Raw genomic sequence first — 71,862 nt, 5'->3', positions numbered from 1 at the left:
TTAGAGTGTTCAGGGTTGTTCTCTATATACCATAATACCTGTCAGAGAGGCCAGACTGTTCACTATTTACCATAGTACCTGTCAGAGAGGCCAGACTGTTCTCTATATACCATAGCACCTGTCAGAGAGGCCAGACGGTTCTCTATATACCATAGTACCTGTCAGAGAGGCCAGACTGTTCTCTATTTACCATAGTACCTGTCAGAGAGGCCAGACTGTTCTCTATTTACCATAGTACCTGTCAGAGAGGCCAGACTGTTCTCTATTTACCATAGTACCTGTCAGAGAGGCCAGACTGTTCTCTATTTACCATAGTACCTGTCAGAGAGGCCAGACTGTTCTCTATTTACCATAGTACCTGTCAGAGAGGCCAGACTGTTCTCTATTTACCATAGTACCTGTCAGAGAGGCCAGACTGTTCTCTATTTACCATAGTACCTGTCAGAGAGGCCAGACTGTTCTCTATTTACCATAGTACCTGTCAGAGAGGCCAGACTGTTCTCTATTTACCATAGTACCTTTCAGAGAGGCCAGACTTTTCTATATAGGTCTTTCTTTTTTTTAACTTCACAATACGGTGCAGAGCGTTCGATTTGCCTGCTGGGGGGCAGGTAGTTAGCACTGACCATCTAAGCGCATAGAAAACAACCAAGACGTTCTGTTGTTTGGTTGTTCAAACCGCTCTAACAGGATCCCAAGTGTAGTGAGCAACAGGGGTGGCATAGTCAAGGATCAAAGTTCTCGTAAGAAATTGCTATCAAATCTCTCCCTCAGCTTCAAGGACGCAGTGTCTCCCAACACTTGTGTATATGCTGACCACTTCATGAAAGGTAGCTTGCTAACTTGATGTTAGTCCTGCTTACTTACTTATGATTTACTTTTGGTCTCTTTAAATCAACTAATGTATGGTAATAATAACTAATGAGAGGGAGTGTTGGATCAAATGTACATCATCTTTGATTGGATAGTTAGCTAACGTTAGCAATAGCTAATCGGGTTAGTTGTGTTCACCATGTTCCAGAGAATTAAGTTTTATTTGAAAAAACAGGCTGCCTGAGATAAATATTTTGGAAGGAGAGTGACATAAATTGGGTCCTCCACGATTCATCTCAGCCAGATGAAGTTTAAACATACGACCAGTGTTTGATTTGGGCTGAAATAGGTGCCAGTACTCATTCTGGGTGCCTGTACTGTTCATATTTTATTTATTTTTACCTTAATTTAACTAGGCAAGTCAGTTAAGAATAAATCCATTATTTTCCATGACATCCAAGTGGGTTAACTGCCTTGTGCAGGGGCAGAACAACAGACTTGTACCTTGTCAGCTCGGGGATTTGAACTTGCAGCCTTCCGGTTACTAGTCCAACGCTCTAACCACTAGGCTACCCTGCCACCCCACTCAGGTGCAAGAGTGCCACAATACTGTTGAGCTAATATTCTATAAGAGGAACAGGAGCTCTAACAGTAGCAAAGTTGAGGTGCTGGTACTCAGCTCCAGTGAGCTCCTGCCCAAGTCAAGCACTGCATACAACCAAGGAGGAGCGAGAGGGCAGCTAGTCGCTCAGCTAGTCGCTCAGCTAGTCGTGGTCGCGCCACAGCGTCGCTAGCAGAGGGCGGAGAATTGCAGAGGGTGGAGCTGCATGGGGAACAGGCAGCCAGTGTCTCTGACACAAAAGTCTTAGATACGAGCAGCAGAGATTTTTTGATGTATGTTTTAACATGGTTCTCTGAGTAGGCTGTTATTTCAGGTTTAACATGGTTCTCCGAGTAGGCTGTTATTTCAGGTTTAACATGGTTCTCCGAGTAGGCTGTTATTTCAGGTTTAACATGGTTCTCTGAGTAGGCTGTTATTTCAGGTTTTACATGGTTCTCCGAGTAGGCTGTTATTTCAGGTTTAACATGGTTCTCCGAGTAGGCTGTTATTTCAGGTTTTACATGGTTCTCCGAGTAGGCTGTTATTTCAGGTTTAACATGGTTCTCCGAGTAGGCTGTTATTTCAGGTTTAACATGGTTCTCTGAGTAGGCTGTTATTTCAGGTTTAACATGGTTCTCCGAGTAGGCTGTTATTTCAGGTTTAACATGGTTCTCTGACAAGGCTATTATTTCAGGTTTAACATGGTTCTCTGACAAGGCTATTATTTCAGGTTTAAAATTTGTTTTAAATTCGTTTTAAATTAGCTTTAAATTCGTTTTAAATTAGTTTTAAATTAGCTTTAAATTAGTTTAAAAAATAGTTTAAAATTAGTTTTAAATTAGTTTCGTCAATGAGAAGCCAAAAAAAACACACAAAATTATGAGAGCTAGAATGTCAAGGCTTTACAGAGAGATCATGTAACCTACTGGCCAGAGCAGGAACATGGTCTAACTACAAGCACAACAACACAGCAACATGTCTAATAGGTATTACTCTGCAAGGATGCGTGTCCTTTCTATCTGTAGCGTGGGATGACAGAGTAAGTAAGCAAACAGCTGGAAGAACAGAGTGACTTACTTGACGATCTCAAGCCACAGGGGATATTGTTATGGCAGACCTGATTAAAAATCAGTTTTTTTTTTGCAAATATTTGTTCAATAAAAATTTTAAAAATGATTTTTATATTCAAAAACAAATCGCACTAACGTGTGTCTGTTATACGAAGCTGCTCCTCATCTTGAAAGGAGGCAAATGGGCTCTAAGAGAACGGACGCTCTCGACTCTCTGATTTCTACGAGACGCAACTGTTTCTTTCCAACTCTCTGAACGGCAGTAAATACACTGGAATAACGTGAACCATTCATCGTCTATATACTAGTTAACACAGTGTAACACCAAGGTCATGAACCATCCATCGTCTATATACTAGTTAACACAGTGTAACACCAAGGCCATGAACCATCCATTGTCTATATACTAGGTAACACAGTGTAACACCAAGGTCATGAAGCCATGAACCATTCATCGTCTATATACTAGTTAACACAGTGTAACACCAAGGTCATGAACCATCCATCGTCTATATACTAGTTAACACAGTGTAACACCAAGGTCATGAAGCCATGAACCATTCATCGTCTATATACTAGTTAACACAGTGTAACACCAAGGCCGTGAACCATCCATCGTCTATATACTAGTTAACACAGTGTAACACCAAGGCCATGAACCATCCATTGTCTATATACTAGTTAACACAGTGTAACACCAAGGCCATGAACCATCCATTGTCTATATACTAGTTAACACAGTGTAACACCAAGGTCATGAACCATCCATCGTCTATATACTAGTTAACACAGTGTAACACCAAGGCCGTGAACCATCCATTGTCTATATACTAGTTAACACAGTGTAACACCAAGGCCATGAACCATCCATCGTCTATATACTAGTTAACACAGTGTAACACCAAGGCCATGAACCATCCATTGTCTATATACTAGTTAACACAGTGTAACACCAAGGCCGTGAACCATCCATCGTCTGCTGATTTGTCCTGACTGGAGGCTTAAAGGCGTAAGGTGATCCATCACGTGTCTCTCCCCCAGGGTTTGGCAGCAGGAGGAGGACCAGCTGTAAATCAGAAGTGTGTCATCTCTCTGCCAGGTTAATGAAAAGATCATGTGGTTAGACCAGACTGAATATGTTGTTTCGCAAATGGGGGAGTACAACATTCAGTCTGTTTTAGTAACCTAAGGAACAGAGCCTCGCTGAACAAACGTAAACCAATTAATCGTACGCTCGTTTTAACCCTTCAAGGGTTCCAGGTCCCAAACAGTGCTGTCCTCAGTCGACATCCAAGTCGAAATTACCTCACACACAATTCAACGTCAGTGTTTCTCCGAAATGTAGAATTCTCTTCCCAAACCCCTTGAACTTTCAGAGTTTATACAAATACCTCTGGCCTATGCAATGCCCAATTCTTAAAATTGAGTTAAACATTTTCGTACTCGTTAGACAACAACTGACCATTGTGTACACTTTTTTCACTCATATTTTGTGTCATTTACTAGATGCTCCTCTTGCGTCCCATCATCACTCCGGTTAGCGCTTCTAACCCTTCTTAAACATTGTGTGTTTCAACTACAAACTTTGCATTGGATTCGTCTACTTCTTCTGCATTCGCCGATAGCAACCATTAGCCCGTGGGATTGACCGAGGGGCTGAGCTAGAGCTTTGTTTGTGAGACAAGGGCGGATACCAAAAAAAAACAGTTATTCTCACATAAACATGAACCTGCCGGTCCGACTGCAGAGTATCACTTTCATTGACAGGGTCCAGAGAAGGCAGGCGTCATTGGGTCATGGCACAGTACGGGAGGAAAATCTACTGTCTAATGATTGAATTGTCAGAAACATCCTCAGCTGAGGCTCGGTTTCAGCTGACAGAGGCGATCGGAGAGAGAGAGTGTGTGTGTGTGTGTGTGTGTGTGTGTGTGTGTGTGTGTGTGTGTGTGTGTGTGTGTGTGTGTGTGTGTGTGTGTGTGTGTGTGTGTGTGTGTGTGTGTGTGTGTGTGTGTGTGTGCGTGTGTGTGTGAGAGAAAAGGAAGTGAAAACACTGCAGACTCCTGAGGGATTGATGACAGTGTGACTGTGATGTTGGTGAAAGATTTACTGTAAAGACCTGTGACACCACACACACACACACACACACACACACACACACACACACACACACACACACACACACACACACACTCACACTCACACACACACAATGTTTTTGCAGATGGAGGCACGGTCCAAGCCAGATGCTGCTTAAATAAAAGTGATCTAAATCAGAGAGGGGTCATTTGAGTAGCGCTGAGGATACTTTAAATATATCAACACCTCAAAAGACAATGAATCATTGGCCAGGGAAAGCTGTAGGATATCATGTGGTATTATTGAGTTCGTATTCAGATTAGATTACCACTCCATAGGGCGAGCCCATGGGCCAGTGTGGTCAAAAGTAGCGTATGATTTTTCAGGGGGTGCTGGAGCACCTTAAGTGCCCCTACATCCCGCGGCTATGATTTAGGATCAGTAAATATTGTATGAATGAAAGACGAGTTGAATAGAAAATTACTTGGAAACAGGAATGGAGAAATAGGATTTATTTATTTCAGCATCTTGAGAGAACGAATGTGTGGTTAGGGAACATCTGTAAAAGTCTTTATCAGCATCATAACAGCCGATAGTATTTCAACCACGTAAAATATGCATCCAAGCCGGACTGAAGTCTTATCAGAAACATGTTGGGTCGTTTTCACAGCTTTCTATTTCTTTACAACTGGTCAATCAAATTTTGCACGTAAAATCTTTCCAGTTTTTTTTTGTTGTTATTGCATTTTCTCCCCGGTCCCTAAACGTCTTCGCTCCATGACAGAGGCAGAGATAGTGAAGAGGTTTCTATAGTGAAGAGCTGCACTGGCATCTTCATTCCCTGGTTTCTGTAGTGAAGTGGTCCACTGGCATCTTCATTCCCTGGTTTCTATAGTGACGAGGTCCACTGGCATCTTCATTCCCTGGTTTCTATAGTGACGAGGTCCACTGGCATCTTCATTCCTTGGTTTTTATAGTAACGAGGTCCACTGGCATCTTCATTCCCTGGTTTCTGTAGTGAAGTGCTGCACTGGCATCTTCATTCCCTGGTTTCTATAGTGACGAGGTCCACTGGCATCTTCATTCCCTGGTTTCTATAGTGAAGTGCTCAACTGGCATCTTCATTCCCTGGTTTCTATAGTGACGAGGTCCACTGGCATCTTCATTCCCTGGTTTCTGTAGTGAAGTGCTGCACTGGCATCTTCATTCCCTGGTTTCTATAGTGACGAGGTCCACTGGCATCTTCATTCCCTGGTTTCTGTAGTGAAGTGCTGCACTGGCATCTTCATTCCCTGGTTTCTATAGTGACGAGGTCCACTGGCATCGTCATTCCCTGGTTTCTATAGTGAAGTGCTCCACTGGCATCTTCATTCCCTGGTTTCTATAGTGACGAGGTCCACTGGCATCTTCATTCCCTGGTTTCTGTAGTGAAGTGCTGCACTGGCATCTTCATTCCCTGGTTTCTATAGTGACGAGGTCCACTGGCATCTTCATTCCCTGGTTTCTGTAGTGAAGTGCTGCACTGGCATCTTCATTCCCTGGTTTCTATAGTGACGAGGTCCACTGGCATCTTCATTCCCTGGTTTCTATAGTGAAGTGCTGCACTGGCATCTTCATTCCCTGGTTGTGCCAGATCCAAACAGAAAAAATGGCTTAGGTTCACCTGATTCTCTATGACTTGGATGTCTTAATTCACTTGACCTATAAGGGGCTCCTAACCTCCCCATTCAAATTCTTGATATGTTTGACAGCACAAGACTACGTGGCCAGTGGCGTGTATTCATGGATGCTTCCCCCCAAAAAATGTACTAAGAAAAAAATATTTTTTATTTTATTTATATTTCGTCTCATTGTCTTTCATAATTTTCCTTCAATTCACAAGAGGCTGAATATATCTCGCCGGAGAAAGCATTTGAGCGAGCGAAGCAATGAACCCTCTGTCTTACTATATGTATTGGTGCCGCCCGTAGCATTGAATGCAAATGAAGCCAGCAAGCATTTGGCCTCCCTTGATTAAAAAAAAGTATACAATAATAGCCCATCAGCATTGAGCTAAACTGAGTGAGCTCAACTGTGAATGATGCTGGCGCACCAACAAACAAAAAATGTCAAGTGAAGTCAGTTTGGATGTAACGACTCTCGTGGGGTGAAGAAGGAGACCAAGGTGCAGCGTGGTAGGCGGTCATGATTTTTTTATAAACTGAACACCGCAACAAAATAACAAAGTAGAAAAAACAAAAGCGCACAGTTCTGTCAGGCAACAAAACAGATAAACAGAAAATAACTCCCCACAAAACCCAAACGGAAAATGTCAACCTATATATGATCCCCAATCAGAGACAACAATAGACAGCTGCCTCTGATTGGGAACCATACTCAGCCAAAAACACAAAGAAATAGAAAACATAGATTTCCCACCCTAGTCACACCCTGACCTACCAAATAGAGAATTTAAAGGTCAGGGTGTGTCATTGGATTTGACTTCACAGCAATCACATCACATCAGAAGCCAAATGTCATTGACAGAAAAAAACGTGAATTGTTGCATCTCGTTGTGTCGTTGTCCTCTGGTGGCTAGCTAGCTAAAATTTTCCCTTTCCTAAATTAACCATGGATAGGGATTTGAACTTGTGGTTAAAGAGCAAACAACACAATTATCACAACACATAGATTGTAAAATGTTTTTCTTTTCTGGCATGGCTTCCCCAGCGATTTTACCCAGGCACCCCTCCTGTATGTGACTACAGATTACCCAGGCACCCCTCCTGTATGTGACTACAGATTACACAGGCACCCCTCCTGTATGTGACTACAGATTACACAGGCACCCCTCCTGTATGTGACTACAGATTACCCAGGCACCCCTCCTGTATGTGGCTACAGATTACACAGGCACCCCTCCTGTGTGTGGATACAGATTACCCAGGCACCCCTCCTGTATGTGACTACAGATTACCCAGGCACCCCTCCTGTGTGTGGATACAGAATACCCAGGCACCCCTCCTGTATGTGGCTACAGATTACCCAGGCACCCCTCCTGTGTGTGGATACAGATTACCCAGGCACCCCTCCTGTATGTGGATTTAGATTACCCATGCACCCCTCCTGTATGTGGCTACAGATTACCCAGGCACCCCTCCTGTGTGTGGCTACAGATTACCCAGGCACCCCTCCTGTGTGTGGATACAGATTACCCAGGCACCCCTCCTGTATGTGGCACCAGATTACCCAGGCACCCCTCCTGTGTGTGGATACAGATTACCCAGGCACCCCTCCTGTATGTGGATTTAGATTACCCAGGCACCCCTCCTGTGTGTGGCTACAGATTACCCAGGCACCCCTCCTGTGTGTGGATACAGATTACCCAGGCACCCCTCCTGTGTGTGGATACAGATTACCCAGGCACCCCTCCTGTATGTGGCTACAGATTACCCAGGCACCCCTTCTGTATGTGGATACAGATTACCCAGGCACCCCTCCTGTATGTGGATACAGATTACCCAGGCACCCCTCCTGTATGTGGCTACAGATTACCCAGGAAGCCTCATACAAACCGCCACCATAGATTTTTCAACTAACTTGCTCTTGGCGATACTTTCTTCAATCTTAGAAATGTCAATTTCCTGTTGCAGGTAGTTCCAGAACCACCAATTTCCTGTTGCAGGTAGTTCTAGAACCACCAATTTCCTGTTGCAGGTGGTCCTAGAACCACCAATTTCCTGTTGCAGGTGGTTCTAGAAGGTTCCTCGTCAGGGGCGGCAGGTATCCTAAAAGTTAAGAGGCAAATACCTGGTCCGACGGGGGAAAATCTGTCAGGAAAAGAAGTGATCTGGCAACCGAAGGGTTGGTGGTCTCAAATCCTAGATGCCATTGCCTACCGTTGTGCCTTTGACCAAGCACTTACACCCCACCCCCCCCCACCCCCAATCTGAAGCGAAAGACTCTAGTGTTCAAAACCACAATAAACAACAGAGAAACACATTGTCCTGATGAACATTGTTTTAAGTTCACTGGTTTCGTACAACTGTATTGTTACTGTAATCCAACTGACTGAGATAAGATTTCACAATAAGCCGCACGGGTTAGAAAATAAAATACCGTAATTGTCTCTGTGCTCCGGCTACTGGTTAGACATCTAAAACATCTGAGATAACACCCATTAACCTTCCCTGTGTATCAGTCACAGAACAAGGACCAGCGTCTTATATGGTAGACTGACGGTGGCAACAACAATATGACACATGAATGGACGAACTGGAGAGAGTGTGTTAGACCGACGCTTGTCTAGACGGAGAGAGCAAGATCCTTCCCGTTATTGTTAGGTGGCATTGAGCGGCTACAAAACAGGAAGCTATCCCTGAGGAAAAACAGAAAACAGCTGTAAAATAAACCTCTGAAGAGATGCGGTGGGCTGTAACGCTACAGTTGGACTCTGGTTGACATTCCCTGTCCTACTACTGTACAAGCTGCTTCTACAACAAAGGCTTTATACCTTATGCCATATAGGGCCTTCAAATTCACACCCGGACCTCCAAGCCAGTTTCACTGCTGATTTTCATTCTTCCCCTCTAATCAGGGACTGATTTCGACCTGGGACACCATTACATTTACATTTACATTTAAGTCATTTAGCAGACGCTCTTATCCAGAGCGACTTATCCAGAGCGACTTGCAGACGCTCTTATCCAGAGCGACTTACAAATTGGTGAATTCACCTTCTGACATCCAGTGGAACAGCCACTTTACAATAGTGCATCTAAATCATTAAGGGGGGGTGGTGAGAAGGTGGGTGATTCCCCTCTGATCACGGACTGATTTCGACCTGGGACACCAGGTGGGTGATTCCCCTCTGATCACGGACTGATTTCGACCTGGTACACCAGGTGGGTGAAATTAATTGTCAGGTAAAACCCAGTAGTACACCAGACATCGTAGCGTAAGATTTGAATAGGTGTTGAAAGACCCCCCCCCCCCCAAAAAAACAAACAAAGCCAGGTTGTTTGTAACAGCCCCCATTGACTTCAGTTCTACAATGTAGTGGTACTTGGGATGCTGGTGCTCACAGTAACACTTCGGCAGACTGATTTGTCATATTACACAACTAATCATTCCTTGTTATTCTAAAACTCAGCACATTGTGCCACTCATATCTGACTAGAACCCCCCCCCCACAAAAACAAAAATGTTATAAAAAAAATTCAGTGCTTGCCTCTGGCTTCCTCTTAAGGCTTGGGCTGATTTTAAGGTTTTACTGTAAAGCTACAAAGCATTACAGGGACTTGCTCCTACTTATCTCTCTGATTTTGGTCCTGCCATAGATAACGTACCTACGCGTACGCTGCAGTCACAAAACACAAGGCCTACTTACTGTCCCTAGAATTTCTAAGCAAACAGCTGGAGGCAGGGCTTTCTCCTATAGAGCTCAATTTTTTAATGAAATGGTCTGCCTACCCATGTGAGAGACGCGGACTCGGTCTCGACATTTAAGTCTTTATTGAAGACTCATCTCTTCAGTAGGTCCTATGATTGAGTGTAGTCTGGCCCAGGGGTGTGAAGGTGAATGGCAAGGCACTGTCTCTAATCTATTACAGGGGCTGAATCACTAGCTTGCTAGTGCTCTCCCATGCAGTCCCTAGGAGGGGTGCATCACGTCTTGCCAGGATTTTTTGAGTGGGTTGAGTGATCATCCTGTCCGGTTTTGCAGCACATCAGGCTTGTGCGGTGGGGGGGGATATCCTTGGGCTCAGCCTTGTCTCAGGGTACTGTTGATGGTCAGTTGATATCCCTCTAGTGGTGTGGGGGCTGTGCTTTGGCAAAGTGGGTAGGGGTATATCCTGCCTGGTTGGCCCTGTCCGGGGTTATCGTCGGACGGGGCAACAGTGTCTACCGACCCCTCCTGTCTCAGCCTCCAGTGTTTATGCTGCAATAGCCTGTGCTAGGGGGGCTAAGGTCAGTCTGTCCTATCTGGTGAAATTCTCCTGTCTTATCTGGTGTCCTGTGTGAACTTAAGTATGCTCCCTCTAATTCGCTCTCCTCTACCGGAGGACCTGAGCCCTAGGACCATGTCTCAGGACTACCTGGCCTGATGACTCCTTGCTGTCCCCAGTCCACCAGGTCATGCTGCTGCTCCAGTTTCAACTGTTCTGCCTGCGGCTATGGAAGCCTAACCTGTTCACGGGATGTGCTACCTTGTCCCAGACATGCTGTTTTCGACTCTCTCTCTCTCTTCCTCTCTACCGGACCTGCTGTCTTGACCTCTGAATGCTCGGCTATGAAAAGCCAAGTGACATTTACTCCTGAGGTGGTGACTTATCGTACCCGCTATATCCATTGTGACTTTTATTCTATGAATGTTTGAACATCTTGACGAACGATCTGGCCTTAATGGCCATGTACTGTTATAATATTCACCAGGCACAGCCAGAAGAGGACTGGCCACCCCTCATAGCCTGGTTCCTCTCTACCCAGTACAGCCAGAAGAGGACTGGCCACCCCTCAGAGCCTGGTTCCTCTCTACCCAGTACAGCCAGAAGAGGACTGGCCACCACTCAGAGCCTGGTTCCTCTCTACCCAGTACAGCCAGAAGAGGACTGGCCACCCCTCAGAGCCTGGTTCCTCTCTACCCAGTACAGCCAGAAGAGGACTGGCCACCACTCAGAGCCTGGTTCCTCTCTACCCAGTACAGCCAGAAGAGGACTGGTCACCCCTCAGAGCCTGGTTCATCTCTACCCAGTACAGCCAGAAGAGGACTGGCCACACCACAGAGCCTGGTTCCTCTCTACCCAGTACAGCCAGAAGAGGACTGGTCACCCCTCAGAGCCTGGTTCCTCTGGTCTACCCAGTACAGCCAGAAGAGGACTGGCCACCCCTCAGAGCCTGGTTCCTCTCTACCCAGTACAGCCAGAAGAGGACTGGTCACCCCTCAGACCGGGTTCCTCTCTACCCAGTACAGCCAGTAGAGGACTGGTCACCCCTCAGAGCCTGGTTCCTCTCTACCGAGTACAGCCAGAAGAGGACTGGTCACCCCTCAGAGCCTGGTTCCTTTCTAGGTTTCTTCCTAGGTTCCTGCCTTTCTAGGGAGGGTTTTTCCTAGCCACTCTGCTTCTACATCTTCATTCCTTGCTGTTTGGGGATTTAGGCGGAGTCTCTGTATAAGCACTTTGTGATATCAGCTGATGTAATAAAAGCTTTATAAATACATTTGATTGATTGATATTTGTGGTGACTAAAACACTTCAGACTAGACCAAAGACTTGCCCATTCTTGAGAGTTTATCAAAAGTATGTGGACACCCCTTCAAATTAGTGGATGAGGTTATTTTAGTCACCTCTGTTGCTGATAGGTGTGTAAAATCAAGCACATAGCCATGCAATTTCCATAGACAAACATTGGCAGTAGAATGGCCTTACTGAAGAGCTCAGTGACTTTCAACGTGGCACCGTCATAGGATGCCACCTTTCCAACAAGTCAGTTTGTCAAATTGCTAGATCTGCCCCAGTCAACAGTAAGTGCTGTTATTGTGAAGTAGAAATGTCTAGGAGCAACAACGGCTCAGCCGCGAAGTGGTAGGCCACACAAGCTCACAGAATGGGACCACCGAGTGCTGAAGAGTGTAGCGCGTAAAAATCGCCTGTCTTCGGTTGCAACACTCACTACTGAGTTCCAAGCTGCCTCTGGAAGCAACGTCAGCACAAGAACTGTTCATCAGGAGCTTCATGAAATGGCTTTCCATGGCTGTAAAGTTTGGTGGATGAGGAATAATGGTCTGGGGCTGTTTTTCATTGGTTTGGGCCACTTAGTTCCAGGGAAGGGAAATCTTAATGCTACAGCATACAATGATATTCTAGACGATTCCGTGCTTCCAACTTTGTGACAACAGTTTGGGGAAGGCCCTTTCCTGTTTCAGCATGACAATTCCAGAAATGTGCTGTTCTGTTGAGCTGTTGACGTGAGCTGACAGAAACGTGCTGTTCTGTTGAAGTGAGCTAATAGAGCCTTGTGTAAACATACAAATTCAACACCGTTGTATATATGACAGTCACAGTCTGCACCCTAGTGGCCAATGGTTACATTTTTATAGTGACATTTCCCTTTTAAGCAAAATGTCGCGGGTATGGGGTCATGGCTGGAATGGGTCCAGCTTTCTGACCAATTTAGTGTCAGAAGTGGAACATTTTTGCACTAACCCTAACCCTTTTCCTAACCTTAACCTAATTATTCTAACCTGCTTAAATTAATTCTCCTAACCTGTATTTTTTGTGACTCAAGTATTTTTTGACAATCATTAGATACACGTTTCACGTGGAAAGTCAAGTCAACATAACATTTGCCCAAATAGCATACTTTTTTTTTTTACACAAATAAGTGCTGTAGTAAATTAGATTGTCTTTGCAGTTGTTCATACTACAATGTTCGATCTGTTCATGTCATTTTTTTCCATCCAGGCATTGTTCATGATAAACAGGGTCTTTGAGGTCAAAATATGACCCTTTTCGGTAATGTAGAAAAGGAATAGCATTAACAAATTTCTTCAACTTCTTTAAATTATGTCATTATCATCATTATTGGGGTGACTGTTTAGGGCAAGGGTGTCAAACTCATTCCACGTAGGGCCGAGTATCAGCGTTCTTTTTGGGGGTGGGGGGTTCCTTTCAATTAACTCGGCCCTCCATCAAATGGGTTTGACACGTAGATTAGAGTTTAATAATGGACAATATACCATAGCATCTGCAGTACATTTAGCATTTATTTCAACTCTCTCTCTCTCTCTCTCTCTCTTTGTCATGATCATCATTATTGGGGTGAGGGGTTAGGGCAAGGGTGTCAAACTCATTCCACGTAGGGCCGAGTATCAGCGTTCTTTTTTTGTGGGGGGGGGGGGTGTTCCTTTCAATTTAAGTCCAAGATGACCAGAAGAGTGGTGGAAGGAGTTGGAGTTGGTCTCCTTCCACAACTTCCTCTCTCTCTTTGTTGCCCCTGGGCGTGTTGAGTAGGTCTCCTTCCACAACTTCATCTCTCTCTCTTTGTTGCCCCTAGGCGTGTTGAGTTGGTCTCCTTCCACAACTTCCTCTCTCTCTTTGTTGCCCCTAGGCGTGTTGAGTTGGTCTCCTTCCACAACTTCCTCTCTCTCTTTGTTGCCCCTGGGCGTGTTGAGTTGGTCTCTTTCCACAACTTCATCTCTCTCTCTTTGTTGCCCCTAGGCGTGTTGAGTTGGTCTCATTCCACAACTTCCTCTCTCTCTTTGTTGCCCCTGGGCGTGTTGAGTTTGTCTCCTTCCACAACTTCATCTCTCTCTCTTTGTTGCCCCTAGGCGTGTTGAGTTGGTCTCCTTCCACAACTTCCTCTCTCTCTTTGTTGCCCCTGGGCGTGTTGAGTTTGTCTCCTTCCACAACTTCCTCTCTCTCTCTTTGTTGCCCCTAGGCGTGTTGAGTTGGTCTCCTTCCACAACTTCCTCTCTCTCTTTGTTGCCCCTGGGCGTGTTGAGTTAGTCTATTTCACAACTTCCTTCCCTCTCTCTTTGTTGCCCCTGGGCGTGTTGAGTTGGTCTCCTTCCACAACTTCCTCTCTCTCTTTATTGCCCCTAGGCCTGTTGAGTTGGTCTCCTTCCACAACTTCCTCTCTCTCTCTTTCTTGCCCCTAGGCGTGTTGAGTTGGTCTCCTTCCACAACTTCCTCTCTCTCTTTGTTGCCCCTGGGCGTGTTGAGTAGGTCTCCTTCCACAACTTCCTCTCTCTCTTTGTTGCCCCTAGGCCTGTTGAGTTGGTCTCCTTCCACAACTTCCTCTCTCTCTTTGTTGCCCCTGGGCGTGTTGAGTAGGTCTCCTTCCACAACTTCCTCTCTCTCTTTGTTGCCCCTAGGCCTGTTGAGTTGGTCTCCTTCCACAACTTCCTCTCTCTCTTTATTGCCCCTGGGCGTGTTGAGTTAGTCTCTTTCACAACTTCTGCAAAAATGTTATGCTTTAGCTTCATCCTGAGACCCTATGCTCCACTAGGAGGCTACTGAGACTCTATGCTCCACTAGAAGGCTACTGAGACTCTATGCTCCACTAGGAGGCTACTGAGACCCTATGTTCCACTAGGAGGCTACTGAGACCCTATGTTCCACTAGGAGGCTACTGAGACTCTATGTTCCACTAGGAGGCTACTGAGACTCTATGTTCCACTAGGAGGCTACTGAGACTCTATGTTCCACTAGGAGGCTACTGAGACTCTATGTTCCACTAGGAGGCTACTGAGACTCTATGCTCCACTAGGAGGCTACTGAGACTCTATGCTCCACTAGAAGGCTACTGAGACTCTATGTTCCACTAGGAGGCTACTGAGACTCTATGTTCCACTAGAAGGCTACTGAGACTCTATGCTCCACTAGGAGGCTACTGAGACTCTATGTTCCACTAGGAGGCTACTGAGACCCTATGTTCCACTAGGTAGGCTACTGAGGCCCTATGTTCCACTAGGAGAATACTGAGACTATATGCTCCACTAGGAGGCTACTGAGACCCTATGTTCCACTAGGAGGCTACTGAGACTCTATACTCCACTAGGAGGCTACTGAGACTCTATGTTCCACTAGGAGGTTACTGAGACTCTATGTTCCACTAGGAGGCTACTGAGACTCTATGTTCCACTAGGAGGCTACTGAGACTCTATGTTCCACTAGGAGGCTACTGAGACTCTATGTTCCACTAGGAGGCTACTGAGACTCTATGTTCCACTAGGAGGCTACTGAGACTCTATGTTCCACTAGGAGGCTACTGAGACCTTATGTTCCACTAGGAGGCTACTGAGACTCTATGCTCCACTAGGAGGCTACTGAGACCCTATGTTCCACTAGGAGGCTACTGAGACTCTATGTTCCACTAGGAGGCTACTGAGACCTTATGTTCCACTAGGAGGCTACTGAGACTCTATACTCCACCAGGAGGCTACTGAGACTCTATGCTCCACTAGGAGGCTACTGAGACTCTATACTCCACTAGGAGGCTACTGAGACTCTATACTCCATTAGGAGGCTACTGAGGCCTATGTTCCACTAGGAGGCTACTGAGACTCTATGTTCCACTAGGAGGCTACTGAGACTCTATGCTCCACTAGGAGGCTACTGAGACTCTATGTTACACTAGGAGGCTACTGAGACCCTATGTTCCACTAGGAGGCTACTGAGACCCTATGTTCCACTAGGAGGCTACTGAGACTCTATGTTCCACTAGGAGGCTACTGAGACTCTATACTCCACTAGGAGGCTACTGAGACTCTATACTCCACTAGGACGCTACTGAGACTCTATACTCCACTAGGAGGCTACTGAGACTCTATACTCCACTAGGAGGCTACTGAGACTCTATACTCCACTAGGAGGCTACTGAGACCCTATGCTCCACTAGGAGGCTACTGAGACCCTATGTTCCACTAGGAGGCTACTGAGACTCTATACTCCACTAGGAGGCTACTGAGACCCTATGCTCCACTAGGAGGCTACTGAGACCCTATGTTCCACTAGGAGGCTACTGAGACTCTATGTTCCACTAGGAGGCTACTGAGACTCTATGTTCCACTAGGAGGCTACTGAGACCCTATGTTCCACTAGGAGGCTACTGAGACTCTATGTTCCACTAGGAGGCTACTGAGACTCTATGTTCCACTAGGAGGCTACTGAGACCCTATATTCCACTAGGAGGCTACTGAGACTCTATGTTCCACTAGGAGGCTACTGAGACTCTATACTCCACTAGGAGGCTACTGAGACTCTATACTCCACTAGGAGGCTACTGAGACCCTATGCTCCACTAGGAGGCTACTGAGACCCTATGTTCCACTAGGAGGCTACTGAGACTCTATACTCCACTAGGAGGCTACTGAGACCCTATGCTCCACTAGGAGGCTACTGAGACCCTATGTTCCACTAGGAGGCTACTGAGACTCTATGTTCCACTAGGAGGCTACTGAGACTCTATGTTCCACTAGGAGGCTACTGAGACCCTATGTTCCACTAGGAGGCTACTGAGACTCTATGTTCCACTAGGAGGCTACTGAGACTCTATGTTCCACTAGGAGGCTACTGAGACCCTATATTCCACTAGGAGGCTACTGAGACTCTATGTTCCACTAGGAGGCTACTGAGACCCTATGTTCCACTAGGAGGCTACTGAGACTCTATGTTCCACTAGGAGGCTACTGAGACTCTATGTTCCACTAGGAGGCTACTGAGACCCTATATTCCACTAGGAGGCTACTGAGACTCTATGTTCCACTAGGAGGCTACTGAGACTCTATGCTCCACTAGGAGGCTACTGAGACCCTATGTTCCACTAGGAGGCTACTGAGACCCTATGTTCCACTAGGAGGCTACTGAGACTCTATGTTCCACTAGGAGGCTACTGAGACTCTATGTTCCACTAGGAGGCTACTGAGCCTCTATGTTCCACTAGGAGGCTACTGAGACTCTATGTTCCACTAGGAGGCTACTGAGACTCTATGTTACACTAGGAGGCTACTGAGACTCTATGTTCCACTTGGAGGCTACTGAGACCCTATGTTCCACTAGGAGGCTACTGAGACTCTATGCTCCACTAGGAGGCTACTGAGACTCTATGTTCCACTAGGAGGCTACTGAGACCCTATGCTCCACTAGGAGGCTACTGAGACTCTATGTTCCACTAGGAGGCTACTGAGACTCTATGTTCCACTAGGAGGCTACTGAGACCTTATGTTCTAGGAGGCTACTGAGACTCTATGCTCCACTAGGAGGCTACTGAGACTCTATGCTCCACTAGGAGGCTACTGAGACTCTATGTTCCACTAGGAGGCTACTGAGACTCTATGCTCCACTAGGAGGCTACTGAGACTCTATGTTCCACTAGGAGGCTACTGAGACTCTATACTCCACTAGGAGGCTACTGAGACTCTATACTCCACTAGGAGGCTACTCAGACCCTATGTTCCACTAGGAGGCTACTGAGACTCTATGTTCCACTAGGAGGCTACTGAGACCCTATGTTCCACTAGGAGGCTACTGAGACCCTATGTTCCACTAGGAGGCTACTGAGACCCTATGTTCCACTAGGAGGCTACTGAGACTCTATGTTCCACTAGGAGGTTACTGAGACTCTATGTTCCACTAGGAGGCTACTTTTTTCCCCAAAGCATTTGACATAATGGTTGTGTCAATATTTAATGCCAAACAACTGTTGTGTTAAATGTGTTGTACAACCTGACAGGGGTATGTGGGCAATGTGTGTTTGTTTTTTCAGTTCTCTCCCTCCAGCCCTCATCAAGAGTAGGAGTGGGGAGAATTATATCAAATCAAGTGTGTGTGTGTGTGTGTGTGTGTGTGTGTGTGTGTGTGTGTGTGTGTGTGTGTGTGTGTGTGTGTGTGTGTGTGTGTGTGTGTGTGTGTGCGTGTGCGTTGTGTGTGTGAGACCAGTTCATATACTGTGTGAAAAATTACCTGATTAAATAAAAACTAGTTTTATGAAACCCTTGACTAAGACTGTTGAATCCCTGAAAATATATTTTGTTCCTTCATAGACCGATTGCTTTGTGAGGTTCAACCAACCTTTTGTCTCAGAAAGGGGGTCATTGGTTAATCTGAATAGATAAAGCCTGACAAAATACTAACTCTATATCCTGTGGTCTATATCCTGGGGTTCACCAAGGATCTCTTCCAGTATGAATGGTTTACAAAGGATCTCTTCCAGTATGAATGGTTTACCAAGGGCCTCTTCCAGTATGAAGGGTTCACCAAGGATCTCTTCCAGTATGAATGGTTTACCAAGGGCCTCTTCCAGTATGAATGGTTTACCAAGGGCCTCTTCCAGTATGAATGGTTTACAAAGGATCTCTTCCAGTATGAATGGTTAACCAAGGGCCTCTTCCAGTATGAATGGTTTACCAAGGGCCTCTTCCAGTTTGAAGGGTTTACCAAGGATCTCTTCCAGTATGAATGGTTTACCAAGGGCCTCTTCCAGTATGAGTGGTTAACCAAGGGCCTCTTCCAGGGTAGCCTAGTGGTTAGTGTTTTGGACTAGTAACTGGAAGGTTCAAATCCCCGAGCTGACAAGGTATACTGTCGTTCTGCCCCAGAACTTTTGTTCTGCCACTGTTCCTAGGCCGTAATTGAAAATAAGAATTTGTTCTTAACTGACTTGCCTTGTTAAATAAATGTTAAAAAATGGTTTCCCTCGGGCCTCCTCAAGCATCACCACAGCAGCCAGGCAAATGCTGATGCGAGACTCCAAGCCAAACATGCAGGTTTATTCATAGGGTCACAGTCACCCTAATGGATTCCAATGAAAACCTTGTAGATATAGGAAAAATGATATTCAAAGATTTAAACTTCATTTTTCTCATGATGTATAGCATGTCTCAAATAAGTCAATTTGGGAACCACTATGTCAGACACGTGTCCTCATTCTCATGACAGAAAGCGCTGTGAAAACAATGAATACAATATATATTTTAGGATGTAAACCAGAAATATGAATCACTGTTTATCCATCCTGTTCTGATCTAATGAGATAGATATAGGGTCTTCTGGTATCTATCCCAGTCATGGAGGACAGAAACAGATGTGCCCCTCCCTGAAGACCACTACTGAATTGTGGGTAGGATAGAATATTGTGGTAGTACATCCATTTGACACAGGTTAGGGCATGGTATTTCATGTCAGACTCTTCAATGCCACTTTTTCAACATCTTCGACCCCAAAGGCTGTCAATTAACCCCTTTTAAGCTCTGTCGCTCTGGATTAGAGCATCTGCTAAATGACTACTATGTAAACATGTAAATACCACTCCAGCTAAAAACAGCTGCTGTGTGTGAACCACTAAATAACAAAATATGGAGAGTGAAGTATGGAGCCACTAGAAATCTCCATGACGAAACAACGCCCTTCTCAGGCAGAACATTCAGGTAAACAAATGACCCTCCTCGGGCAGAACATTCAGGTAAACAAACAACCCTCCTCAGGCAGAACATTCAGGTAAACAAACGACCCTCCTCAGGCTTCTGAGATTAGTTGTTTCCCTGTTTGCTACGCAAAGATATTTGACTTATTAAATAGACATAATTTACTGCAATACACTGCGGAACCTTCACAGACCCATTGTAAAATGAGAGGCCTGGCTCCGTAATAATGTGTCCTAGTGCATGAGTGCATGAGTAATAACATGCCTAGCTCCGCCCACTGGGGGCGTGGTTTACAGAATGAACTGTAAAATAATATGCGTGTCTATCATCTTGACACTGTTGCCAGTTATCTCACCACACCGGCAGTGAGTATGCACACAATAGTCAAATAAATATAACAGTGTGATTGAAACGTTTACATGCTTTGCAGGAAGAACAATTTCCCTAATAATCTTGTTTCCATGGACACATCTGAAATCAGTCTATCTGATCCTGTTTCCATGGACACATCTGAAATCAGTCTACCTGATCCTGTTTCCATGGACACATCTGAAATCAGTCTATCTGATCCTGTTTCCATGGACACATCTGAAATCAGTCTACCTGATCCTGTTTCCATGGACACATCTGAAATCAGTCTATCTGATCCTGTTTCCATGGACACATCTGAAATCAGTCTACCTGATCCTGTTTCCATGGACACATCTGAAATCAGTCTATCTGATCCTGTTTCCATGGACACATCTGAAATCAGTCTACCTGATCCTGTTTCCATGGACACATCTGAAATCAGTCTACCTGATCCTGTTTCCATGGACACATCTGAAATCAGTCTATCTGATCCTGTTTCCATGGACACATCTGAAATCAGTCTATCTGATCCTGTTTCCATGGACACATCTGAAATCAGTCTACCTGATCCTGTTTCCATGGACACATCTGAAATCAGTCTATCTGATCCTGTTTCCATGGACACATCTGAAATCAGTCTACCTGATCCTGTTTCCATGGACACATCTGAAATCAGGCTACCTGATCCTGTTTCCATGGACACATCTGAAATCAGGCTACCTGATCCTGTTTCCATGGACACATCTGAAATCAGGCTACCTGAGGGATTTTGACATATGCATAAAAAATCGACAAAACAACATAAATGTTCAACCACAGCAACCATGTTATTTCAGGCATATAAACGTTATTTTCCCAGAAATCACTAATGTATAAGCATAGAGGGAGGCTGACGCTTCTGTTGTTGGCACATGATCAAACACACCCCTGCAGTTGACGTAGCCCCAATAGAGTAAATCCGTATGAATTCAATCACTTTTTTTGACAGCACCCCCTTTTCAATTTGAACGAAACCTTCCATACACATTTGTCCATTGTAGAAATGCTCAGAGAAAAAGATTTGACCTGAATGCCAAAAAACACAGAGATAAACATTTAAGCATACCGTGCCATACCATGAGACACATCTACATCTTCATCACTGGAAAATATATTTTTTTTAAGTTTAGATTTCTATAATTTTTAAGATTTTATTTTATCACTTCTGGAAAACAAACTATAACATCAATTACTTGATGTCCACATCACTAAGGAATTATCATGGTCCACACACATCAACACAGTTGTGAAGAGGGCACTAGAACACCTTGTCGCCCTCAGGAAGCTGAAAATACTGTTTTATGGGCCTTCAGATTCTCAAAAACGTATACAGCTGCATCACCGCTTTGTATGGCAACTGTTTGGCATCCGACCCGCAAAGGCGCTACAGAGGGTAGTGCATATGGCCCAGTACATCACTGGGGCCGAGCTTCCTGCCATCCAGAACATCTGTACCAGGCGGCGTCACAGGAAGACAATCAAAATTGTCAAAGACTCCAGCCACCCAAGTCATAGACTGTTTTATCTGCTACCTCACGGCAAGCGGTACCGATGCACCAAGTCTGGACCCAACAGGACCCTGAATAGCTTCTACCCCCAAGCCATAAGACTGCTAAATAGTTAGTTAAATAGTTAAGCAATAGCGACCCAGATGATTTGCATGGACCTTTTTTGCACTAACCTTTTTGACTCATCACAGACACTGTTGTTACTGTTTATTATCTGTCCTGGTGCCTCGTCACTTTATCTCTACCTATATGTACATAGCTACCTCAACTATCTCATACCCCTACACATCGACTCTGTACTGGTACTCAGTGTGGAGCAGCAGAGTAATGCCTTGGGGATCCATAATAAATACAAATATGTTCAGCAATCTCAGACTCCATGTCATCAGATATGACCTTGTGTTCATAGCTTCCTAGCTTCCTGGTTAGTCTCTAAATTGCTTCATCAAACTTTTTGCCGCACTCCTGGTATCAGGGCCTAAAAACTACAATCCATCTTCTAAATTAGCCTAGTTAGTGCACATCCACACTAGGCCCAAGCTCATTTATCCCGGATAAACTAGGGTCTTCACTAGTTACCGCAGCCACAAAATCATAATTATCACTACTCCACCTATTTCTACAATGTATATTCTTAAAATCTGATTTTAAACACACTGCTAACCTTTGTTTTGGAGGATGCATGACACGACCTTCGCCTCTCCCGAGCCCGTTGGGGAGGTACAGCGATGAGACATGATCGGAAAAGAGGGTAAAATACAAATAATAAAACAACTATATTTAATAAAAAATGTAATAAACATAAAAAAGGAAATGGTTTACCGTGGCGTGACGTTTTGATAACCATGCAAATCTCTCTAGGACATGGTGACTTTTATTAATATACTCCGCTCTGTTTACCCCCCCCAAAAAAATAAACGCTAATTAGCTGCTAATGTGGCCATCATAAAGAACTACAAATGCCATGATGATCTGGATGAGACTGACGAATCGAGGCAAAGATATGAATCTCTCTGGATTAACTATCTAATGTTAGCTAAACATAGTAATTAATACATTGGCTGTACTGTATGTCTTTATATTGACAATTCTGTGAACAGTCATGTGAAAGTTTTAAATTGACACAATTCCTGCTAGAGGAAGGTGTCAGCTCGAGATGACATGCAGGAGCTTGCTGGGATATGCGCGATGTCTACTTTGAAGCTAATTAGTATTTTCTTGACTCTGAGAGTAAACAGAGCCGAATATATTGATAAAAGTCACCTTGTCTGAGAGATTTGCATGGTTATCAAAACGTCATGCCAGGGTAAGACTACCCGACACAAAGACCTTATTTTAAGTGTTTTTAAAATCCCCTGTTGGAAAAATGGATGGTAGAAAAACGACTGTAACCATATATGTTTGACCGCTAGGTTTTATGGGTATTATGACACCTCCACTCTGGAGCTCTTGAGACGGAGCTGGACGTTTCTGAACTGTGACAAACCGGCAACCTCACCCAGCGCGGCTCGATGAGATATAGTGAATTTGCCAACACAGCCAGATGTATAACCTGTTAACAACTAACTATAATATGTGTTAATTAAATCGAACTTCATTAATATGAGTATTCCATAAATATCACCAGTTAATGAACACGATAAAACTCGAGATAAAACAAGTCTATAGATCACAATGACTACAATGAAATGGCTAAATGAATTCCGGACATTTAAGGGTCTTCCTCACTGATGTATAATGAGAATGGGACTTCCTCCTCTCGGGATAAAGAGCAGAGGAAACAAATGAAAAATAATATCGCGAGTGATTTAGGGATAATAAAAAAATGAAGGTAAAGTAATGGTAGCTCATTATTGTATTTGTTCTTTTTTCACCCACAATAAAATAAAAAAAGCTGAAAAAGATTCGGTTGGGCTGTGCCCGGTCCTTATGCTACCGGAAGCGCCACCATCCCACATTGCATTGCGAATGTGTTTGCTATTAGCATTAGCATTTAACATACAGTGGCGTTCGTGTTTTTGTAGGCAGGACGTGTTGGTTTAGTGAATAATAACCTACTTTTTAAATTAATAACGACTCTTATTGTATTAGGTACAGCACACGCAAACATGGAGATCGGTACAGAGATAAGCAAGAAAATACGGGTGAGGTCATTTCGATGCTAGCTATTCGTCTTATTAACCATCATGTTAACGTAGCTAACGCTAGCTAGCTCACTAAACCCATGAGATAATTTGTACATATTTACAAGCAACCCAAATAAATATGCCTATTAAGGCACCCAGTACTGCAACTCACATGTTGAAAGTCCATAACAGTTCTGAGGTGCCGAATAGGAATTTTGTACATTTTTATTTAGACCTTTTGTTTAGAAGTAACGTTAGCTAACTACATACCGGCGGTAACGGTGGTAAATTGAGGATAGCTAACGTTAGTTGCGATGTAACTCAACAAATATGGAGTTTAACGAACACATTTTGACATTAAAGCTTGCAGAGCTGCAGCTTTGGGACACAACATCGGAGTGTGTAGAATGGGAGTTTGAATCGGAGCTTTCTGGCCGAAAAATTGGGTTTCTATCACTGGTTCAGTTATGTCGAAATTTTATTTCAATGTCCAATATTTCAGTTCATTACCCAAACAAGGGGTGGGGAATAGACATTGTTATTGTTTCTACTGCTAATTGCTGCTTTACATTTTCAACCGGTAATGGTACCTAGTAGTTAAGTTGTTTTCTGGCCTAAGACTAGCAATTGACAATATATTGTTATTTTCTCCCAGGCTGCTATCAAGGGGAAGCTTCAAGAACTCGGTGCCTATGTTGGTAAGTGTGAATATTGACATCGGCTTCTGATCTGCAGCAATTAATCTGACTGCTGTTGACATTATATATAAATACAATTATAATATTTCTATGGATCTTGACCTTCTACCAAGGGTTCTAGAATATAATACGTTCTTCTGAATGTTCTCTCTCCCCCTAGACGAAGAGTTACCAGACTATATCATGGTGATGGTGGCCAACAAGAAGACTTCCCAGCAGATGTCTGATGACCTGTCCCTCTTCCTCGGCAACAATACCATCAAGTTTACTGTCTGGTACGTATGCAACCAGCTAGGCCTGGTCCCAGATATTCTAAAGTTATTGTCTCGCTGTTTGGCAGCTACAGCAAGTGTCTTGAGTTGAGAGGATTCTTTGGGTGTAACTTTGTATTTTCTATTTCAATGGTTCTAAGTATGGTGTGTTGTTGTTACAGGTTACATGGAGTCCTGGAGAAGCTGAGGTCTGTGGCAGTAGGTAAGTTCAGGTTACATGGAGTCCCTGAGAAGCTGAGGTCAGTAGGTAAGTTCCAGTGACCACAAAAGGAGAACCAGCTCCCTAGCTGAAAAAGTCCAAATATACTGTATTTTGACTTTTTACTAGGGTGATATACTGTATTGAAGTCTATCACCCTATGTATTTATTTAACCTTTATTTAACTAGGCAAGTAGGTTAAGAACAAATTCTTGTTTACAATGACGGCCTACACCGGCCAAACCCGGACGACGCAGGGCCAATTGTGCGCCGCCCTATGGGACTCCCAATCACGACCGGATGTTATACAGCCTAGACTACAGGGACTGTAGGGGCGCCCCTTGCACTGAGATACAGTGCTTTAGACCGCTGCACCACTAGATTCCCACCCTAGTGGGAATTGAAAGACCTTGAGTCGTTCGATGCCAAAACAAACAACCCCTAAGAGAGGATTTGTAACAGTCTTATCAAGGCTAGGAACTTCACAACACAATAGCATAAAGTAGTCTAGCTATTTGAATGTGTAGTAGAGCTGGCCTTGACAATATTATAGTAGTATATCTACCCATGTATAGCTAAATTGACAATCTCTCTGTGTGTATCAAGAACCCGCGTCCCTGAGGCCTCAGCTGTACTCTGACACTGGCACCTCGTCAGGGAAGAGTGAGTGGAAGGGGGAGGAGTCAAAGGGCCTTGCGGTGTCCAGCTCACGCTCTGATAGGACAGAGGCCCGCGTGTCGAGCTCCGCCCATGAGCACAGGTAAGGGTTGATTTTCAAACATTGATTAGCTATGTATTGAAAAGAAAGGCCATGCTCACTGAAATCAGCATGGTTCAAGTTGGCTTGGATCATATGAAAGACCTCTAACACATTTATTTCATTCAGAAGTTGCTCCTCAGACGAGACCTCAACACCTACATGTGGATCAATTAATTGACGTGAAGCTTTGTCATTTTATTGCAACCAAACAGGGTGAAACAGCCCAGCTCATACTCACACACACACTAACGTCACTGTCATTCTGTCCAGAATGGTCTCCTCAGACAAAACCTCGTCCCGCCTCACCTCCACAGTCAAGCCCCTGATGGACCCTCCCTCCTCCGAGGCCGTCATCGACATCAAGCCCGAGCTAGACGATGACCTCATCGGCGAGGACCCCGTGGACATGGGCGTCCTCCCAGGTCGCCTGCGTGGATCCACCTCCTCCGGAGGAGGACGGGCATCAGCTCAGATCTACAGGCCACCCCAGGGCAGGTCCTCCTCGGGGACAGGCAGGTCGGCGGAGGCCTATAGGTCCTCAGATGGGTCCTTGGGGTCACACAGCAGGCAGCAGCACAGCAGCTATCACCTGGACAGTAGGAGCAGCAGAGACGGCAGGACATACAGAGAAGGAGGCAGCAGCAGCAGCAGGGTGCAGATTGTTTACTTATTACCTTTTATTAAGTCAAGGGCCTTGCTCCAATATAACAGAAATACATCCTTCCTCATTGTCTTGACATAATCAGAGATCAAGAAGTGATTTAGATTGGTGAAAACCACCGTATTGCTTTAATCATTCCAACCAATGAGATCTCTGCTTACTTCAAAAGAAAGAAGGATGCTTTTCTTCTTAATCGTTTGAAAAGGATCAAACTACGTACGGCTTTTCCGTATCTGTCGGCAACCATCTCTGGTCTTGTTGTCTCCAGCAGCAGCAGGAGGAGGCTTCGAGGAAGCGCAAAGCCCCAGTGGTGAGCTCCGTGGTGCGGGTGAACCAGGCAGCAGACGGGGGCCGAGACAGTGATGATGATGATGAGGAGGATGATGATGAGGAAGATGAAGGATACGGGGTCAAGAACTTGTCCAGCAGAGTGTCCCTGCCTTCCAAACCAGAACGCAAGTAAGGGAACGCGCACACACACACTATTCGTCTACCTCTGTTACTCTCTCCTTTCCACACGTTCATCTACTCTGTATGTTTTGCTTCTAGTTGTGTTGAGCAGCGACTCTTGATTCCAGTTAGTTAAAGTGAACACCTTAGGACAGCAGCAGAACTGGTTTCAACATCCCTCCTTTCACATTACTGCTACACTCTGTTGGGACCCCCAGGGGGGTTGTCTGTGTGGTGGGACCCCCAGGGGGGTTGTCTGTGTGGTGGGACCCCCAGGGGGGTTGTCTGTGTGGTGGGACCCCCAGGGGCTTGTCTGTGTGGTGGGACCCCCAGGGGCTTGTCTGTGTGTTGACCCATGTCTCTGTGTTTCTAGACCCTCCCTGCCCCCGGCCAAACAAGCCAACAAGAACCTGCTACTGAGGGCTATGTCTGAGGCCCAGATCTCTATCAACAAGACTGCAGCCTACCTACCTAGTACGTAACTCTCTGTCCATCTGCCTTAAACTAAGAGCACACCTGACTATTAGAAATTACCACCTGTGATGTGTCGTCCTGTTTATCATGACACCCATTACTGACTAAACTGTCAAAAGGAACTAATTGAACCTGTGTTTCCCCAGTACCACAGAGACAGACGGTTCCGGTGGCACCCAGGACACGGTCCACCACTGACGAGATGAACGCAGCCATCCAGCTGGTTCAGGAGCACCTCCACGGCCTGGTCCCCAGGGGGCAGTCTTACACCCCCTCAGAGCCTCAGCCCCAGCCCCCCAGGCAGCTAGGTAAATCCAGACTCCAAGGCCCAATCCCAAATTACCCATAATCCCTATGGGAGAGATGGCTGCCGTTTTACAGTCTCCTAACCAATTGTGCTATTGTGTGTCATTTGTAAATTGTTTTGTACATTTTTTCCGCAACTGTCATTTATGACCGAAAAGAGCTTCTAGATTACAGGACAGCGATTACTCACCTCGTACTGGACAAGTGTTTTTTTTTTCTTTAACGAATCAAGACCCGAAGGATTTACTTCCAACACATGACAAGACCCAAACTCCTGTGATTCGCATGAGAAAGAGACGGAGATATCGGGGACGTAGGTTTTGGGGTGCCGTGTAAGGATCCGATGGCAAGTGGGTAATCTGCCATTACCATTGGCCAACGTACAATCATTGGATAACAAAATAGAGCTACCATCACAAATATCCTACCAACGGGACATTAATATCTTTAATAATGTTTCACCGAGTCGTGGCTGAATTAATACAGCTGGCTGGTTTACGCTGCATCGGCAAGATAGAACAGCTGCTTCCAGTAAGACGAGGGCTGGCGGTTTGTGTATATTTGTAAACAACAGTTGGTTCACGAAATCTAATAGTAAGGAAGTCTCTAGGTTTTCCTCACCCGAGGTAGAGTATCTCATGATAAGCTTTAGACCACACTATTTACCAAGAGTTTTTATCTATTTTTCTTCTATGTTTATACTTCTATATTGAGTACACTTTTCAATTCCACTCAGCTCTCTGTCTCGAGTTGGAATTGGGCCCCATGACTCCTCATTACAGAAGGAGCATGAATGTTTCAGTGTCACGTGCACTATTACAGTGAAATGCCTTTTCTTTTTTTCTTTTTTTTTTTGCAAGCTCCAAATCCAACAATGACATAATCAATATTCCTGCATTGTCCTGACTATGACTGTACTGGTCTCTCCCAGTAGTTCAGTCTCGGTCCCTGGCCTCTCGGCTGCAGTTAGACGTGCCAGAAGACAACATGAGAGCGCAGCACAGTGACTATTTAGGTGAGTCTGTCACATCCTAACTAGAAGTCTTTACGGATCCACCAAGGCTCCAAATAAAATGTTATTAGTGGCGTAGACTTATTTTACAGATTAAATGCTGATGTTTCTATATCTATCAGCAGTAATGCCAAACAAAACAATACACACATTCCCCAAAAATAAGGACGTTTAAAGAAATATCAGAACGAGCAACGTCCGAGTCTGGACTGTACTGAACTAAAATATAAAAAATGTTGCCACAATATGTAAAGTGTTGGTTTCATGAGCTGAAATTAAAGATCCCAGAAATGTTCCAATACGAATGAAAAGCTTATTTCTCTCAAATGTTGTGCACAAATTTGTTTACATCACTGTTGGTGAACATTTGTCCTTTACCAAGATAATCCATCCACCTGACAGGTGTGGCATATCAAGAAGCTGATTAAACAGCATGATCATTACACAAGTGCACCTTGTGCTGCGGGACAATAAAAGGCCACTCTAAAATATGCCGTTTTGCTTATGGTAGAGAAATTAACTCTAAATTCTCTGCTAACAGCTCTTGTAGATATTCCTGCAGTCAGCATGCAAATTGCACGCTCCCTCAACTTGTTTTAGTGGCCTTTTATTGTCAGTATTCAGGCCCCCTCACTTTTTTCCACATTTTGTTACGTTACAACCTAAAATGTATTAAATTGTTTTTTTGCCCTCTTTTTTTTATCTCCCACACAATGCCCCATAATGACAAAGCAAAAACAGATTTTTAGAAATGTTTGCAGATTTTAAAAACTATGACATTTACATAGGTATTCAGACCTTTTACTTTGTTGAAGTACCTTTGGCAGTGATTACAGCCTCGAGTCTTCTTGGGTATGACACTACAAGCTTGGCACACCTGTATTTGGTGAGTTTCTCCCATTTGTTCTCTGCAGATCCTCTCAAGCTCTGTCAGATCGGATGGGGAGTGTTGCTGCATAGCTATTTTCAGGTCTCTCCGGAGATGTTCGATCGGGTTCAAGTCCGGGCTCTGGCAGGGCAACTCAGACAATCAGAAACTTGTTCTGATACCACTCCTGCATTGTCTTTGCTGTGTGCTTAGGTGCATAGTCTTGTTGGAAGGTGAATCTTTGCCCTCTGGAGCAGGTTTTCATCAATGATCTCTGTACTTTGCTCTGTTCATCTTTCCCTCTATTCTGACTAGTCTCCCATTCCCTGCTGCTGAAAAACATCCCTACAGCATGATGCTGCCACCACCATGCTTCACCGTAGGGATGGTATTGGCCAGGAGATGAGCAGTGCTTGGTTTCCTCCAGACGTGATGTTTGGCATTCAGACCAAAGAGTTCAATCTTCACCAGACTAGATAATCTTGTTTCTCATGATCTGAGTCCTTTAGTTGCCTTTTGGCAAATTCCAAGTGGGCTGTCATGCCTTTTACTGAGGAGTGGCTTTCGTCTTGCCACTCTACCATAAAGGCCTGATTTGTGGAGTGCTGCAGAGATTTGGTTTTTCTTTCTGGAAGGTCCTCCCATCTTCAGAGGAACTCTGGAGCTTTGTCAGAGTGACCATTTGGGTTCTTGGTCACCTCCCTGACCAAAGCCCTTCTCCCCCGATTGCTCAGTTTGGTCGGGCAGCCAGCTCTAGGAAGTCTTGGTGGTTCCAAACTTCTTCCATTCAAGAATGATGGAGGCCACTGTGTTCTTGGGGACCTTAAATGCTGCAGAAATGTTTTGGTACCCTTCCCCAGATCTGTGCCTCGATACAATCCTGTCTCGGAGCTCTACGAACAATTCCTTCGACCTCATGGTTTGGTTTTTGTGCTGACTTCCACTGTCAACTGTGCAATGGATACAGGGTGCACCTGAGCCCAATATCAATTCTCATTACATAGGGTCTGAATACTTATGTAATTAAGCTATTTCTATTTTTAAGTTTTAGTACATTTTCAAAACAATCGTAGCCTGTTTTCGCTTTGTCGTTATGGGGTATTGTGTGTAGATTGAGGACTGTTTTGTCCAACATTGAGTGATTAGTGCTTTTTGAGGTTCGATTATATTATAGATTAAATAATTCAAAAGAAATTATGGGTTCATATACTTTTTTTTAGAGAATAGAAATTAAATAAATTAAATAGATTGAAATTATGACATTTATTTTTAGAGCTTTCTAATGGAAAAGCCAAAAATAGTGAACATTGATTTGCCAAAATATTCTGTCTCTGTCCAGGTCCACATTGGGTAGACATCAATGGAAAAATAACTAATTATAGTAAAATGTTACAATTAGTGTATATTACTTTAGTTTTTCTGTCGTTATTTTTATAATTTTTCATCTTTAAATTCTTCTCGTTTCTCCTCAGGAAGTATCAGCCAGACAACGTTCTCTCACTGTACTGTCTTTAGTCATCCTATTTAGATAGGCTAGCCTGCCTAAACATGCAGTCTGACAAAATAATTTGACTAGTTCTTCAAAACTTTTTTAAAAACTCTCTCTCTCCCCGTGTTGTGTACATTCCTCTCTCATACGGTCTGTGTGTATCTAACTTAAAGTTTGCAGGCATAAAAGTGTATCCATCTCTGTCCGAGCTGGAAAGAACAGGCACGATTGATTAGGGTCATTGCTGTTAATTACCACGTTTCTGCGCTGTGAACTAGGTTGCATATTTGCTTCATGAAAAGTAGAACTACCTTCAGCCCGGCGTCCCACGTAGTTCGTGATTCGATTTCTCTCATGAATGATTTGATTTCTCTCTAGAAAAACGGCACGTTGGGCTCACAAAAAAATAACAACGAAATGAAATTCAAGTAATGTAGCTGACATCTGTCAATTAGTTGTTTTTAATAACAAACATTTACCTGCATTTCAAGTTAATCGCTCACCGCAAATAACACACTGGAGAGTAGGACTGTTTAACTCCAGACCAACTCCCTCACGTCTGACTTGTTGTGATTGAACTAACAGAATATTGGTGTCTCACGTCGTCCTTGTGTAGCTCTGGAAGTGGCCGAGGGGAGTGCTCTGAAGCCGTTTGACACACGCTCCTTCATCGTGAGGAGGCCTGAACTGGAGGAGGAGCTGGTTTCTGTCCGGAACAGACTGGGACAACTGGACAGGGTGATGATGATGATGATCATAACAACTTGTCTCCATTACCCCCCCCCCTCCATGTCACCATGGAAATACATTGACAGGCTGAATTCTATGCTGTTGGGGGTGGGGGGGGAGGTTCTACTAGGCTAACATGTGGAATTGTTTTAATATGGCCATACCATAGATCATTTAGCTATTTGATTTAGTATTTTAGGACCCCTTTAGGTATTTAATTTTTATTTTATTTAACCAGGTAGGCCAATTGAGAAAGAGTTCTCATTTACAATTGTTTTACTTTATTGCTTGAACAATTATAGAATTTGGCCTTTACTACTAATAGACCAGAGAAACGCATTGAATAACAAAACAAACAATTAATCATAAGGTTTTGAAGTGTCTGTCCTGAATCTAGGACCGGGGTATTCAACTCTGACCCTGTGAGGTCCGGGGCCTGCTTCTTTACTCTTCTACCTGATTATTAATTGCAGACACCTGGTGTCCCAGGTCTAAATCGGGCCCTGATTTAGACCCGGGAACCACCCACCTGGTGTCCGGGGTCTAAATCGGGCCCTGATTTAGACCCGGGAACCACCCACCTGGTGTCCCGGGGTCTAAATCGGGCCCTGATTTAGACCGCGGGGAACCACCCACCTGGTGTGTCCCCGGGGTCTAAATCGGGCCCTGATTTAGACCGCGGGGAACCACCCACCTGGTGTGTCCCCGGGGTCTAAATCGGGCCCTGATTTAGACCCGGGAACCACCCACCTGGTGTGTCCCCGGGGTCTAAATCGGGCCCTGATTTAGACCCCGGGGAACCACCCACCTGGTGTGTCCCCGGGGTCTAAATCAGCCTCCATTGTCGTAGAGCAAAATGGAGAACACCCTCGTGTTCGTGAGTCATCTTTCCATAGAGGTGTCATATTTAGTTTGTTGATCAAAGTGTTTTTGTGAGACCTGGGCAGATGGCTTGAGACATGAAGATACACGTAACCCCTCTATTGTGATCTCATAGAGAGTAAACGACTGTATTTTTAAAAGTCATTCAGTATAACACAATCCAACCTGAATATCTTATTTTCCATTGTGATCCTGTTAGGTGCCTATGACGAGTAGGCTGGGGTTAGAGGAGATGCCCCCACCTATGAGGAGTGGACTGGAGGAAGTGGCACCTCCTATTAGGAGTAGACTGGGACTGGAGGAAGTGGCACCTCCTATGAGGAGCAGACGGGAGGAGACCACCGTGCCAATGAGGAGCAGGCTGGGAGCCATGGTCAAGGAGGAGATCCAGCCAGCTACTCCACGCATGGTGCAGCCAGCCAGGTATATCATAGTGGCTGCCCTCTTTGTGACTCATAGTGGCTACCCTCTTTGTGACTCATAGTGGCTACCCTCTTTGTGACTCATAGTGGCTGCCCTCTTTGTGACTCATAGTGGCTGCCCTCTTTGTGACTCATAGTGGCTGCCCTCTTTGTGACTCATAGTGGCTGCCCTCTTTGTGACTCGTAGTGGCTGCCCTCTTTGTGACTCGTAGTGGCTGCCCTCTTTGTGACTCGTAGTGGCTGCCCTCTTTGTGACTCGTAGTGGCTGCCCTCTTTGTGACTCGTAGTGGCTGCCCTCTTTGTGACTCGTAGTGGCTGCCCTCTTTGTGACTCGTAGTGGCTGCCCTCTTTGTGACTCGTAGTGGCTGCCCTCTTTGTGACTCGTAGTGGCTGCCCTCTTTGTGACTCGTAGTGGCTGCCCTCTTTGTGACTCGTAGTGGCTGCCCTCTTTGTGACTCGTAGTGGCTGCCCTCTTTGTGACTCGTAGTGGCTGCCCTCTTTGTGACTCGTAGTGGCTGCCCTCTTTGTGACTCGTAGTGGCTGCCCTCTTTGTGACTCGTAGTGGCTGCCCTCTTTGTGACTCGTAGTGGCTGCCCTCTTTGTGACTCGTAGTGGCTGCCCTCTTTGTGACTCGTAGTGGCTGCCCTCTTTGTGACTCGTAGTGGCTGCCCTCTTTGTGACTCGTAGTGGCTGCCCTCTTTGTGACTCGTAGTGGCTGCCCTCTTTGTGACTCGTAGTGGCTGCCCTCTTTGTGACTCGTAGTGGCTGCCCTCTTTGTGACTCGTAGTGGCTGCCCTCTTTGTGACTCGTAGTGGCTGCCCTCTTTGTGACTCGTAGTGGCTGCCCTCTTTGTGACTCGTAGTGGCTGCCCTCTTTGTGACTCGTAGTGGCTGCCCTCTTTGTGACTCGTAGTGGCTGCCCTCTTTGTGACTCGTAGTGGCTGCCCTCTTTGTGACTCGTAGTGGCTGCCCTCTTTGTGACTCGTAGTGGCTGCCCTCTTTGTGACTCGTAGTGGCTGCCCTCTTTGTGACTCGTAGTGGCTGCCCTCTTTGTGACTCGTAGTGGCTGCCCTCTTTGTGACTCGTAGTGGGCTTTCCCTCTTTGTGACTCGTAGGGGGCTTTCCCTCTTTGTGACTCGTAGGGGGCTTTCCCTCTTTGTGACTCGTAGTGGGCTTGCCCTCTGACTCGTAGTGGGCTTGCCCTCTGACTCGTAGTGGGCTTGCCCTCTGACTCGTAGTGGGCTGGCCCTCTGACTCGTAGTGGGCTGGCCCTCTTCGTGACTCGTAGTGGGCTGGCCCTCTTCGTGACTCGTAGTGGGCTGGCCCTCTTCGTGACTCGTAGTGGGCTGGCCCTCTTCGTGACTCGTAGTGGGCTGTCTCAGATATTTATTTTTTTTATACGTTGTTGTTGTTGCAGCAGGTTTCCAGCATGGCTCACTGAAAACAAGCTAAGTAAACAAAACTGTCATTTCCTCCCTCTCTCCTCTGCCTCCCTCCTAGCAGTGAGAAGGCTGAAGCCGCGGGGTCAGCCAGTCCTAAGTTCATTGTGACCCTGGATGGTGTTCCGAGCCCCCTGGGTAACCTAGGAGACTGTGACATGGAAGCAGATGACAGTTATCCTAAACCAGCCAAGACCACCATGCCTGAACCCTCCATTCACCTCGGAACAAAACCCAAACTCAGCATCCACCATAGACTGCAGGGGGAACCACAATACCCTGATGGTAAAGGGATTGAATTATTTATTTATTTATTGGCAAAAATGGTTATAAATAAAAATGAATTATTTTTGCTTCTATAATTAGTATTAGGGTGTTTTATTTTTTATTTACCTTTATTTAACCAGGCAAGTCAGTTAAGAACAAATTCTTATTTTCAATGACGGTCTAGGAACAGTGGGTTAACTGCCTGTTCATGGGCAGAACGACAGATTTGTACCTTGTCAGCTCGGGGATTTGAACTTGCAACCTTCCAGTTACTAGTCCAATGCTCAAACCACTAGGCTACCTGCCTCCTCTACACTCTAACCACTAGGCTACCCTGCCGCCCCTCCACTCTAACCACTAGGCTACCCTGCCGCCCCTCCACTCTAACCACTAGGCTGCCCTGCCGCCTCTACACTCTAACCACTAGGCTGCCCTGCCGCCCCTCCACTCTAACCACTAGGCTACCCTGCCGCCCCTCCACTCTAACCACCAGGCTGCCCTGCCGCCTCTACACTCTAACCACTAGGCTACCCTGCCGCCCCTCCACTCTAACCACTAGGCTGCCCTGCCGCCTCTACACTCTAACCACTAGGCTACCCTGCCGCCTCTACACTCTAACCACTAGGCCTCCCTGCCGCCTCTACACTCTAACCACCAGGCTGCCCTGCCGCCTCTACACTCTAACCACTAGGCTGCCCTGCCGCCCCTCCACTCTAACCACTAGGCTGCCCTGCCGCCTCTACACTCTAACCACTAGGCTACCCTGCCGCCCCTACACTCTAACCACTAGGCTGCCCTGCCGCCTCTACACTAACCACTAGGCTACCCTGCCGCCCCTCCACTCTAACCACTAGGCTGCCCTGCCGCCTCTACACTCTAACCACTAGGCTACCCTGCCGCCCCTCCACTCTAACCACTAGGCTGCCCTGCCGCCTCTACACTCTAACCACTAGGCTGCCCTGCCGCCTCTACACTCTAACCACTAGGCTACCCTGCCGCCCCTCCACTCTAACCACTAGGCTGCCCTGCCGCCTCTACACTCTAACCACTAGGCTACCCTGCCGCCCCTCCACTCTAACCACTAGGCTGCCCTGCCGCCCCTCCACTCTAACCACTAGGCTGCCCTGCCGCCTCTACACTCTAACCACTAGGCTACCCTGCCGCCCCTCCACTCTAACCACTAGGCTGCCCTGCCGCCTCTACACTCTAACCACTAGGCTACCCTGCCGCCACTGGTGTGAGCCTTGACACTCGGGTATTACAATTGTGAAGGCTTTTTCAATGGTTAAACACTTCCACTTGTCAGCACTTGATTCGTCATTATTACTAGTGACTGATCATAACAGCTGAGGCTACCACACCAGATGTTGTTCTGATTGGCTGTCTCTGTATAACAGCTGAGGCTACCACACCAGATGTTGTTCTGATTGGCTGTCTCTGTATAACAGCTGAGGCTACCACACCAGATGTTGTTCTGATTGGCTGCCTCTGTATAACAGCTGAGGCTACCACACCAGATGTTGTTCTGATTGGCTGTCTCTGTATAACAGCTGAGGCAACCACACCAGATGTTGTTCTGATAGGCTGTCTCTGTATAACAGCTGAGGCTACCACACCAGATGTTGTTCTGATTGGCTGCCTCTGTATAACAGCTGAGGCTACCACACCAGATGTTGTTCTGATTGGCTGTCTCTGTATAACAGCTGAGGCTACCACACCAGATGTTGTTCTGATTGGCTGCCTCTGTACAACAGCTGAGGCTACCACACCAGATGTTGTTCTGATTGGCTGTCTCTGTATAACAGCTGAGGCTACCACACCAGATGTTGTTCTGATTGGCTGTCTCTGTATAACAGCTGAGGCTACCACACCAGATGTTGTTCTGATTGGCTGTCTCTGTATAACAGCTGAGGCTACCACACCAGATGTTGTTCTGATTGGCTGTCTCTGTACAACAGCTGAGGCTACCACACCAGATGTTGTTCTGATTGGCTGTCTCTGTACAACAGCTGAGGCTACCACACCAGATGTTGTTCTGATTGGCTGTCTCTGTACAACAGCTGAGGCTACCACACCAGATGTTGTTCTGATTGGCTGCCTCTGTACAACAGCTGAGGCTACCACACCAGATGTTGTTCTGATTGGCTGCCTCTGTACAACAGCTGAGGCTACCACACCAGATGTTGTTCTGATTGGCTGTCTCTGTACAACAGCTGAGGCTACCACACCAGATGTTGTTCTGATTGGCTGTCTCTGTACAACAGCTGAGGCTACCACACCAGATGTTGTTCTGATTGGCTGCCTCTGTATAACAGCTGAGGCTACCACACCAGATGTTGTTCTGATTGGCTGTCTCTGTATAACAGCTGAGGCTACCACACCAGATGTTGTTCTGATTGGCTGTCTCTGTATAACAGCTGAGGCAACCACACCAGATGTTGTTCTGATTGGCTGCCTCTGTATAACAGCTGAGGCTACAGCTCCTCTCGGGTTTCAACGTTGTCTTAAGTGACCTGACTGGGGATGTTCACCGGTCACTACTGTCAATGTCAGCGACCAAACTACAAGAAATCTGTATTTATTTATTTTTCAATGGAAGGAGATTCTGGTAAGGTAAGGAGACTTTGTGCTGACCAAGGTTCTCACTAAACAGCTTTGACACTGCTGGATAAGGTACGAGTCAATGTTTTGTTTGGTATGCTTTCTGTAAGAAACATCGACCTAGCTCTCTGGGTAACTTTCTACAGAGTCGTTTCTGGTCTGGAAAGCCGCCCCTCATCTAAACTCTCATCATGTCGTTCCTCAGTTTCAGAGTTAGGGATGGAGACGGAGGAGGAGGAGGAGGAGGAGGCGGGTCCTGTGAAGAGACAGAAGGTTCTGGAGAGGTGTAAGTTCTGGCCCGTCTGTAAGAGTGGAGATGAGTGCGTTTACCACCACCCTACCACTCAGTGCAAGTAAGAACCGCCTGGCCCAGATGGTTTTCCCTTTGAGTAAAGACCAATAGGCACTCTGTGAATTGAAAATCAAAACAATGTCTGCATTTTAGTCTGTTTTTTTTTATGGAATTGTGGGGTTTTAAACCCTAAAACTACATACATTTATTTAGATTTGTATTGGCTTGACTAATATGTTGTTCCCTCCCACGTCCCCCTCTCTCTTGTGTCTAGAACTTTCCCCAGCTGTAAGTTTGGGGACAAATGCCTGTTCGTCCATCCTAACTGTAAGTTCGACGGCAAGTGTTCCAAACCAGATTGTCCCTTCACTCACGTCAGCCGCAGAGGACCTGCCCCCTACACCCCTCCAGTCAGACCAGGTACAGACACACCCCCTTTAAGCCCCTCCCTCTTATGCTGCATTCAAGGCATGTGGGGGAAACTGAGAGAATGGTACGTGTAAACTGGAAGTGACGAGTCGTTTGCGTTCATGTGCTTTGAACCGATTTGAACGGCGATCGCCAATGGCGAACAAGCTGGGTCAACCATAAACTCAAAGTACAGTTGTCATACTCCTATTATAATGGTAAAGAAAAAAAAACATATGTTTTACGAGATGTTATGAGCACAGCATTAGATTAGGATGTTTTGTATATATATGTTGGTTATTAAATGTGTAAATATTATCAGTTGAGATGTTACCACTTTTTTTTATGTCTTCTACCTTTGTCTGTCTCTAACAGCAGTGTCTTTGTCTGTCTCTAACAGCAGTGTCTTTGTCTGTCTCTAACAGCAGTGTCTTTGTCTGTCTCTAACAGCAGTGTCTTTGTCTGTCTCTAACAGCAGTGTCTTTGTCTGTCTCTAACAGCAGTGTTTTAACGGGTTGTTGGTTTAATTACAGTGCCTCCAGTCCAGACCAGCAGCGTTTGCCGTTTCTTCCCAGAGTGTAAGAAGATGGACTGTCTCTTCTACCACCCCAAGGTCAGAACAATACTCTACAACCATGAGGTTGAAAGGAGTTTGTCCTCAAATACCTGTTTTGAGCTGTTTTGTTATACAATCTTCCATTAGACACTAGTAAGGATTGTCTTGGGTGCTGATCAAAATGTTGCTGTATCAACTTCAAGATGACGTTTTGAACACTGGTTTCTTGTCTCTGTCAGCCTTGTCGGTTTGGAGCCCAGTGTAAACGCACTGGCTGCACCTTCTACCACCCTACTGCCTCTGTCCCTCCCAGACACGCCCTCAAGTGGACCAAGGCCCAGAGCAGGTAACCAGGCATTACATACCTAGCAATACATACCCAGAGCAGGTAACCAGGCATTACATACCTAGCAATACATACCCAGAGCAGGTAACCAGGCATTACATACCCAGTATTACCTACCTAGAACAGGTAACCAGGCATTACATACCCAGTATTACCTACCTAGAACAGGTAACCAGGCATTACATACCCAGTATTACCTACCCAGAACAAACTCTACATACTTAACGTTACCTCTCATAACTTCCGTGGTGTGTTTTTAAAAGTTCGAACACATGATGTTTCATCATCCATTTTGTTACGCAACATCTTTTACTGGTACTTCGAGTCCAAGTAACTTTCATGAGATGCCATTTTCAATCTCCGTTTGTCAATCTCCAAACTGTGTCCTATTTGGTCCTAATGCTCTTCTTTATTTTCCTTGTAATCTTCCTAGCTAGACGACAAGAGTACCTGAGACTGACCGAGTCAAGATGATGTGAAGCTATAGAACAGGGTTTCTCCAACTGGTGGCCCGCTGGCTGAATTTGGCCCGCAGGTGATTTTATTTGCCCCTCCCCAAGTTTTCTGAGCAAAATAAAGTGTTTGTTATTGGACATAAGACTGTAAAAACACCAGCATTTCAGCTTCAAGTGATTTATTATTTTTTTTTTACTTTGGGAGTGTGTACCAAAACTATTCCCATGCATAATGGAGAGATTTGTTTGTATACAAATGTAAGCGAAGTGTGAAGTCATTGTTTTAGTCAAATATATCTGTTTGGGCTTCTTGCTGTCAATTTGCAGTCTACAATAGTTTTATGTTCCGACCCCCTGAACATCCTATTAGGAAAATACATTTGCCCCGTGGCTGAATCTTGTTGATCCCTGTTGTAGAAGATGTGGTTATACTGTTTCGTTATTGTTTTATTCTCTTTACGGTTTAATTATCAACGATCTGGTCGGTCCTTTATTTCATTTTGTGAAACTGACTTTTTTTTTTAACCAGACAGAACTTACAGGGTTTTGTAAAGTTGTTGTACTGCACTTTTTTTTTTTTTTTTTTTTTGATAATGTTGAAAGTATATTAAAATACTCCATGTCAAATTTGCTGGTCTGTGTATTTTCATAACCTCGTCCCCAGGCTCAGTTGAGGGAGAGACCGATCATTACGCTGCTGGACTGACTGGGTGCCACCGCTTAGAACTGTGTGGACCTGCTGTTTCCACACTGAACATCAATCAAATGTATTTTAGGAAGCCCTTTCTACATCAGCAGATGTCACCAAGGGCTTATACAGAAATCCAGCCAAAAACCCCCAAAGAGCAAACAATGCAGATGTAGAAGCACTGTGGTTAGGAAAAACTCCCTAGAAAGGCAGGAACCTAGGAAGAAACCTAGAGAGGAACCAGGCTCTGACGGGATCGTCTGATGAGAGGTGGGCACTGAGGAGCCCGGTTCCCCAATGGGTTGGCACTGAGGAGCCTGGTTCCCCAATGGGTGGGTGCTGAGGAGCCCGGTTCCCCAATGGGTGGGCGCTGAGGAGCCCGGTTCCCCAATGGGTTGGCACTGAGGAGCCTGGTTCCCCAATGGGTGGGTGCTGAGGAGCCCGGTTCCCCAATGGGTGGGTGCTGAGGAGCCCGGTTCCCCAATTGGTGGGTGCTGAGGAGCCCGGTTCCCCAATGGGTGGGTGCTGAGGAGCCCGGTTCCCCAATGGGTGGGCGCTGAGGAGCCCGGTTCCCCAATGGGTGAGCGCTGAGGAGCCCGGTTCCCCAATGGGTGAGTGCTAAGGAGCCCGGTTCCCCAATGGGTGGGCGCTGAGGAGCCCGGTTCCCCAATGGGTGGGCGCTGAGGAGCCCGGTTCCCCAATGGGTGGGCGCTGAGGAGCCCGGTTCCCCAATGGGTGAGCGCTGAGGAGCCCGGTTCCCCAATGGGTTGGCGCTGAGGAGCCCGGTTCCCCAATGGGTGGGTGCTGAGGAGCCCGGTTCCCCAATGGGTGGGTGCTGAGGAGCCCGGTTCCCCAATGGGTTGGTGCTGAGGAGCCCGGTTCCCCAATGGGTTGGCGCTGAGGAGCCCGGTTCCCCAATGGGTGGGCGCTGAGGAGCCCGGTTCCCCAATGGGTGGGCGCTGAGGAGCCCGGTTCCCCAATGGGTGGGCGCTGAGGAGCCCGGTTCCCCAATGGGTGGGCGCTGAGGAGCCCGGTTCCCCAATGGGTGGGCGCTGAGGAGCCCGGTTCCCCAATGGGTGAGCGCTGAGGAGCCCGGTTCCCCAATGGGTGGGCGCTGAGGAGCCCGGTTCCCCAATGGGTGAGTGCTGAGGAGCCCGGTTCCCCAATGGGTGGGCGCTGAGGAGCCCGGTTCCCCAATGGGTGGGCGCTGAGGAGCCCGGTTCCCCAATGGGTGAGTGCTGAGGAGCCCGGTTCCCCAATGGGTGGGCGCCGAGGAGCCCGGTTCCCCAATGGGTGAGTGCCGAGGAGCCCGGTTCCCCAATGGGTGGGCGCTGAGGAGCCTGGTTCCCCAATGGGTGGGCCTTGGCTGCTCCCCTGCCCAGTCATGTGAAATCCATAGATTAGGTCCTAATGAATTTACTTCAATTGACTGATTTCCTTCTATGAACTGTAACTCAGTAAAATCTTTGAAATTGTTGTATTTGTATTTTTGTGTGTGTACGTATATATCCACACACACACACACGTGTACACCTCTTCAAATTAGTGGATTCGGCTCACAGAGCGGGACCACTGAGTGCTGAAGTGAGTTTTGTGTAAAAAAATTGCCTGTCCTCGGTTGCAACACTCCTTACTGAGTTCCAAACTGCCTCTGGAAGCAACGTCAGCACATGAACTGTTCGGCGGGATCTTCATGAAATGGGTTTCCATGGCCAAGCAGCCACACACAAGCCAAAGATCCACATGCGCAATGCCATGCGTCCGTTGGAGTGGCGTAAAGATCGCCGCCATTGGACTCTGGAGTGATGGATCACGCTTCACCGTCTGGCAGTCCAACGGACTAATCTGGGTTTGTTGGATGCCATAAGAATGCTACCTGCCCCAATGCATAGTGCCAACTGTAAAGTTTGGTGGAGTAGGGATCATAGTCTGGGGCTATTTTTCATGATTTGGGTTAGGTCCCTTAGTTCCAGTGAAGGAAAATCTTAACCCTAAGGGCAATACAATGACCCTAACCCTAACCCTAGACGATTCTGTGCTTCCAACTTTGTGGCAACAGTTCGGGGAAGGCCCTTTCCTGTTTCAGCATGACAATGCCCCTGTGCACAAAGCGAGGTCCATACAGAACTGGTTTGTTGAGATCGGTGTGGAAGAACTTGACTGGCCTGCTCAGAGCCCTGACCTCAACCTCGAAGGACAACTTTGGGACGAATTGGAACGCCGACTGCGAGCCAGGCCTTATCGCCCAACATTAGTGCCCGACCTCACTAATACTCTTGTGGCTGAATGGATGCAAATCCCTCCCAGAAGAGGGAATACGGTTGTTGTAGCTGCAAAAAGGGGACACCAACTCCAAATTGATGCCCGTGATTGTGGAATGAGATGTTGGACGAGCAGGTGTCCACATACTTTTGGTAATGTAGAGTATCTCAGATTGCCACTCTAAGCTGTTGTACACCATCGCATAATATGGAAACCGTTACTATGGAAATCGTTACTATGGAAACCAATAATATGCAAATCATGTCCTTTTCAGGATCACTTAGTGTCAGGAACCAGTTCACACCAAGTAAAACGTACATCATTTATCATCTTTGTCCTTCAATAAAAATGAATGAACTGTTACAAGACACAAGACTTAACTTAGCACCGGAGTTTCTTTTTCTTTCTTTCTGCTCTCGAAGGACCTGCGCCCTCAGGACTACCTGACCTGAGGACTCCTTGCTGTCCCCAGTCCACCTGGCCGTGGTGCTGCTCCAGTTTCAACTGTTCTGCCTATGTTCTGCCTGTTCGGCTATGAAACCCTGACCTGTTCACCGGACGTGCTACCTTGTCATCTTTGAACATCTTGGCCATGTTCTGTTATAGGACTGGCCACCCCTCATAGCCTGGTTCCTCTCTCGGTTTCTTCCTAGCCACCGTGCTTCTACATCTGCATTGCTTGCTGTTTGGGGTTTTAGGCTGTGTTTCTGTATAAGCACTTTGTGAGTTCACCGGACGTGCTACCTTGTCATCTTTGAACATTTTGGCCATGTTCTGTTATAGGACTGGCCACCCCTCATAGCCTGGTTCCTCTCTCGGTTTCTTCCTAGCCACCGTGCTTCTACATCTGCATTGCTTGCTGTTTGGGGTTTTAGGCTGTGTTTCTGTATAAGCACTTTGTGACATCGGCTGATGTAAAAAGGGCTTTATAAAATACATTTGATTGATTGAGTTTACTGAGACAATAGTTAATTAAGATTTTTTTTATAGTTATACAATACATTTACGTCATTTAGCAGACGCTCTTATCCAGAGCAACTTATAACAGTTAGTGGATTCACCTTACGGTAGCTCGGACAACCACATAGATATCACGGTAATAGTAAGTATATTTTGAACAATAAAGTCATTATTTGTAAAGTCAGTGCTACAAGGAAAAGACAAGTGCGAGTGTTAGTACTTAAAAAAACATAAACAACTGGGCAGGATTTCAACACGGAAGGCAAGCAAAATTTTAACACCACTGCAATATCGTATGCCACCGCAACAGGTCGCTGTTGCCCACACTCGACGCCGTGTGACGCGTGGGTTGACGTCACGAATTTAACTTGAAATGCCCTAAAAATCCTCTGTTCTCTCGCCGGGCGCAGTGGCGTGCGCCTGTAATCCAAGTTGCTGGGAGGCTTAGGCTGGCGGATCGTTTGAGCTCAGGAGTTCTGAGCTCCAGTGGACTATGCCGATCGGGTGTCCGCACTAAGTTCGGTATCGATATGGTGCTCCTGGGGGAGCCCGGGACCACCAGGTCGTCTAAGGAGGGGTGCACCGGCCCAGGTCGGAAACGGAGCAGGCCAAAGCCCCCGTGCCGCTCAGTAGTGGGATCGCGCCTGTGAATAGACGCTGTAGTGCAGCCTGAGCAATACAGCGGGACCCAGTCTTTTTGTGCTTTTTTTTTTTCGTCCAAACATATTTATGAATCTGTTGGTTTGCATATGAAACAGAAATATGCTTTGACGACACATTTGTACACTTGTATCTTGAAGAAACAAAGCAGACGTCAATGTATAATATCCATTGAAAGTAAATGGAAACAACGTTGATTGTGTGTGTCCAGTGAGAACAACTTGTAGCGATAATGTCAATTCATTTGCTTCACTTTAGCCCGTTTCTCTGATTGAGCCACGATGTGACAAACACCTCCTGCTGGTGCTCCGGCGTAACTACAACTATCTTTCTGAATACTTCATCGAGAGTTCCAGTAGTGGGCGCTGTTCTGGCTTCATACTGGTAAGCAACGTCATTGTAAAGAAGTTATTTTCTTCTTTGAAATAACATTCTGTAAATTCTATTAAATTACAATGAAGTATGAAACAAAACGTTCTGAAACTTGCAGCAAATCATATTATAAAATACAAATCATTTTACAAATCATTGAAAAAGACGAAAACAAACCAAATGCAATCCATTGCATAAACCTTTTTATTTATTATAATTTTCTGTACACTGATTACAGTTTGTGGTCCTCGGGGTGGTAGAGTTCACTCATCAGCCGGTAGATGTAAGAGGGAGCGTTGCCGCCGATGTTCGAGATGAACAGAGTGATGAGTTCAGGAGGAACGTAGTCGAACACGGGGCAGTGCACGTTCACCTTGGATAGAATCTCTCCTACAGAGACAAACACACAGAGATCAGAATCTCTCCTACAGAGACAAACAGAGATCAGAATCTCTCCTACAGAGACAAACAGAGATCAGAATCTCTCCTACAGAGACAAACTGAGATCAGAATCTCTCCTACAGAGACAAACAGAGATCAGAATCTCTCCTACAGAGACAAACAGAGATCAGAATCTCTCCTACAGAGACAAACACATAGAGATCAGAATCTCTCCTACAGAGACAAACAGATAGAGATCAGAATCTCTCCTACAGAGACAAACACATAGAGGTCAGAATCTCTCCTACAGAGACAAACAGAGATCAGAATCTCTCCTACAGAGACAAACAGAGATCAGAATCTCTCCTACAGAGACAAACACATAGAGATCAGAATCTCTCCTACAGAGACAAACAGATAGAGATCAGAATCTCTCCTACAGAGACAAACAGAGATCAGAATATCTCCTACAGAGACAAACACATAGAGGTCAGAATCTCTCCTACAGAGACAAACACATAGAGGTCAGAATCTCTCCTACAGAGACAAACACATAGAGGTCAGAATCTCTCCTACAGAGACAAACACATAGAGGTCAGAATCTCTCCTAAAGAGACAAACACATAGAGATCAGAATCTCTCCTACAGAGACAAACAGATGAGGACATTTTTTTTTTTTAATCAGTCATTGCTAGCTTTTACAGACACACAGTTGATTACTTCTGGTGTTACAGACACTTTGGTAAAGAGTCTCAAGAGTATAAAACATAAAACATTCTCAATCAAAGTACTACCTGCTGCGAAGGGAAGCACCTCGTGTGGGGAGACAAACTTATGGAAAGTGTCCTCTTCATTGGGAAACTGAGAACAGGAAAACAACTATTTCTGTCATTCAATGATTTGATTTTATTTATTTTATTTCACCTTTATTTAACCAGGTAGGCCAGTTGAGAACAAGTTCTCATTTACAATTGCGACCTCTGGCCAAGATAAAGCAAAGCAGTTCGACACATACAACGACACAGAGTTACACATGGAGTAAAACAAACATACAGTCAATAATACAGTATAAACAAGTCTATATACGATTTGAGCAAATGAGGTGAGATAAGGGAGGTAAAGGCAAAAAAAGGCCATGGTGGCAAAGTAAATACAACATAGCAAGTAAAACACTGGAATGGTAGATTTGCAATGGAAGAATGTGCAAAGTAGAGAGAAATAATGGGGTGCAAAGGAGCAAAATAAATAAATAAAATTAAATACAGTAGGGAAAGAGGTAGTAGTTTGGGCTAAAATATAGGTGGGCTATGTACAGGTGCAGTAATCTGTGAGCTGCTCTGACAGTTGGTGCTTAAAGCTAGTGAGGGAGATAAGTGTTTCCAGTTTCAGTGCTTTTTGTAGTGATAAGGAGCTTTCAGGTGAAGACATGGCTCTCTGACATCCATCTCCACCCAGAAGGTGTTCATGTTCAGACCGATTATCAAATCAAATTTATAAAGCCTCGTCTTACATCAGCTGGTATCACAAAGTGCCGAAACAGAAACGCAGCCTAAAACCCCCAAACAGCAAGCAATGCAGCTGTAGAAGCACGGTGGCTAAGGGGAAAACTTCCCTGGAAAAGGCCAGAATATGGTTGTGAATACCTGAGGAGAGAGCTTGAACATGGGAGCACAGATGATGAGCGGAGTCGAGTGGTGCCTGGCTGCTAGAGCTACAGAGTGGGTTCCGTTGACCGCCCGGAGCCCGCCATTGGCCAGAACCGTCTGTGTGCCGATGATGACCTGTAAACCCCCACACCTGGTCCATTAACAGCAGTCAAGCTATCAATCGTTTAGAAAGAGACCGTTCTAAAAAAAAAAAAATAAGCAACATCACAGTAAAAACAAAAACAACAACAGTCAAACTCACCTTATTCACTCGGGACATCACTGCAAATATGGCAGCATCTGCTATTACAGTGGTCTCAATGCCCACTTTGGAGAGACCTGTAGCCATTTCATGACCCTTGGGAGAGGGACAAAGGTCATTACTGTAGCATATTATATCATGAAATATTATGGAGAGAAGAAATGAATTAAATAGATGCCTGCTTCCTTTAGCACTACTGTATATACATATAAATAGATAGAAGGAAGGGAGGGATGATGGATGGATAGAGGAAGGGAGGGATGATGGCTGGATAGAGGAAGGGAGGGATGATGGATGGATAGAGGGAGGGAGGGAGGGAGGGAGGGAGGGAGGGAGGGAGGGAGGGAGGGAGGGAGGGAGGGAGGGAGGGAGGGAGGGAGGGAGGGAGGGATGATGGATGGATAGAGGGAGGGAGGGAGAGATGATGGATGGATAGAGGGAGGGATGGATGATAGAGGGAGGGATGGATGATAGAGGGAGGGATGGATGATAGAGGGATAGAGGGAGGGATGGATGATGGAAGGATAGAGGGAGGGATGCTGGATGGATAGAGGGAGGGATGATGGATGGATAGAGGGAGGGATGATGGATGGATAGAGGGAGGCAGGGATGATGAATGGATAGAGGCAGGGATGATGGATGGATAGAGGGAGGGATGATGGATGGATAGAGGGAGGGATGATGGATGGATAGAGGGAGGGATGATGGATGGATAGAGGGAGGCAGGGATGATGAATGGATAGAGGCAGGGATGATGGATGGATAGAGGGAGGGATAGAGGGAGGGATGATGGATGGATAGAGGGAGGCAGGGATGATGAATGGATAGAGGCAGGGATGATGGATGGATAGAGGGAGGGATGATGGATGATAGAGGGAGGGATGATGGATGGATAGAGGGAGGGATGATGGATGATAGAGGGAGGGATGCTGGATGGATAGAGGTAGAGATGATGGAAAGGGGGAGGGAGGGAGGGATGATCGATGAAAGGATGGCGGATACCTGGCAGAAGGGGGCACACTCGGCCACGATGACGTGGAACTTGCGTTTCCTCGCTGCGTCTTTGAGGAAGGCCTCGACGGTGCGTGAGCGGCCGACAGTCATGATGACCTCGTTGGAGTGGATGTGCTCCAGGGCCTGCATGGCGATGTTGTCTGTGGTGCCCTCTGGGAGAGAGGAAAACGACAAGAAGGAGAATATAACAGTAAGCTCAGTGCTGCTTGACCAAGGATAATATTCTCATAGGATCTTTAGGAATAAGCAGTGCACAGATTAAAAGCACTAGAGAACGGGGGGGGGGGGGGCTGAAAGGGGGCTTCAGCTAATGCCAACTAACGTCCTCCAGATGAAACAGAGATACAGAGATACAGTCTGAGATGTTATTCTCCTTATGCTTCAGTTAAGCGACATGATTATATCTCCCTCACTAACTTTAAGCATCTGCTGTCAGAGCAGCTCACAGATCATTGCACCTGTACATAGCCCATCTGTAAATAGCCCATCCAACTACCTCATCCCCATACTGTTATGCTCCTTTGCACCCCAGTATCTCTACTTGCACATTCATCTTCTACACATCTACCACTCCAGTGTTAATTTGCTGAATTGTAATTATTTCTCCACTATGGCCTATTTATTGCCTCCCTAATCTTACCTCATTTGCACACACTGTATATAGAGACTTTTTCTACTGTATTATTGACTGTATGTTTTGTTTATTCCATGTGTAACTCTATGTTGTTGTTTGTGTCACACTGCTTTGCTCTATCTTGGCCAGAGGTTGCAGTTGTAAATGAGAACTTGTTCTCAACCAGCCTACCTGGTTAAATAAAAGGTGAAATTAAATAAATGAAAAAGCTTAACAGCTGCCGGAGAGTATTTGATAACAGTTGGTGTTAATATGTGTGTGCCATCAGTGAGAATCTTACCCAGTTCTGTGAGGAGTTCATTGATGGCCTCTATGACGTTGGCTTTGAGATGAACAAAGTGCTGTCTGAAGTTTTCCTCACTCAGCCCCCCCGCCGTCAGCAGCTTGTGGAGGGACTCCTGCTGCTCGGTCTCCTCACTGCTACCACGGGACCTGAGGAAACAAACACACAATAACAGTCTGGTGTTCAACCTTCCCAACTTCTCTCACGTCACCCCGCTCCTCCGCTCTCTCCACTGGCTTCCAGTTGAAGCTCGCATCCGCTACAAGACCATGGTGCTTGCCTACGGAGCTGTGAGGGGAACGGCACCGCAGTACCTCCAGGCTCTGATCAGGCCCTACACCCAAACAAGGGCACTGCGTTCATCCACCTCTGGCCTGCTCGCCTCCCTACCACTGAGGAAGTACAGTTCCCGCTCAGCCCAGTCAAAACTGTTCGCTGCTCTGGCCCCCCAATGGTGGAACAAACTCCCTCACGACGCCAGGACAGCGGAGTCAATCACCACCTTCCGGAGACACCTGAAACCCCGCCTCTTCAAGGAATACCTAGGATAGGATAAAGCAATCCTTCTCACCCCCCCTTAAATGATTTAGATGCACTATTGTAAAGTGGCTGTTCCACTGGATGTCAGAAGGTGAATTCACCAATTTGTAAGTCGCTCTGGATAAGAGCGTCTGCTAAATGACTTAAATGTAAATGTAATAGTTGACATGAGAAGAGAGTGACAAGCTGGGTATATTTCAAGTGAAATGACCATAGAAACAACAAGACATTGTACAGATGGTAGCTTTAACATGAGTAGAGTGGCAACTGAGAGATCAGTCAACAAGTCCATCTATTACATAATTAACCAGATTCTGTTTAGCTAACGTTCCACTCGCTGTACTCCATGGCATATGCTCAAAAAGATGTTTAGCATGACAGGGTTGGTAAGGAGTGGAACGATAGCGAAACAGATTGGTACCCAGACTATGAGATGGACAACCATAACAAGGGCATCAGACACCAGATGAGCAATGTTGATTACAAACCGTCAGCCTGTTCTTTGAAGGAATATCCCCCAGAATCCCCCATCTCTCTCACCTGGCAGACTCCTCCTCCCTGGTGATAAACCCACCTGGCATACTCCTCCCTGATGATAAACTCACCTGGCATACTCCTCCTCCCTGATGATAAACTCACCTGGCATACTCCTCCTCCCTGATGATAAACTCACCTGGCATACTCCTCCCTGATGATAAACTCACCTGGCATACTCCTCCTCCTCCCTGGTGATAAACTCACCTGGCATACTCCTCCTCCCTGATGATAAACTCACCTGGCCTACTCCTCCTCCCTGATGATAAACTCACCTGGCATACTCCTCCTCCCTGATGATAAACTCACCTGACATACTCCTCCTCCCTGATGATAAACTCACCTGGCATACTCCTCCTCCCTGATGATAAACTCACCTGGCATACTCCTCCTCCCTGATGATAAACTCACCTGGCATACTCCTCCCTGATGATAAACTCACCTGGCATACTCCTCCTCCTCCCTGGTGATAAACTCACCTGGCATACTCCTCCTCCCTGATGATAAACTCACCTGGCATACTCCTCCTCCCTGATGATAAACTCACCTGGCATACTCCTCCTCCTCCCTGATGATAAACTCACCTGGCATACTCCTCCTCCTCCCTGATGATAAACTCACCTGGCATACTCCTCCTCCTCCCTGATGATAAACTCACCTGGCATACTCCTCCTCCTCCCTGATGATAAACTCACCTGGCATACTCCTCCTCCTCCCTGATGATAAACTCACCTGGCATACTCCTCCTCCCTGATGATAAACTCACCTGGCATACTCCTCCTCCTCCCTGATGATAAACTCACCTGGCATACTCCTCCTCCTCCCTGATGATAAACTCACCTGGCATACTCCTCCTCCCTGATGATAAACTCACCTGGCATACTCCTCCTCCCTGATGATAAACTCACCTGGCATACTCCTCCTCCCTGATGATAAACTCACCTGGCATACTCCTCCCTGATGATAAACTCACCTGGCATACTCCTCCTCCCTGATGATAAACTCACCTGGCATACTCCTCCTCCCTGATGATAAACTCACCTGGCATACTCCTCCTCCCTGATGATAAACTCACCTGGCATACTCCTCCTCCCTGGTGATAAACTCACCTGGCATACTCCTCCTCCCTGGTGATAAACTCACCTGGCATACTCCTCCTCCCTGATGATAAACTCACCTGGCATACTCCTCCTCCTTGATGATAAACTCACCTGGCATACTCCTCCTCCCTGATGATAAACTCACCTGGCATACTCCTCCTCCTCCCTGATGATAAACTCACCTGGCATACTCCTCCTCCCTGATGATAAACTCACCTGGCATACTCCTCCTCCTCCCTGATGATAAACTCACCTGGCATACTCCTCCTCCTCCCTGATGATAAACTCACCTGGCATACTCCTCCTCCCTGATGATAAACCCACCTGGCATACTCCTCCTCCTCCCTGATGATAAACTCACCTGGCATACTCCTCCTCCTCCCTGATGATAAACCCACCTGGCATACTCCTCCCTGATGATAAACTCACCTGGCATACTCCTCCTCCCTGATGATAAACTCACCTGGCATACTCCTCCTCCTCCCTGATGATAAACTCACCTGGCATACTCCTCCTCCTCCCTGATGATAAACTCACCTGGCATACTCCTCCTCCTCCCTGATGATAAACTCACCTGGCATACTCCTCCTCCTCCCTGATGATAAACTCACCTGGCATACTCCTCCTCCTCCCTGATGATAAACCCACCTGGCATACTCCTCCTCCCTGATGATAAACTCACCTGGCATACTCCTCCTCCTCCCTGATGATAAACTCACCTGGCATACTCCTCCTCCCTGATGATAAACTCACCTGGCATACTCCTCCCTGATGATAAACTCACCTGGCATACTCCTCCTCCCTGATGATAAACTCACCTGGCATACTCCTCCTCCCTGATGATAAACCCACCTGGCATACTCCTCCTCCCTGATGATAAACCCACCTGGCATACTCCTCCTCCCTGATGATAAACTCACCTGGCATACTCCTCACTGATGATAAACTCACCTGGCATACTCCTCCTCCCTGATGATAAACTCACCTGGCATACTCCTCCTCCTCCCTGATGATAAACTCACCTGGCATACTCCTCCTCCCTGATGATAAACTCACCTGGCATACTCCTCCTCCCTGATGATAAACCCACCTGGCAGACTCCTCCCTGATGATAAACTCACCTGGCATACTCCTCCCTGATGATAAACTCACCTGGCATACTCCTCCTCCCTGGTGATAAACCCACCTGGCATACTCCTCCTCCCTGATGATAAACTCACCTGGCATACTCCTCCTCCCTGATGATAAACTCACCTGGCATACTCCTCCTCCCTGGTGATAAACCCACCTGGCATACTCCTCCTCCCTGATGATAAACTCACCTGGCATACTCCTCCTCCCTGATGATAAACCCACCTGGCAGACTCCTCCCTGATGATAAACTCACCTGGCATACTCCTCCTCCCTGATGATAAACCCACCTGGCATACTCCTCCTCCCTGATGATAAACTCACCTGGCATACTCCTCCTCCCTGGTGATAAACCCACCTGGCATACTCCTCCTCCCTGATGATAAACTCACCTGGCATACTCCTCCTCCTCCCTGGTGATAAACCCACCTGGCATACTCCTCCTCCCTGATGATAAACTCACCTGGCATACTCCTCCTCCCTGATGATAAACTCACCTGGCATACTCCTCCTCCCTGATGATAAACTCACCTGGCATACTCCTCCTCCTCCCTGATGATAAACTCACCTGGCATACTCCTCCCTGATGATAAACTCACCTGGCATACTCCTCCTCCTCCCTGATGATAAACTCACCTGGCATACTCCTCCTCCCTGATGATAAACTCACCTGGCATACTCCTCCCTGATGATAAACTCACCTGGCATACTCCTCCTCCCTGATGATAAACTCACCTGGCATACTCCTCCTCCCTGATGATAAACCCACCTGGCATACTCCTCCTCCCTGATGATAAACCCACCTGGCATACTCCTCCTCCCTGATGATAAACTCACCTGGCATACTCCTCCTCCCTGATGATAAACTCACCTGGCATACTCCTCCTCCTCCCTGATGATAAACTCACCTGGCATACTCCTCCTCCCTGATGATAAACTCACCTGGCATACTCCTCCTCCCTGATGATAAACCCACCTGGCAGACTCCTCCCTGATGATAAACCCACCTGGCATACTCCTCCTCCCTGATGATAAACTCACCTGGCATACTCCTCCTCCTCCCTGATGATAAACTCACCTGGCATACTCCTCCTCCCTGATGATAAACCCACCTGGCATACTCCTCCTCCCTGATGATAAACTCACCTGGCATACTCCTCCTCCCTGATGATAAACTCACCTGGCATACTCCTCCTCCCTGATGATAAACCCACCTGGCATACTCCTCCTCCCTGATGATAAACTCACCTGGCATACTCCTCCTCCCTGATGATAAACTCACCTGGCATACTCCTCCTCCCTGATGATAAACTTACCTGGCATACTCCTCCTCCCTGATGATAAACCCACCTGGCATACTCCTCCTCCCTGATGATAAACTCACCTGGCATACTCCTCCTCCCTGATGATAAACCCACCTGGCATACTCCTCCCTGATGATAAACTCACCTGGCATACTCCTCCTCCCTGATGATAAACTCACCTGGCATACTCCTCCTCCCTGATGATAAACTCACCTGGCATACTCCTCCCTGATGATCTTGAGCACGCGCCGTACCATGTTGCCCACGGTGGTCTCGGACGGTTGGGCGGCCGTCATTCTCCTTCCCTCATTGCGAATGATCTCCATCAGGTCACCTGTTATGACATACAAGAGGATTTCATTGTCACACGTCATTCCAGGTAAGTGAATAGAGAAATAGTATTGGCGTTTTTTTGTAGGAACCAACTCCACCTACGGGGAATGTTATTCACGGTTTTTAAGGGGTTTCGGATAAAACGCTGAAAATTAAGTCTGTGATAAAACACAGGCTTAGGATATCTTATATGTTTTGTTATACGAGAATCTTTATTAGCTAACTTCACTTTTTGTGAATTTTGAAGAATGTATGTAATGATAAATAAAATAAAAAACACAAAGCACTTAAAGCCTTCATAATTCATAAAGGTCATGTTAACTGACTGGTATTATCGCATAGAACAATAAGATCTGTATAAGATCTCCTAAGCCTGTGTTAACCTCAGACCTTATTTTCGGTATGTATTATTTATTCCCCATATGGACGAGCCAGAGAGAACTTATTTCCGGGTTTTACGGGTTTTAGGACTACAAATTGGCGCGCTCTATTATCAAAGACTTTTAAAAATAACCCAAGATAGACCACAGCCTGTCGTTTCCAATGGGAGCAAATTAAATCATAGTGGTCAGAACAGGCAAGGAGATAGTGAGCTCCTATTGGCGCGTTCTAGCATTTATTTGCATATTTCCGTTAGGTAACGCCTACTATATGAAGTGCGCGTGTTCATTAACTTTATTCACCCTTGCTCTCCTAAACAATGGCATGTTTTTAAACTTGGCAAAGGTTAAAGTCTAAAAAAAACGCAATCCATTTTGTTTGATACAGATTCTAGTTTTGGAAACAGAAAACTGTATAGAGTTCAAAATGTTTAACGATGAGAAAATTAGCAGAATGTCGGACAAAATCCATTTCACTCCAACTTCTCCCACTGGGCTTCCTCTCATCACCATATTTGGTAGTGAGTAGAAACGTCAAGCGGATGCTTCACATTTTTAATCCGGTGAAATATCTGTGCTATTATGTTCAGACATAACACCATTGACCAGTTTCAAAATTACATCAGCTTTTCGTGGCTGTTCATATTTTGACAGCTGGCTAAAGTTACTATCACAATGTGTCTTATAGCGGATAAAACGTTGGTCACAAATGTAATTTACAAAAACACTTACAGCTTGCTTAAGAACTAGAAAACCATTAATCTAGCCATCGAATAAACTAGCTAGAGTGCAGCTGTTAACGTATACCTGCGCTGCTCCATCGTGCTTGGGCTGTTATTCTCCGAAGCAAATATGTGGTTTCTCTGGCCATTACCCCCGACCCTCGGAGGGGTCCTGTCCCACTGCCTCCCCGCTTCAAATCGGCAAGAAAAGCCTCGATTCGTTCCGTAAGATCTGTTTCCTTGTCTGCCCCAGGCATATTGTTTTTTTTAAGTTCACTTGCTAGATGCTGTATAAAAAACTATTTGATGTTGTCACACATTTACTGAAGAGGGAAATTGAACCGGAACTACATTGTGCGTGAAGGAAGGCGCTTCCGGGTCATTATATTAGTCCAATGCTGATTAGACCAAATGATTAGAAACGCACATCTTGCAATATTTTCATAGATTTCATAATTTATTCATAATCATTTTACATTATTAGGTAGACAGTGACAGGTAGACAGTACTCGTGTAACCTTTATAAAATTATGTATATTATATCGCTCCATCTTCATCTTATATATGATCCACTTGAAGATGCCATAATGACAAAGATGTTTAGAACCAAGAAGGAGCTAGTGAGATCCTGGTGGTGCCTTAGGGAACTCCTCCTCTGTGAAGCGCTTGTGCAGTAACTCAATTCACCCATGCACTCTTTCTAAACAACGCTCTTAGTAGAAACGTTGGTAAAGTCTGCAAAATGCGCTCCACTGATACATATTTTAGTTTTGGAAACAGAAAGCTATATGGAATTAAAAATGTTTAAATCGACGAGAACATGCAGAATGTCGGCTAAAACCCACTGCCGGACACTTGGCTTCCTCTCATCACCATATTTGGTAGTGAGTGGAACCGCCAACTGGATTTTTCACATTTACACATCTGGTGAAATATTTGGCTCATTGTTCTGTGATAATGCTGCGTGAATGTCCTTTGGTCATCCCATCACAAAATCTCAAGCAACATTTTTTTTGTAAATCCATCCAATATTTTATTGAATACAAGCCTAACACAAACCTTTTCCAAATTGATCTGAATCAACATAGAAATCATTGACTGAAAACATAGCAAATGTTCACTGTTTTTAAAAATGGATGTACCCCACATAATTGGTTAATGCAGTAGCTTAATGAGTGACAAAAAAAATAGTTGGAATATATTTTAACCAACTCCAAACCCTCATGTAAACCAGACCCCATAATTATCTCCCCGAAAGAATGTTGGATGGATCTTGAAAGCCTGGTAGCAGATCGGTGTGTACTCTTACGACCTCAATTGCCGTCCTTGTCACACCAAACCTGACAAGGAGTTGCCATGATAACACAAAGAGTGTGACACTCAGGCTAGGATCTTGGATGTTAAGTGTTGTTTAAATCGATCCCCAAAAATCAATGAGCAATAGCCTGGTCCCAGATCTGTTTGTGTTGTCTTGCTTTGTCAACTCCCATTGGCAAAAACACAGATCTGGGACCAGGCTAAAGAAGCAAATAATTTCCCCTGAAATTGCAAAACAAAAAAACACAATACACTAGCCTGCTCAAATGGAACACATCCAAGGAAGAGTTGGGATATTTTCCATGTTACTACAAAACTACCACCGATGCAAAGCACGTAAAATGGCACTACAATCCTACTATCCTGATGTTGATGATAGTATACATGTCTTCCCTTTTTTAAAGTAACTAAAGGTTTGACATGCATTTGTGAGTCAGGTTCTAATAGCCAGATTCAAGGGTTCTCAAAAGAGGAAGAGCAATTCATACAGGGAACTACTACTCGACTTAAAAACACATTCAGATGGCAATGTAGATGCGTGGCTGTTATCTTTTGTACATCTTAAAATAAAATAAAAACTTAAGAACTAGCAACAAAGTGTTCTTCTAGAAATGACCTAGTTTTCAAAATTATATTTACCGCATCCAAAATTACAGCCTATTCCCTAAATAGTGCACTACTTTTGACCAGGGCCCAATGCACTTTATATGGAATAGGGTGCCATTTAAGACAACCAACCATTCATTCCCTGATAACTTATGAAACCCTCTCCAACAAAAATACCTGCCCTGCGATAGCATTTACAAAATTAAAACAAACTAAAAGGAAGCTGTCAAATTTAGTTACCAAACACAGTATTCAAATGAATTAACCGACAAAGCACAGAAGAAGTTCAGTGGTTGCCATAGTTTTTCTCTTTTGAGTTAGACCTCATTCCACCTGCTGTTCAATAAAGGCTTCACTTAAAAAGGGCAACGATATAACAATGTACACCTCAAATGGCACCCTATTGCAATGCTTTGACCAGAGCCCTATGGGACCCGGTCTAAAGTAGTGCACAATATAGGGAATAGGGTGCCGTTTTGGCGACGCCCAGCACACTATAGCCTTTAGCTCGCTTGGCATGGCCAAGACTTTTTACAACGATATAAAGGGGGGCCATAGACATTCTCTCAAGGGGGCAACCATTCATCACAACAAAATAAACATCACTCCAAATCAAACTGTACACATTAAATGACAATCTGAGAGATGTAAATTAGAAACAACACATGGAACATTCTCGCTCTCTGATGATAAATCTGTGTATAATTCTACATTTCTACCGGTACTTTTAAAAATTGAATAATTTCACTCTGCTGAATGAGCCACAGGTGTATATAGTTTTCAGAGAATAGGCTACCCCTTGGTGCAGACTCACACTACCAAAACTAGTAGAGCTGTTCTGCACAATCCTTTGTTTTGTCATGATTGGATAGGTTCGAAACGGTGCCCTGGTTATTCCCTGTATAATGCACAACTTTTAACTAGAGTCTACGGGCTTTCGGGCAAAAACTTCAGCCTACGGGGCTCTGGTCAAAAGTAGTTCACTATACAGGGTGTCATTTTGGACAAAGCCATAGTCCGAGGAGGGTGAAGGTTGATCGGGTAGCATTGGCTGCTCCCCCTGGGTGTAGTGGTGATGCCTCTCTACTCAATCAGCTTCTTTGCCTTGAAGAAGCGTCGCAGGTAGAAGACCTGCCAGGTGGCCAAGCCAATCAGACAGCACATAGAGAAGATGCTGAAGTACAGGACGCGTGTGTTGGTGGACTCTGGAAGGAGAACAGAGTTAGAAATAAATACATACATACATACATACATACATACATACATACATACGACTATGCATTAGAATAATCACATGTATAACTTGAAATTCTGCATAAAAATATGTATTGATGGTCAAGAGAAGATTTCTCAAAATGGACGGACCGAGAAGTTCACAATCACACACAACACAAGTCCATGTCAGACTAGTAAATGGGACTACTACTAGCAATACTGTGCTCTTCTTACCGTTGGTATCCCTCATCTCCTCCTCCCTCCTCTTCATGTAGGCAAAGTCATTGACGATGGACTCGGATAGGTCCTCCAGTCGCCTTAGCTCCACCTCCAGGGGCTTCAGCTTCTCCACTTTGGCGATCTGAGTGGACGAGAGAGCCTCCAATCAACAACAAAAACAACACAACGCCACAATTCATCCCTTGCCGGTAGGTGTTTATTGGTTTATTGGATTGGATTTCCTTTGGACAGTGCAGCAGGAAAGGGATGAACATTTATAAATCAGGAAATTCTAGATGGAAGCTTGGACTGTGTTGGACTGTGTCCCAGTTTGTCCAGTAGGTGTCACTCTCGAGCTGTGCAGTTGCAGTGCCAGTGTTCCCAGTAGTTCAACATGAACAGGAACACAATGTAATCTGGTCTGGTCTGCAGAACGCTTTACCCCTCCTCTCTCTAGTTTTACAGAATTTCTCTTCCCACAAGCTACAGCTAAAACATATAAACTCAGCAACTGTGTTTTTCAGAGTCAGTAGAAAGGCCTCTTTAGTGTCCTATGTTTTCATTACTGTGACCTTAATTGCCTACCGTTTGTAAGTTGTTAGTGTCCTATCGACCGTTCCACAGGTGCATGTTCTTTAATTGTTTATGGTTCTTTGAACAAGCATGGGGAACAGTATTAAACCCTTTACAATTAAGATCTGTGAAGTTATTTGGATTTTTATGAATTATCTTTGAAAGACAGGGTCCTGAAAAAGGGACGTTTTTTTGTTGTTGCTGAGTTTATAAAGAAATTGGATCAGGACAATATTGAAATAAATCTGTATTTTGGCTAGGGGATTGGGCAGTTTCAAATATATATACACGAATGGAGGGTGTCAGAAAAACAGGAAAATCACATTTCTCAACCAATTAAATCAAATAAATAACTTTGTACCATTGGAAATTATGTACTTCTGGTTTACCAAAACGCAATGACGTTGTCAGTCTAATCGAGGCATAAGAACAATAGAGAACAAGTGAAATCAAGCTGACCAGACAGACCAGGTGACCAGACAGACGTCACAGTAGCAGGCCATTGCGTTGGTTACAGACAAGACAGGGATTCTAGCCAACTTGCACTTCCTGGTTTCCTTGCCAACAAGGCTCTACTCTAACTCCACACGTTGACGTTACGTAGCCAAGTACGCATGTACTGTACAGTGTTCACCCACATAGGCATGCCCACATTAACACAGACACTGGCCTAGTCCTCCAACCCACGCATGAGCTTCGGGCTCAATCAGTATGTGTGGGGTGTGGGTAGAGTGGATTATCAATTCACAATGCAAGTCAGCAGAACAGTGTATGCAGTGTTTACTCAACATTTTGTTTTGTTACAGCCTGAATTTAAAATGAATTGTGTCACTGGCCTATACACCATACCCCTTAACGTCAAAGTATAATGTTTTTGGGTTGTTTTTTTCAAACACAGATTCAATCGCAAAGCCCAGGGAGGTTTCCAATGCCTTGTAAAGAAGGGCTCCTATTGGTAGATGGGTAAAAAGATGGCAGACATTGAATATCCCTTTGAGCATGGTGAAGTTATTAATTACACTTTGGATGGTGTATCAATACACCCAGTCACTAAAGATACAGGCGTCCTTCCTAACTCAGTTGCCGGAGAGGAAGGAAACCGCTCAGGGATTTCACAATGAGGCTAATGGTGACTTTAAAACAGTTACAGAGTTTAATGGCTGTGATAGAAAACTAAGGATGGATCAACAACATTGTAGTTACTCCACAATACTAACCTAACCTGCTTTGTAATGATCCTAAAACAATAAATGTATTACTAGTAAGAAGTAATGTGGTATATTGTTTAATTTCATCTTTTGTGTCCTGGGTCTTTTAACCCCCCCTAAAAAAATTCACCTGGCCCTTTAAGGTTACCATGGTAATGTGACTCCAGTCATGTTTGTACTAGAGGTTGACCGATTAATCGGAATGGCCGATTAATTAGGGCCGATTTCAAGTTTTCATAACAATCGGAAATCGGTATTTTTGGGCGCTGATTTGCCTTTTTTTTCTTACACCTTTATTTAACTAGGCAAGTCAGTTAAGAACACATTCTTATTTTCAATGAGGTAGAACGACAGATTTGTTCATGTCTTCCATACAGAATGTCTTGATCTACTTCCAATAAGGTCTGTGTTTCGTGCTTAAACCACCGCCTCTGCGTTTTGATACCCGTGTAAATCTCACTAGGATAAGGTAACGTTTGTCAAAATATTTTCATAAATCCACTCTACAAAAAACATGATATTCGCTTATATTTAGCCAATATTGATCAGAGTTACCTTGTCCTATGGATATTTACACAGTTATAAAATTGGCAAGGTGGTGTAAGCCTACACGAAACACAGACCTTATTTTAAGTGAATCTAAAAAATATCCTATGGAATAAATGAATGAAGGAACCACTTTTCAGATTTTGCTAGAAGGTGTCATGGGAATTATGACTCGCACTTTGGTAGTCAATTCTTACCATGTCCATTATTAAAATAGGATTTCCTGCATATAGAAATGACAGTTTTTGTTTTCAACATTCATCACAGGCAACTTAAACTTAAACTCTATTTTTATTCAAACAGTTGCGAGTATTTGTCTCCTAAGCAGACTCTTCAGTATCATTGTCACTTCAGAGCTGTGTGTGTGTGTGTGTGTGTGTGTGTGTTTGTTTTACAGATGGCAGAGAAAAGCAGAGCACCAGTGTGGGACTATTACATGGAATTGGCACCAGGGAAAGCTAGGTGTCTTATTTGTGATAAAGATGTAAGCGTCAGGTCAGCAACAACTAAATCAAAACATACCACCAACCTGTGGAATCACCTTAAGAACACCCATCCAAAGCCCATAATATGTAGTATATTAAGTTAAAATAAAAGTGTTCAATCAGTATTGTTGCAATTGTCATAATTGCAAAAGTGTGTATATATATTTATATCAATGGGAGTCACATGACAAACTTTTTTTCTCTTCATTTTTTTAGATTGTCTAGTTTTTATTTTGGTGGTTGTTAGTTCTCACTGAAGATGATCTTATAAAATATATTGTATATCTCCATTGACATACTTTATATCTGTTTACTTTACATTAGCTAGGTTTACATCCAAATGGACGACAGATTATTCACGCGAATATTCTAAAAATCTACATTAAAAACAATATGAGCATTTTCCAACCATGTTGTTTCCATTAAACTGACTTGTTGCAGATAAAAAGCTGTGCTTGATGACGTAGTGCATATAATAATAATAAACTTTTTTTTTTTTTTTTACTTTAATTATTATTTTTTTTTAAACAAGTTAAATGGGTTTCCATCTAGTTTAACTCTACTGCGTTATATAGCGAATGTGCCCACTCTGGTCTTGGCATGTCTGCTCCAGCCAACAGATTCGCTGATACAGTGAGGGTAAACTACCTACAGTACATGAGATCATTATGGACAAAAGATCTAGATCATTTTTATTTGTCAAAACGGCCGGCCAACCATCGATTATCACCAGAATAAGACCCTCGATCATCACCGTGCACTTTCACCAACTTGTGAAATTCATCATCATTTATTTAATCCGTAGTCTACTAAACTGCATGCCTTTCCCCGAGTCGTAGTGGGAGGACCACACACCACGCCATCGCGTAACTCCAAGTTTACTTCAATATTCGTTATTATATCAATATTTGCGCATAAAATGTTTTCACCGCCATTTCATTCAGAATTTATTTTACAGACACAAAAAATAAATCCCACCTTGTCTAGAGTATATATTGTTTTGTCGACATTTGGAATGTTCAGGCCTGTCAGGACATTTTTATCTGACGCACTTAACTCGCATTAAAAATATAAAAACTGAAAGGAAACCTGGTTACTGAAAACTGTCTGCCATCGCCAAAATCATTTTAGACTTTTTGTTTTGCGGTGGCACATTACAATAAACATTTTGTCCCTCAAAATCTGATGAAATGCTTCCTAAGTCCCTACCAAAATGTTGGCACCAAATTAACAAGTCATACTATTCCAGCCCAGTGTGCAGAGGGGCTTCTTTAAACAATTTCGACTATCATGTAACATTTCCTAGACACTGGGCCTGCAAAGCAAATAAGCAATCCCTTAATGGTGCAAGAGTGTACGTGCATTTCAGTTTCACTTTGAAGAGGTACCAGCAGCGGTACCAGCAGCGGTACCAGCAGCGGTACCAGCAGCGGTACCAGCGACTCACCTCTTCATAGTTCTTGGCCTCCACTCCGTGCTTCATGTCCAGATTAAGCAGCTGGTCGGGGATCCTCCCAGTTCCTGGGTGACAGAACAAACACATTATTTACTACATTTACAAGGCATGGGTGGCTTTATTCAGCTCATTCAATAACAGCAATAAAACAAGTTGGAAGGACTTCTTCCAGTCACATGGACCGTGTTTGGCAGGACACAATGTTTTGTTTCATTCAGATAGAAATATGCTACGTAGCGCAAACAATGTTCCCATTTCTATCTGAAACGTTTAACAGAGTTTGGGTACTGAATGTGACCCAGCTATAAACCTATCCCGTCCTAACTTATCACCTGCTGCTTCATTCACTTATTGGTTGCTGACTGACTGGCCTCCATTAAGTGTTTAAACAGAGTAGTGTTCTCAGAACCCTGACCCAAATTGTGCATGTTTTGGCCAGCTATAGCCTGAAATCCAGAGCAGATGGGTACTCAGGCAAATCTGTCAACAAATGACTACTTGTGGAGGAAAGCAGTTAGGCGAACAATTGCATTGAACAATGCCTGCTCCTTGCAAACATCTAGGTTAAAGAGATGGGTACTCAGGCAAATCTGTCAACAAATGACTACTTGTGGAGGAAAGCAGTTAGGCGAACAATTGCATTGAACAATGCCTGCTCCTTGCAAACATCTAGGTTAAAGATTACCATCACTTTAAGCACCACAAAATAAATACTATGCACTTTGACTTACCCATGGGCGATTTGCTCTCAAAGCACACTTCAAACATGTCATAATCCTCTGTTGTGAAGGCAAACTTCCCTTTCGTTGCACCTTCCTTTGAGTATAGGATGTGTCCCGACGAGTCTGTGATCTAACGTTAAACACACGTGATATAGTACAACAACATAAAGAGCAGAAAATACAACACGTGTATTGACAGCTGGTGCATGAGTGTTGGCAACAGGCAATGTTTATACCCAATGGCGTGTGAATGTAAACTCTCACACAACATCAACTAACTTTGCCCACGTAGTAGGCAAATTATAGACTTGTATGATTATGATTTGTATGAGTTTGTCAAAGTCTTATTCTAACCCTGCATCCACTTTGTTGACATCACCCTCATGAGCAAGATTATACTGCATGCTAACATCGCTAGCTAACTTAGTAGCTACACGTTTCACAGAGTGGATGAGGGGAGTTAAGACTGACGTGTAACATCCTGAAATTAGTTTTCACCATCTCAACTGGTACTAAACATTTAAATAAAATAATTCAGTTGAATTACCTTTTACGTATTTAACATTATACACACTTCGTTTGCTAAAAAAAAAAAAAGTACAATTCTGCTATTTCAATTAAAACCATTTAAAAGCGCAAGAACCAGGAAGGAACTGTCACAGGCCCAACCAGGCTAACGTTTAGCTACCAGGCTAACGTTTAGCTACCAGGCTAACGTTTAGCTACCAGGCTAACGTTTGGCTACCAGGCTAACGTTTAGCTACCAGGCTAACGTTTAGCTACCAGGCTAACGTTTAGCTACCAGGCTAACGTTTAGCTACCAGGCTAACGTTTAGCTACCAGGCTAACGTTTAGCTACCAGGCTAACATTAGTTAGCAAGATAACAGCAGCTGTCAACAAGAGCTAGCCAGCTGTTATGAATAGCAATTTATATGAACACGGTTGCATTTCCACGTATTGTTTTAGAGTCACATCTCATCAAACAATGAAATGAACAAACTGCGTTTGGGCCTTTCAATGTTAATAACAATTAGTAGCTAGTTAGTTTAGCTTATCCGTCAGTACCGTATTACCAACAGCATCAAACTCACCTTCAGGTTGGTCTTTGTGTTGGACTGGTCGCTGATTTCATACTCCCCCGTGACCAGCACGTCTTTGTGGATCTCTTCCCGTAAACATTTCCTTGAATTTACCGGTAAAAAGAATGAAATTGATAATACCGATTCAATGAAAACCGGTAAAAGAAGCAGGGTAGCGAACCGAGCCATGGCTACTAGCCGAAATAAACATGCGCAACAGCTTAGAAAGCTACTGCAGTTTGAGTTGCCTCGGATCTCTCCATAGCGCCGCAACGCAAAGGAGGTCTGTGAGGGACCAAATGGATGGATGTTACCACAGCCACAAAGTCAAAATGGGTTACATCTTAAAAATGCATTCAAGGATGGAGTTATGCATGAGGTTATAAATGTGGTTAAGGGGAGGGTTCATATCAGGGTTAGGTTTAAATCATAGTTTAAAAGGATAACTTGTAGAAATTGGGTTTCTGACTTTGTGGCTGTGGTAACTAGTGACAACCGTGGCTGGACAGATGGATGGATCGATAGACAGATAGATTACACAATAACCTAACCAGACAGTACAGTAAATGTTTAATCCTCAACAGCATTATATAACAGGCCATATCACATTCACAGATACCGGGGTATTCTGAAGATCCCCAAAACTATTATTATCTTGTCAGCCGCAGCTCAGAGATGAACGAATCCGGGAGAATACGTCACTCCACTCGGCTTGCTTCTCAAATGGCACCCTATGCTCTATTTAGTGCACTACCCCCGCTTAGTACATCAAACAACCAATCTGAATGTCTCTCTCCCTGACAGTTTTTTCAAGTGCCATTAACCACATGTTTGATGTTATTTAACCACTATTTATGTAGGTTATTCTCACTGACTGGGATCCAATATATTGCCACAATAGATCTGGATTGGGGCCAATTCCATTTCAATTCCAGACAATTCAGAAAGACAACCAAATTAAAAATTACAAACATTTCCTATTTGAAAATCATTGAAGAAAACCAAAAATTCTGTGTGCCTCCTGAATTGACTGAAATTTTTATTTTTTGTAACCTTTATTTAACCAGGCAAGTCAGTTAAGAACAAATTCTTATTTACAATGACAGCCTGGGAACAGTGGGTTAACTGCCTGCTCTGGGGCAGAACAACAGATTTGTACCTTGTCAGCTCAGGGGTTTGAACTTGCAACCTTCCGATTACTAGTCCAACGCTCTAACCACTAGGATACCCTTCCTCCACAGAATTGAGCCCGAACCTTCAAAAAAAGGATCATGAACAAATTCTACCCCCAAGCCATAAGACTGCTAAACAAGGCTGCTAAATAGTTAACCAAATTGCTACCTGCATTGACTCTTTTTTGACTCGATGCACACACACTAGACTACCCACACACTCACACATATTTACACTGACACTCCAACACATGCATACACACACACACACTCACTGTTGGCACACCGTCTACACACACACACTTCCACATTCATCACATATGCTGCTGCTACTGTCTATTATCTATCATGTTGTCTAGTCGCTTTACCCCCTACCTATATGTACATATCTACCTTAATTTCCTCGTACCTCACACATCGGCTCAGTACTGGTAACCCATGTATATAGCCAAATTATCATCGGTTCAGTACTGGTAACCCATGTATATAGCCAAGTTATCATCGGTTCAGTACTGGTAACCCATGTATATAGCCAAGCTATCATCGGTTCAGTACTGGTAACCCATGTATATAGCCAAATTATCATCAGTTCAGTACTGGTAACCCATGTATATAGCCAAGCTATCATCGTTTCAGTACTGGTAACCCATGTATATAGCCAAGCTATCATCGGTTCAGTACTGGTAACCCATGTATATAGCCAAGCTATCATCGGTTCAGTACTGGTTCTACGTGTACGGTGTATATAGCCAAGCTATCATCGGTTCAGTACTGGTTCTACGTGTACGGTGTATATAGCCAAGCTATCATTGCTCATTGTGTATTTATTCCTTGTGTAACACATTTTGTTTCTATTATTATTATTTCAATTGTTTTATTGTATTCTGCATTGTTGGGAAGGGCCTGTAAATAAGTATTTCACTGTTAGTCTACGCCTGTTGTTTACCAAGCATGTGATGTTATTCTACTGGCAAAATGCTATGTACATGAAACTGATGTGCCATTTCTACCTGAGTCATAGATAAATCTACTGACCTGCCTCCATAGAGCCATCGATCAAGCTACTGACCTGCCTCTATAGAGCCATCAATCAAGCTACTGACCTGCCTCTATAGAGCCATAGATAAATCTACTGACCTGCCTCCATAGAGCCATCGATAAATCTACTGACCTGCCTCTATAGAGCCATAGATAAATCTACTGACCTGCCTCTATAGATCCATAGATAAATCTACTGACCTGCCTCCATAGAGCCATCGATAAATCTACTGACCTGCCTCTATAGAGCCATAGATAAATCTACTGACCTGCCTCTATAGAGCCATAGATAAATCTACTGACCTGCCTCTATAGAGCCATAGATCAAGCTACTGACCTGCCTCTATAGAGCCATATATAAAGCTACTGACCTGCCTCTATAGAGCCATAGATAAATCTACTGACCTGCCTCCATAGAGCCATCGGTCAAGCTACTGACCTGCCTCTATAGAGCCATAGATAAATCTACTGACCTGCCTCTATAGAGCCATCGATCAAGCTACTGACCTGCCTCTATAGAGCCATAGATAAATCTACTGACCTGCCTCTATAGATCCATAGATAAAGCTACTGACCTGCCTCTATAGATCCATAGATAAAGCTACTGACCTGCCTCTATAGAGCCATATATAAAGCTACTGACCTGCCTCTATAGATCCATAGATAAAGCTACTGACCTGCCTCTATAGAGTCAAAGATGAAGCTACTGACCTGCCTCTATAGAGCCATATATAAAGCTACTGACCTGCCTCTATAGATCCATAGATAAAGCTACTGACCTGCCTCTATAGAGCCAAAGATCAAGCTACTGACCTGCCTCTATAGAGCCATATATAAAGCTACTGACCTGCCTCTATAGATCCATAGACAAAGCTACTGACCTGCCTCTATAGAGCCATAGATCAAGCTACTGACCTGCCTCTATAGAGCCATATATAAAGCTACTGACCTGCCTCTATAGATCCATAGATAAAGCTACTGACCTGCCTCTATAGAGCCAAAGATCAAGCTACTGACCTGCCTCTATAGAGCCATATATAAAGCTACTGACCTGCCTCTATAGATCCATAGACAAAGCTACTGACCTGCCTCTATAGAGCCATAGATACATTTATATAAATAGTATATGGACCTGGTCTTCATCTGGGAGTGATGATAAGGGTAATAGACCTGTTATGACCTGTTACGACCTGTTTTGACGTGGTATGACCTTTTACGACCTGTTATAACCTGTAACGACCTGTTATGACATGTTACGACCTGTTACGACCTGTTACAACCTTGTTATGACATGTTAGGACCTGGTATTACCTGTTATGACCTGTTATGACCTGTTACGAGCTGTTATAACCTTGTTATAACCTGTTATGACCTGGTATGACCTGTTACGACCTGTTACGACCTGTTACAACCTTGTTATGACCTGTTAGGACCTGGTATGACCTGTTATGACCTGTTATGACCTGTTAAGACCTGTTACAACCTTGTTATGACCTGTTATGACCTGTTACAACCTTGTTATGACCTGTTATGACCTGTTATGACCTGTTATGACCTGTTACGACCTGTTACGACCTGTTACGACCTGTTATGACCTGGTATGACCTGGTATGACCTGTTAGGACCTGGTATGACCTGGTATGACCTGTTATGACCTGTTATGACCTGTTACGACCTGTTACAACCTTGTTATGACCTGTTATAACGACTCTAATTACTGGTTCCATGGCCAATGTCATAATCCAAGCCAGATGTTGAGGATTAACATCTCTCACAAGTTTCAAGTGTTATCAGTTGTATGTACGGGATGGTATACATTGTCCAACTAAATGCTTACTTGCAGGTTCTTTCTCGACAATGCAACAACAATAAGAAATAATAAAGATAAGAATAGGAACATAAAGTAAATGACTCAGTAAAAATATAATAAACATTTTAGCAATCAGTATAATACAGAAAGGCACAATTTATAGTCCAATATTTGCACATGTATTGATGAAGGGGTAAGAATCCTTGTTAGTAGAATCCTTGGTAGTAGAATCCTTGGCAGTAGAATCCTTGGTAGTAGAATCCTTGGCAGTAGAATCCTTGGTAGTAGAATCCTTGGCAGTAGAATCCTTGGTAGTAGAATCCTTGGCAGTAGAATCCTTGGTAGTAGAATCCTTGGCAGTAGAATCCTTGGTAGTAGAATCCTTGGCAGTAGAATCCTTGGTAGTAGAATCCTTGGTAGTAGAATCATTGGTAGTAGAATCCTTGGCAGTAGAATCCTTGGCAGTAGAATCCTTGGTAGTAGAATCCTTGGTAGTAGAATCCTTGGTAGTAGAATCATTGGTAGTAGAATCATTGGCAGTAGAATCCTTGGCAGTAAGAATCCTTTCACCTTTATTTAACAAGGTAGGCCAGTTGAGAACAAGTTGTCACGTATAAATTGTTCAGTATAATACGATCCTGGTAGCAGCAGTTGTCATGTGTGTGTCACACCCTGATCTGTTTCACCTGTCTTTGTGATTGTCCCCCCCCCTCCAGGTGTTGCCCATCTTCCCTATTATCCCCTGTGTATTTATACCTGTGTTCTCTGTTTGTCTGTTGCCAGTTCGTTCTTGTTCGTTAAAACCTACCAGTCTTTGTTTCCCTGCTCCTGCCTGTTTTCCTGCCCCTGGTTATCAGTCCTTCCTGGTTTTGAATGTTCTTCCTGCCCTGACCCTGAGACTGCCTGCCGTTTTGTACCTTCCCTCACTGTTCTGGATTATTGACCCCTGCCTGCCCTGACCTGTCGTTTGCCTGCCCCTGTTGTTGTAATAAACTCTTGTTACTTCTACACCGTCTGCATCTGGGTCTTATCTAAACGTGATAGTGTGTGTGGCATGAATGAGGGATTGAGTGTGTGCTAAGGTGCAGAGAATCAGAGCAGGTGGTCAGTCCAGTTCAAGTGTTCAGCAGTCTGATTGCTTGTAGAAAGAAACTGTCTCTGAGCCTGTTGGTGTCAGACCTCATGCTCCGATACAGTCTGCCTGGCAGTAAAGGAGGGAATGGCTGGAGGGTGTTGGGTCCTTGATGATGCTGTGTTCCGTCCTCAGGCACCGTTTCGAGTAGACGTCCTCAATGGGTGGGAACACGTTGCCAGTGATATACTGGGAAGTATTCAGCACCCTCTGGAGGGCCACGGTCCCAGTGATGTACTGGGCAGTCTTCACCACCCTCTGGAGGGCCACGGTCCCAGTGATATACTGGGAAGTATTCAGCACCCTTTGGAGGGCCACGGTCCCAGTGATGTGCTGGGCAGTATTCACCACCCTCTGGTGGGCCTTGCGGTCATGGACGGAGCAATTCCAGTACCAGGCCGTGACGCAACCGTTGAGGACGCTCTCGCTTGTGAAGCGGTAGTATTTGGAGCGGATTCTCAAGCAATCCCAGGGTCGTGTCCAGACCCAGGGTGATGTCCAGACCCAGGGTGGTGTCCAGACCCAGGGTGATGTCCAGACCCAGGGCTTGGTGTCCAGACCCAGGTTGGTACCCAGACCCAGGGTGATGTCCAGACCCAGAGTGGTGTCCAGACCCAGGTTGGTACCCAGACCCAGGGTGATGTCCAGACCCAGGGTGGTGTCCAGACCCAGGGTGGTGTCCAGACCCAGGGTGGTCTCCAGACCCAGGGCTTGGAGTCGAGCTTGAAGAGAACAATAGTGTTGAATGCTGAACTGTAGTAAATGAACAGCGTTCTCACATACACTGAGTGTAAAAACATTGCTCTTTCCATGATATAGACTGACCAGGTGAATCCAGGTGAAACCTATGATCCCTTATTGATGTCGCCTGTTAAATCCACTTCAATCAGTGTAGATGAAGGGGAGGAGACGGGTTTAAGAAGGATTTTTAAGCCTTGAGACAACTGAGACATGGATTGTGCTTTTGTGCCATTCAGAGGGTGAATGGGCAAAACAAAAGATTTAAGTGCCTTTTAACAGGGTATGGTAGTAGGTGCCAGGCGCACCAGTTTGAGTGTGTCAAGAACTGCAATGCTGCTGGGTTTTTCATGCTCAACAGTTTCCCGTGTGTATGAAGAATGGTCCACCACCCAAAGGCCATCCAGCCAACTGGACACTACTGTGGGAAGCATTGAAGTCAACATGGACCAGAAGCCCTGTGGAACGCTTTTCGACACCTTGTAGAGTCCACGCCCCAACGAATTGAGTCTGTTCTGAGGACAAAAGGAGGGCATGCAACTCAAAACATTAGAAAGCTGTTCCTAATGTTTTGGACACTCAGTGTATGTGTATGTGAGTGGAAGTGTACTCTTCCACAATGAATAGATGGCGGGATGACGCAATCATGTCTCCACACCCTCCAGATATATTGCCCTCCCTGTCTGAGTCAATGACCTTTATTACTGGAGCTCTTGTACAAACAACTATTATAGACTCCAGTCATTGATACTGTATATGTCACTCATGACGTCATCTCTCATTGACCCGACTGCATAACATAATTGGTATCGTGCATCTGATCCAATTAAAGGAAATGTGTTAGTTAACAGAGATTACTCAAGGTGCTGTGTTTACCTAGAATGTATTTCAACACCAGATATCAGACTGGTCGTGCGTGGTCATTGCTTAGTGACAGCATGGAAAAGTTTGATTTTATTTAAGCCTATATATAAATATCATCACAGGTATTAAATATGATGCAGACATCATCTCCCTCGACAGTGTGTATGAGAAATAGGTAATTCACATTTGTGTCATTATACATTTATATATGAGACATTACCAACGGTGGCCTGTGGAGATTTGTTTTCTCAGTGTGTCTGTCTATTTGATATAATAAGCAAACCGTATCATGGTGTGATTGAGTCAGAAAATAAACAGACAGAGGAGATGTAAATATTTTTTTTCTTTGATTTCTAAAGAATTCCATTTCCTGACTCCTGGGAGTTAAGAGGTGTCAAAGGATGAGGATGGGTCTACCAATGAAAATGGAGATGGCAGGGAGACGAACTCAGCTCTCCCCCTCTCCATCATCACTGCACTCAGAATTACATCCAGTCGCTCATTCTCTCTCTCTCTCTCTCTCTCTCTCTCTCTCTCTCTCTCTCTCTCTCTCCCTCTCTATACTTCTGCTATCTACCTCTCCCTCTCCATCCTTCTGCTCTCTCTCGACCTCTTCCGCTCTCTCCCTCTCTCTTTCTTTCTCTCTCTCTCTTTCTCTACCTCTTCCTCTCTCTACCTCTCACCCTCTACATATCTATCTACCTCTTTCCCTCTCTCTACATCCCTCTCTCTCCCTCTTTCCCTCTCTCTACATCCCTCTCTCTCCCTCTTTCCCTCTCTCTACATCTCTCTCTCCCTCCTTCTTTTCCTTTGTTCCCTCCCTCCCTCTGTTCTTTATTCTCAGACATACACTACTGCCTGCTTCCTCCCCTGGGTTGCAGCATCGACGCAGGTTGGCGTCACAGAGTTCTAATTTTACTGCTGTTGATGCTGATGTTAAAAGAAGCGACGAGCACCTGCTATTCCTGCCTCCGCTCCTTCTCCCTGGAGCTGGCAAGGCATATTAATAGTGACAGTTATTACTAACACACTGTATGAGCTGAGAAAAACATTGGAGCATCACTCGCTGCTGAGAGAAAAAATGTTCTATGTGTTCTAAAATCTATATTATAAATTCTAAATGTTCTAAAAAGCTCTAAAGAGGGGGGGGGGGCAGGTATTTTGTTAGATCTTAAAGGTGTTGTGTGTGTGTGGGCGCTGAATGCTTACGACATGAAGAGGATAGCGTCAGTAGGACTAGTTTCTCTCTCTCTCTCTCTCTCACATACGTCAAAACAAGATGCTTGTGATTGTGAACATGAGTTCCAGCAAGAGATTTGAACAAAGATTTTTGATTACAGCAACAGGGTAAAAAACAAAACATCAATATTGGTGTAGTTTTAACCCGTGACTCCTCTGGGG

General features: G+C 45.0%; 3 protein-coding genes across 6 annotated transcripts; 1 reads left to right on the top strand and 2 right to left on the bottom strand.

The window, feature by feature from the left end:
• The first annotated feature begins 23,318 nt into the window (after positions 1-23,318).
• Positions 23,319-39,695, top strand: zc3h14 (zinc finger CCCH-type containing 14). 4 transcript variants are annotated; one of them, XM_064991734.1, is made up of 18 exons: positions 23,319-23,507; positions 24,145-24,187; positions 24,348-24,462; positions 24,621-24,661; positions 25,265-25,418; positions 25,689-26,070; positions 26,348-26,538; positions 26,903-27,003; positions 27,150-27,311; positions 28,241-28,324; positions 31,295-31,416; positions 32,489-32,712; positions 34,214-34,434; positions 37,223-37,370; positions 37,584-37,729; positions 38,251-38,330; positions 38,513-38,619; positions 39,053-39,695. In XM_064991734.1, the coding sequence occupies exons 1-18, from the start codon at positions 23,472-23,474 to the stop codon at positions 39,054-39,056; spliced, it is 2,361 nt and encodes a 786-aa protein (XP_064847806.1). In that variant the 5' UTR covers positions 23,319-23,471; the 3' UTR covers positions 39,057-39,695. The 4 variants fall into 4 exon arrangements, with proteins under 4 accessions (XP_064847806.1, XP_064847804.1, XP_064847805.1 ...); XM_064991732.1 differs by having other exon boundaries at positions 23,320-23,507; positions 26,351-26,538; positions 34,211-34,434; XM_064991733.1 differs by having other exon boundaries at positions 23,320-23,507; positions 28,244-28,324; positions 34,211-34,434.
• A 4,507-nt stretch (positions 39,696-44,202) lies between these two features.
• LOC135557980 (translation initiation factor eIF2B subunit beta-like) lies at positions 44,203-54,635 on the bottom strand. Its single transcript, XM_064991730.1, has 8 exons — positions 54,366-54,635; positions 53,059-53,179; positions 48,234-48,385; positions 47,308-47,471; positions 46,306-46,401; positions 46,041-46,178; positions 45,192-45,258; positions 44,203-44,406 (listed from the first exon to the last, which is right to left on the bottom strand). Exons 1-8 carry the CDS (start codon positions 54,535-54,537, stop codon positions 44,249-44,251), a joined length of 1,068 nt encoding a protein of 355 aa, XP_064847802.1. The 5' UTR covers positions 54,538-54,635; the 3' UTR covers positions 44,203-44,248.
• Positions 54,636-55,287: 652 nt separating this feature from the next.
• LOC135557979 (transmembrane emp24 domain-containing protein 10-like) lies at positions 55,288-63,974 on the bottom strand. Its single transcript, XM_064991729.1, has 5 exons — positions 63,720-63,974; positions 62,637-62,757; positions 61,897-61,970; positions 57,653-57,779; positions 55,288-57,408 (listed from the first exon to the last, which is right to left on the bottom strand). Exons 1-5 carry the CDS (start codon positions 63,894-63,896, stop codon positions 57,287-57,289), a joined length of 621 nt encoding a protein of 206 aa, XP_064847801.1. The 5' UTR covers positions 63,897-63,974; the 3' UTR covers positions 55,288-57,286.
• Positions 63,975-71,862: the final 7,888 nt, after the last annotated feature.

This window comes from Oncorhynchus masou, chromosome 16 (genome assembly GCF_036934945.1).
Source record: "Oncorhynchus masou masou isolate Uvic2021 chromosome 16, UVic_Omas_1.1, whole genome shotgun sequence".
NCBI lineage: Eukaryota > Metazoa > Chordata > Actinopteri > Salmoniformes > Salmonidae > Oncorhynchus > Oncorhynchus masou.
This window is presented reverse-complemented; position numbering and strand designations above follow the sequence as displayed.

Excerpts from the sequence above, each read along its gene's own strand:
- zc3h14 (XM_064991731.1), top strand. The coding sequence starts at position 23,472 with ATGGAGATCGGTACAGAGATAAGCAAGAAAATACGG. Across the intron at positions 28,325-31,294 it reads GCAGCACAGTGACTATTTAG|CTCTGGAAGTGGCCGAGGGG; the intron begins GTGAGTCTGTCA and ends GTCCTTGTGTAG. Across the intron at positions 37,371-37,583 it reads CACCCTACCACTCAGTGCAA|AACTTTCCCCAGCTGTAAGT; the intron begins GTAAGAACCGCC and ends TCTTGTGTCTAG.
- LOC135557980 (XM_064991730.1), bottom strand. The coding sequence starts at position 54,537 with ATGCCTGGGGCAGACAAGGAAACAGATCTTACGGAACGAATCGAGGCT. Across the intron at positions 53,180-54,365 it reads AGCACGATGGAGCAGCGCAG|GTGACCTGATGGAGATCATT; the intron begins GTATACGTTAAC and ends ATGTCATAACAG. Across the intron at positions 45,259-46,040 it reads TGTTCAAGCTCTCTCCTCAG|TTTCCCAATGAAGAGGACAC; the intron begins GTATTCACAACC and ends TCCTGTTCTCAG.
- LOC135557979 (XM_064991729.1), bottom strand. The coding sequence starts at position 63,896 with ATGGCTCGGTTCGCTACCCTGCTTCTTTTACCGGTTTTCATTGAATCG. Across the intron at positions 61,971-62,636 it reads TGAGAGCAAATCGCCCATGG|GAACTGGGAGGATCCCCGAC; the intron begins GTAAGTCAAAGT and ends TCTGTCACCCAG. Across the intron at positions 57,780-61,896 it reads AGGCCAAGAACTATGAAGAG|ATCGCCAAAGTGGAGAAGCT; the intron begins GTGAGTCGCTGG and ends TCGTCCACTCAG.